We start from the raw sequence: 70,299 nt of genomic DNA on the forward strand, positions 1-70,299 counted from the left end.
GGTGGCAGGACCAGAGGGGGCAGCCCCTACACAGCCACATGAGCAGCACAGATGACGCCGACGGGGCCTGTGGTGGGCCGTGGGCAGTGGGCAAGTGACCAGGCGGACGGAGCAGGGCAGGGTAGGAGTGCAGCTGGGAGCCTGGCCTGGATCCCCAGGTTCCTAGACCCGGCCAGGGCGGAGCGGTGGCTACCAGGGGAGGGGGCACCGGGGGCCACGTGATCCATCAGGGCCCTGGGTCTCTGTGCTGGCCCTGTTCACCCAGAGGCCTGCAGACCAGGAACAGAGACCAGGGGTAGGCTCACCCCCAAGTGCCTGCCACCCCGCTGGCTCAGTGCCCCCAGGAGACACAAGGGGCACATGGTTTCTGCTCAGCCACACCCTAGGCCGGTTGGCACCCTGCATGGACCATGCATACAGCAGAGATTTAATATGTCTTTGGTCAAATGCGAGTAACTCCACCTTGTGCTGGGCCTGGTGCTCACAGGGGGCCCACAGGTGCACCCTGGCTTCTTTCAGCCTCTCCTTTGAGGCCGTTTCCTGCCTCCTCTGCACAGACTCCTGGACAGCAATGGTCTCCCTGCCCCAGTCCGCTGACCTCTGCCCTCACCTTCTACAACTGCGCCCACTAGCTCCAGGCTGCCTCAGGACCTTTGCACCTGCTGTTCCCTCTGCCTGGAATGCTCCTCTCCTACCTGCGTGCAGAGCTCTCTCCCCCACCTCCTTCAGGTCACTGCTCAAATGTCACCTCTTCAGAGAGGCCTTTCCCGACCACCTTACATAAAATAATGCAACACATACACACTCCTCAATCTTCCAACCTCAATTCATTTCCCCTGTGTGCTCACCACTGTGTGATACACGTTCACTATGAGAGCAGGGGCTGTGTCTCTTTCAGTTACTGCTGTGCTCCAGACCTAGGACAATGCCTGGTACAGAGAGAGGCCCAGGACATGTTTGTGGAATGTCTCATTTGGCATGCAGTCCTGAGGGCCAAGGGGACAGCAGCCATGATAGTGGGGGTGGGGGGAACCCAGGTGGCTCAAGTCCACACTCATCTCCAAGAGGACCTCCCTCAAATGACACACCCCATGGGGGTCCTCCCCCATACCCAGGTGGGACCACTGGTGTTTGTGTGGACACACGTGTGTGACTGTGTGAACAAAAGTGAGAAATGAGTGTGTCTGCCTGCTGGTGTACATCTATGTTGTGTATCCAAAGTACATGACCCACACCATCCTCATCTGGTGCTGGCCACTGGTCTCCAGCTGTTTCATGCATCTGTAATATTTTTTTCTCCCCTCTGTAGGGCAAACTCCCTGAGAGGAAAGCCTGACTCTTTTCAACTTTGCCCAAGGCTGATGGCCAAGACTGCAGTCCAGCACCAAAACCTGACTTTCAGAATGAACAAGCAAGCCCACGCATGAGCTGCTGCTTTGCTTTATCTATTTTGAGGCTATGTTATTAGGAGCATACAAATTTAGGGGTGTTATATCCCGGGGAATTGGAGCTTTGGTGATAAATTATGAAGTTACCCTCATGAACCCTAGTCGTGTTATTTCTTTACAGTCTATTTGTCTGATATTAACAAAGCTCCACCAGCTTTCTTTTGGTTGGTGCTTGCATGGTGCATCTTCTCTCCTTCTTTAACTTTCAACCTTTCTGTATCCTTATCTGTTAGATGTATCACTTGTAAACAATTCAGAGTCGGAGTGAGTTGCAACTTTGAAAATTAAACCTACCATGGCAGCGAGTGGGCCTGTGTGTCCCAATTCCCACCCCCCACCCCAGAGTCAGTCCTGAGGAGTCGTACAGGTGAGCAGGTGGGAAGGCCCCGCCCTCACTGAGGGACCACAGCGATCGGGGAAGGCGGCGGGGGAGGACTGGCTCTGGCTTTGAGCCTCGGCTCCACCACTACCTCCCTGGGTGCTTTTTGTCCTCTCTGAGCTGTGTTCTCATCTGTAAAATGGGGACAACCACCTCCCTCCACTACCAGGCTGCTGTACAGAAGGGATGTCCTGCACCCATCTATCAGTGGACACTGAGAAGTGTTATCCCTAAGGTGGAACCCTGGGCCTTCTGGTGAGTTGGGCTGTGCAGCATTAGAGCTGTATGGACACAGCCCAGCCCTGCCTGACCCATCCCAGTCCCCCTCCATCCTGTCCCCGGGTCTGCCAAGGGTCAGGTAAAAGACGTCAACCCCCGAGGGGACTCACAGGATCTCGGAGGACGAGTTTTCATCCCAAATAAAGCCAGGACTTCTTTGGCTCTTACATCACCTATGCCTTATTTTCCGGGGCAGGGCTGTACCCTGTCCTTGACTCAGGAGCTCCACTTCAGACTTGCAGAGCCCAGGGCACACTCACTCCAGAGACAGCCAGGGGCAGTAAACAGGGCAGTGAGGATGACCAAGGGGGCTGGATGACAAAGGACAAAGGCAGTGGTGACCAGGAAAGGCCAGGATAACCAGAGGGGGGCCAAGATGAACAGGGAAGCCAGGGTGACTGGGGAGGCCAGGATGACAGGGGTCCGTCAGGGTGACGCTCTCCATCCTGGCCAGGCAGCCTCCACTCCAGTCTGCTCCAGTCCGCTCTGTGGCCGAGGCCCCCTGGCCCCCAGAGGCTCCTCTCAGCTCCCTTTTGCCAAGGGAAACATTTGCCTTTTCCAGACGTGGCTCACTGCAGTCTGACTCAGGGAAGATGCGGAAGAGGGAAACGCAGAGCGAAGAAGAGAAACGGCCAGTCACCTCCCCAAGCCTTCCTCCTCCCCAGACTCCTGCCCTTTCAAGCAGCGATTACCAGGGTGCAGGGAGGGAAGCCCACTTCAGAGAGCCCCAAAACACCCGCAATGGGGATGTATACGCCCGATGCGGCATCTCCCACGCCTCCAAAGAGGTGCACGGGCCCCCTCACAGTGACCCCCTCGCAGAGCGCCCGGACCTCCGAGAGTGACCCAAGGCAGCCTCTCCACCTGGCCAGGCTATTCCACCCGGAAACAAAACGCGGTAACCAGGGAGGGAGCCGAATCAGGACCCTGAGCAAGCCCTGCCCCAGGCCCGCCCACCAGGCCCTGCCCCGCCAAGCCCCGCCCCGCCAGGTCCCCGGGATAAACTCCTCCCCAAGCCCCGCCTTGCCCCCTGCAAGCCCTGCCCTAGGCCCCAGGACCAGGCCCCGTCCAAACAAGCCCCATCCAGATAAGCCCCGCCCCACCAGGTGCCACCTAAATAAGTTCCTCCCAAGTCCTGCCCTTTCCCCGGACAAACCCCGCCTCCAGGCCCCTCCCAGCCTCAAGCCCCGCCTTCCACCCCCTGTAAAGAGCCCCCTAGCAAGGGTCCCACACTGGTGAGGAAGGGCTGGGCCTGGCTGGGGCGGAAGGGGGCATGTAGTAGGGGGCCCTGGAGCCCAGAAGCCTCCCACTAGAGCCCCTGCCCAAACCGAGGAGCCCCCTCACGCAAACCTCTTCCAGCAGTCACAGCCCCACCTTGGCCCCCATGGACCCTGAGCCTCTAGTCCCAGGGGCGCCTGAGACCAGCCTCCTCCTGCCCCAGCCTGGCCAGGGGAGGCCGTGTGCCGGGGAGGCCCCCCTGCATTAAGACCCATTCAAAATGTGATTATTAACCTGTCAGCTCTTGCACGCAGGCAGCCCTCACTGGGGGCCGTGCACAGTTCCAGGCACCGTGCAGACGAGCCCCTTCAGTCCCCCGCAGCACTGGCAGGGCGTCCCGTTAGCACCTCCTTCTACAGCTGAGGTAGCTGAGGTGGTGAAACCCTGAGGGGCTTGTCACCAAGCCAGGAGGCAGCAGAAATGGACTCTGAGGCCAGGCGTTCAGCTCGAGTCTGTGAGCTCAACCCACGTGCCTTTGGAAGGTCAGCACTCTTCGTACTCTTCAGCCAACCCAGAGCCCAGCACGAAGTTGCATTGGTAAACAGACAACTGGATGTACCCTTAGTGCTCTCCGTCCTAAAACAAACCAACCTCAGGGTTGCATCCAGTGACACCAGACAAGACCGAGAGCAGGGACGAGGCTCATTCTGACAACTGGAGAAAAAGTGAAGCTACACACTGGTCAGGGAGAGCCCCCCCCCGCCCCAGCTCCCTGGGCAGAAGGCTGGAGGATGCTTTACTGGGTGTGTTAGTTTCCTGTTGCAGCTGTAACAAATGACCACAAATTTAGCATTTTAAAACAACACAAGTTTGGACTAATATCTCTGAGTGGATGGACTTGGAGCTACTTTTTTTTATATATAATTAGGAAAACACAGCTCTTTGTAGGGGTACTTTAGTCTGTTGTTGCCTGAAAGGTCGCTAAAGCGTGATGCTACAGAGAGCTTCTGGCCGGTGAAGCATGCATTCTGAATGAAATGAGACTTATTAGCTAAATCACAGCCGATGCTTCACTTCTTAACCTTGTTCAGCAAATAACATTTTCTCAGGGTCTTAGGGTCCTGTTTTCCATGTTTCTCTCTTAGTTGTATCAGAACCAGATCTTCAGTATTTTAAACTTGGTGACACATTTACATATGCTAAAAAATGAAAGTGGAATGCAATCCCTACAATGGTATAAAAATGAAATATTCCTTTAGTTAGAGATCATTTGAGTAACCACTTTAAGCTATTGGTTCTAAAAACTGAATAAAAAATGAAATATAGGGACTTCCCTGGCAGTCCACTAGTTAAGACTCTGTGCTTCCACTGCAGGGGGCACGGGTTCAATCCCTGGTCAGGGAACTAAGATCCCGAAGGCTGTGCAGCACGGTCCAAAAGAAAAAAAGAAAGAAGAAAAGAAAACAAATTCCCACTTGAAATAAATAAATAAAATACAGATTCATCATCCCACAGTTTGGGAAGTCTGAAGTCTAAAATGGGTCAGCAGGGCTGCATTCCTGCTGGAGGCTCTAGAGGAGAATCTGTTTTCCTTGCCTTCCAGTTTCTAGAGGCTGCCTGCTTTCCTTGGCTGGTGGCCACTTCCTCCATCTTCAAAGCCAGAAGCATAACATCTTCAAATCACTCTCTCTCAGCTTCCATCACCACATCACCTTTTCTGTCTCTCACAGGCCTGCCTCCCAGATCTTCCAAGGACTTACTGGGCTCACCCAGACAATCCAGAATAATCTCCCCATCTCAAGACCCTTAACTTAGTCACATCTACAAAGCCCTTTTTGCCATATAAGTTCACATATGCACAAGTCCAGGACATTAGGACATGAACATGTTTGGGGGACCATTATTCTGTCTACTGCACAGTGGAAAATGGCCTGTCCAAGAGTCAAGACTGGGACTTCCCTGGTGGCACAGAGGTTGAGAATCCACCTGCCAACGCAGGGGACACAGGTTCGAGCCCTGGTCCAGGAAGATCCCACATGCCGTGGAGCAAATAAGCCCGTGCACCGCAACTAATGAGCCTGCCTTCTAGAGCCCACGAGCCACAATTAATGAAGCCCATGTGCCTAGAGCCTGTGCTCTGCAACAAGAGAAGCCACCGCAATGAGAAGTCTGCACACCGCAAGGAAGAGTAGCCCCCACTCGCCGCAACTAGAGAAAGCCCACACGCAGCAATGAAGACCATCAATTCAAATGTGAGGCTAGATAAAGAAAAGTACTCAAAAAAAAAAAAAAATCTGGGCTTCCCTGGTGGCACAGTGTTTGAGAGTCCGCCTACCGATGCAGGGGACGCGGGTTCATGCCCCGGTCCAGGAAGATCCCACATGCCGCAGAGCGGCTAGGCCCGTGAGCCATGGCCACTGAGCCTGCACGTCCAGAGCCTGTGCTCCGCAACGGGAGAGGCCACAACAGTAAGAGGCCCGCATGTCGCGAAAAAAAAAAAAAAAAAAATCTGCCTATCATTCACTCTTTCTCAGAAAGTCACTAATAGCACAAACCAAGAAAGAGGGGTGTTTCAGTTTTGTCAGAGTATTTGGGGATGAATTCATAAAAGCTCATAGAAAATTAAGCAAATGAAAAAAATACCAAGGCAATTAATAACTCTATGAAGAGCAAAGGGTTGTATGAGAAAGGAAATGAAATCAGAGCACATCATACTTCTCTCCTCTATTCTGATTTGTCCTCCTAGATGAGCCCATTTAGTCCCACGGTCTTAAATACATCATAGACCAGTGAAACTCTTCTCTCCCATTGTATCCCATTACCCACCTCCCTCTTGAGAGTCAAACTTCCATATCAACCTGTCTTCGTAACACCTCCCCTTGGGTGTCTAATAGGCTCTACAAACTTAGCACGTCAACAGCAGAGTCCTTGCAGTCCTGGGACCCAGCAGAGCCCTCAGTCCTGGGCTCTTCTCCCAGTCTGCTCCATCTCAGGAATTCTAACCCCATCCACCAGCTGCCTAAGCCAAAAACCCAGGTGTCTTAACCTCTCTTTCCAACCCCTCATCTCCCACATCCTTTCAGCAATCCTGTAAGTTTAAACCCAAAACATATCCAGGTCTCTCCATCAACCCCTCACTTTCTCCTTGCCTCTGCCTCTGACCCTGCAATCCATCCTTTACCAGTCTTGGGTCTCAGTGGGTCTCAGGGTAAAATGCAAGCTCCCTTCCACAGACTCTGAGGTCCTGCCCCACCTGGCCACCACCCCCCCATCACTCTCTGCCCCACTCACACTCACCTTCCACTGGCTCCTCAACAGTGTCCATCTCATTCCCGTCTCAGGACAGTTGCACCCACTCTTCTCTTGACCCCAAATGTCCTTCCTCATGGTCTTTGCACGGCTTCTCCTTCTCAACACTGAGATTCCAGTTCTAACATGACCTCTTGGTGTCAGCTCCTCAGATAGGCCTTCCCAGACACCAGGACCTTCCACTGGCCACTCTCTGAGATGATCGTATTTCACTGTCCCTCTTCCCATCCCACTCGATGTCACTTCCAGAACATACCAGTCCCCAGAGCTCAGGAACCCTGCACGCTCTGTTCATTCCATGCCCCACTGTACCCCAGAGCCCTCGTACAGCACCTGCCACTTAAAAGATTTTGAAGAAATCAAAACCCGCCCCCCAAAGTAAATAACCTTAATCAGGGGTAGGCACACTTTTTTCTGTCAAGGGACTGGTAGGAAATATTTTAGTCCTTGTGGCCACACAGTCCCTGCACAGCCACTGGACTCTGCCATTGTAGGGACAGACAGGAACCAAATGGGCAGGGCTGTGTTCCGATAAAACCTTACTAATAGACACTGAAATTTGCATTTTATGCCAGTGTCATATGTCACAAAACATGTGTCTCCTTTTGATTTTTTTCAACCATGACAAAATGTACAACTCATTCTTAGCTTCAGGGCTGTACAAAAAAGGGAAGAGGGCCAGATTTGGCCTGAGGACTACAGTTTGCCAACCCCTGATCCAAATAACATTAGGAAAATGGTTTACTGAATTACAGAGAGCTCCATGGTGTAATACATGATGTAATACTCACAAGGCGATTTTAAATGACAATTGCGACAAGTATTTTTAAAACATGGGAAAATGTTTAAGACACATAAAGTGCAAAATAGCAGAACCCACAAGAGATATGAACAGCCTGATTGATGGTCACTCTATAAAAGTGTGCAGACACAGGGAGGATAATCTGTAAAATATTGAAAGGGCCGTGCTGGGTAAGCAGGGTAGGAGTAGTTTTATCATTAGTTCTTCCCGTTTTTCTTCAAGAAGATTCAGTATAATTCTTGGCTCCTGTTGTAAAGTGAAATTCCAGAGGCTGGATTAAAGTCATACATAACTTTGGACCATGTTTGGGACTTGAACCCAGCTCTGGTCCTCACTCGTTCCTGAACCCCAGTCCCCTCCCTCTTCTAGGAATGTGCAAGCGGGGAGTGAGAGGTGAGTCCAGATAGAGACGCCACCCTGCATGGAGCCTCCCTCCCCTGGCGGCCTCCTCGGCCTCCGCCACCTCCCTCACGACGGTTCCCTGTGTCTCAGTGGTCAGCCAGCTCTCTGCAGGAGGCTCTTAGGCAGCCCTGGTCATCGGGGGCCCCACCCAGACTGTGCCAGCACTAAGCCAGCTCCTCCTTCAGAGGGAGGACCAGAGGCTCGGAGGCCAGGCCAGCCATGGAGATAACAATCATCCCTTCCTCACAGGGGTGAGTAAGGACCAAAGGCAATAACAGTTATAAAGAGCCTGGCTCAAGGGCAGGCTCTTTATAACTGTTATTGCACATATGTATATGAAGAACTGATTCACTTTGTTATAAAGCAGAAACTAACACACCATTGTAAAGCAATTATACTCCAATAAAGATGTAAAAAAAAAAAAGAAGAAGTCCAGGGGACACGGAATGACCAACTGACCCAGCACTTCCACTCTGAGAGAAGTGAAAACAGGTACGCGTAAAAACTCATATGCAAACGTCCCCAGCAGCACTATGCACAACGGTGAAAAAGTGGAAAAGACCAAATGTCCATCAGCCAAATGGATAATTATGAACCGGTAACAACATGTGGTCTGGCCATGCCAGAAAATAGTGTTCAGGCGTAAGAAGGAATTTACACGTGACACACGGAAGAACCCTGGAAACATTCTGCTCAGTGAAAGAAACCAGACACCCAAGGTCATAGACTGTATGGTCCCACTGATATGGAATGTCCAGAGCAAGTGAATCCACAGAGGCAGAACGGAGATTTGTGGTTGCCAGGGGCTGGGAAGTGGGGGATGGGGAGGACTGCTGGTGGGAGTGGGGTTTCCATCTGGGGGATGAAAATGTTTTGGAGCTAGATAGAGGTGATAGTTGTACAACATTAAGAATGCCACCGGGGGGCTTCCCTGGTGACGCAGTGGTTAAGAATCCGCCTGCCGATGCAGAGGACACGGGTTCGAGCCCTGGTCCGGGAAGATCCCACATGCCGCGGAGCAGCTAAGCCCGCGCGCCACAACTACTGAGCCTGCACTCTAGAGCCCGTGAGCCACAACTACTGAAGCCCGCGCGTCCAAATCCCATGCTCTGCATCAAGAGAAGCCACCATAACTACAGAAAGCCCACACGCAGCAACGGAGACCCAGAGCAGCCAAAAAAATTTTTTAAAGAGATGAGACAAATCCAATTATTATTAAGAACATTTGGATGGGACTTCCTGAACCGTGAAGTCACCTGTCACCCAAGCCAGAAACATGGACATCTTCCCAGCCTCTCACCCCGCTGTGGGTCAGGCAACAAATTCCAATGATTTAACCCATGAATATTCAGCAGTTGTGCCCCTCACCCCCTCCACCTGGTCACCTCTCCAGACTCTGGCTATACTTTCCCGCATGACTCCTGTCCACCTCCGACACCTCCTCATGGTCATCACCAGAGGGATTTTTCTAGAGCACAAACTGAGCCGATCTCCCCCTCCTCCCACCCGTGTGAGACCCAGGCTCACCCCACAGCCAACCAGGACCACACGAGGCCCAAGATGGAGAAGCTCGTGGAGGACCCCAGACCTAGCAGGGATCGTTTTGTTCTGATTACAAGACCAACACTCACTGTTAGGGAAAACTTTTAAGAGGTAAAAAGCAGTGTAAGTGAAATAACAAGCGCCACACCAAATCCCAGAGCTCAGAGACGTTTACAATTTGGCCTTAAGGCTTTCCATCTTTCTTACGCATATCAGTGTGTTTTACGTAAATTAGAGAGTACTGAATATATAGCTTTGTATCCCTTTTTTTTTTTTTTTTTTTGCGGTACGCGGGCCTCTCACTGTTGTGGCCTCTCCCGCTGCGGAGCACAGGCTCCAGACGTGCAGGCTCAGCGGCCATGGCTCACGGGCCCAGCCGCTCCGTGGCATGTGGGATCTTCCCAGACCGGGGCACGAACCCGTGTCCCCTGCATCGGCAGGCAGACTCTCAACCACTGCACCACCAGGGAAGCCCTTGTATCCCATTTTTATCATTAAACATGAACATTAAATGATTACACAGTGTAATTATAAGATGATTCTAGGGACTTCCCTGGTGGCGCACCGGTTAAAACTCTGCGCTTCCTCTGCAGGGGGCACGGGTTCAATCCCTGGTCGGGGAACTAAGATTCTGTATGCTGGATGGTGTGGCCAAAAAAACAAAAAAAGATTCTACCATTCTATTTTTACAAAATATCTGCAAAAAGATGAATTCCTAAATATTATAGAGGAACTCTGGGGTAAAGATGGCGGACTAAACACATACATCAACTGAAGGTCACCCAGGAGTCAAGCAGACTGATGCCACAGAATCACCAAAGGCTCAGGAAGTAGGGGCCTTGGGTGATAAAATAACCAGGATGGAGGAAAGCCTTTCAGAGAAGCAATCACTCATAGAGACAGACAGTAGAACAGAGGTTACCAGGGGCTGGGGGAAGAACTTAGTGTTTAATGGGGACAGGGTTTCCATTTGGGAATATGAGAAAGCTCTGGAAGTGGACAGTGGTGATGGTTGTACAATATTGTGACAGAACTTAATGCCACTGAGATGTACCCTTCAGAATGGTTAAGATGGTAAATGTTATGTGTATTTTGCCTCAATTTTTTTTTTAAAGATGCAATCAGATCCTCAAATCCCATCTGCTACCCAGCCAGCCTCCTCCCCAACCTGGGAGAAGACTCACCGCAAGCCTAGTCTCTGCTGTGGGTAAAACGCGCACCTCTGCCCTGGGGCCTGAGGCACAGTGGCGGCGGGGATCCCACACAGAGGAAAGAGCATCCATCGGGGAGATGAACAGCAAGGCTGAGCGCCCCCCTCCCCACGCCACCCCTTGCCGCTGGGGATCCAACAAGTCCAAAGGGAAAGACAGGCACCGACCTCCAGCCCCCGGCTCCAGGGCCAGGCAGCTGACTCCACAGCAGGGTCCTCGGTCAACGAGCCCGTGTGCATCTGAGGGTCCAGGCCTCAGTAGATACAAGTGGAGAACCAACAGGTGTCTGAAGAGAGCCATCCTGCAAAGGCAGACAAAAGCAACATGGGGGAGAAAAAGCGCTTCGGGAAGAGGAACGCAGGGAGCGGTATACCAACAGCACCCCAGGAGAGGAAGGGGGAGAGAGCGGTAAAAACTGGAGAATTCTTAAACCGTGAAAGACGTGACCGTATGAATTTTCAAAACAAATAGAACGGTTGGGCAAATAAGGCTGAGGAACAGCTCATAAAAAGAAAGCAAAAGGCCGAGAGACAGAAAACGGAAGAGGTAAAAATAATTAGAAAATGGGTCCAGAGTTGCCATACACACGAGAGGAACTCCAGGGAAAGGGCAGAGAGACATCACAAAGAAGAAAATACTCAGCAAAATGACCTCAGAAAATCTCGCTGAGCAGAATCACCGAAGAGCACTGTCCTGGCTACAGAGGGACGGGCCCGAGTCACGCGCTCGACAGATGATCAGAAGTTCCAGGAGGTGGGGCTTCCCTGGTGGCGCAGTGGTTGAGAGTCCGCCTGCTGATGCAGGGGACGCGGGTCCGTGCCCCGGTCCGGGAGGATCCCACGTGCCACGGAGCGACTGGGCCCGTGAGCCATGGCCGCTGAGCCTGCGCGTCCGGAGCCTGTGCTCCGCAACGGGAGAGGCCACAACAGTGAGAGGCCCACGTACCGCAAAAAAAAAAAAGAAGTTCCAGGAGGTGGACCGGGGGTTGAGACAGGTGCAGACCCACCCCCACGGAGCTTACAAACATTTCAAACCAAGAGCCACAGAAAGAAATGCATTTACGTCACAGCTCTGTACACACAAACCCCTGAACAAAAGTTTCATCAAACAATGCTTCCTTGGACAGCACCTGTCACACTCTGATCACTCCCCTCTCGCTTATTCTATTCTGTTTCATTTCAATTTTGTTAAAACCCTCGTCACAACTCACCATATTGATTTCACAGTCCACCACTGGGACATGACCAGCAGTTAATAAGAAAAACAAAACATTTGGTACAGATATACAATGGAATATTACTCAACCATTGAAAAGAATGAAATAATGCCATTTGCAGCAACATGGATGGGCCTGGTGATTATCATACAAAGTGAAGTAAGTCAGACGGAGAAAGACAAATATATGATATCGCTTATATGCGAAATCTAAAAAAATGATACAAATGAATTTATTTACAGAACAGAAACAGACTCACAGATTTAGAGAATGAACTTATGGTTACCGGGGGGAAGGGTGGAGGGGAGGGATAGATTGGGAGTTTGGGACCCACATGTACACACCGCTATATTTAAAATAGATAACCAGCAGGACTTCCCTGGTGGTCCAGTGGTTAGGACTCCACACTCGCACTGCATGGGGCACGGGTTCCATCCCTGGTCGGAGAACTAAGATCCCACAAGCTGTGCAGCGCAGCAAAAGAAAAAAAAAAAAAAAAAAAGATAACCGACAAGGACCTACTGTAAAAAAAAATAATAATACTAATAAAAGAAAAACAAAACACTAAGCTAGAGGGGATGGCAGATACTATAATGGCGTAGTAATAAAGTCTCATGTGTTCCACTTTGCTAAGCTTTGACACTTCACCCCAAACCCCAGAGCCCTCCCTCTGACAGCAAACTGCCGGCCCCCTTGTCCGTGTGTGGCAGGACCCCCACCTCCGACTGCTTTGTTGAGAACAGCTCGTAGGTGCAAGGCTGGAAGCTGGGAGACCAGAGCACCAGTGGAGTCAGGAAACAGGGAAGCCACGGTGGGCACTTCAGTCCAAGGATCTCACCAAGGACGCTGGCTGCCCAGAGAAAATAAGCAGCTACCAATCACCCTCAGTGCTGAGAGGACAGAAAGGCCGCGAGCTCAAAGGGCGGGCCCCGCAGCTCTCTGAGGAGTGGGCGCTGTGCAGCCTCTGAGGACAGGCGAGAGGCTGATTCTGGAAGCACCAAAGGCAGCTGCCCTGCTGGAGTGACACTGACAGGGACAGGAAAATAGGGCCCAGGTCCCTTCTACCATCTCCCAGCCTCCCTCTGGAGCCGGCTGCTGGCAGAACCGGAGGACCAGGGTGTGGTCTGCTGAGCGCCAGCCCAGCATCACAGAGCAAAGCAGAGAAAGGGGGACTTGGAGGAGAAAGGTGCTGTGTAGCAGCCAGCGACCCCGAGGCGGATGGGAGGAGGCTGTGCTGGGATCCGGGGAGGCGGGCTGCGGGCGGGCGTCTGGCCCAGGGCGGCAGCCGTGCAACGGGAAGACACGGGGAGATTCCGAGCGTGGTTTGAAGGCAGAGAACAGAGGACTTGCTGGCAGGTCACTGTGGGGTGTAAGAGAAAGGTGCACAGGATGAGCGTGAGAGTTCAGGGGTGAGCGACCTTACAGACCGAGCTGCAGATGTAGACGGCGTGTCAGTGTCCTGGGGCAGCTGCAACAAGTGACCACAAACTGGGCGGCTTAAAACCACAGAAAACTTGTTCACTCCTGGTTCTGGAGGCCACAAGTCCAAAATCAAGGTGTCAGCGGTGCCCCGCTCCCTCCCAAGGCTCTAGGGGAGGAGCCTGCTCGCTTCTCTCAGCTTCTGGGGCTCCAGGTGTTCCCGGGATTGGGGCCGCGTCCCTCCAATCTCTGCCTCTGTGGTCACACGGCCTCCTCGTCTTCTCATGTCTGTCCTCTTCTGTCTCTTATAAGGACACCTGTCATGGGCTTGAGGGCCCACGGGCCGCCAGGATGATCCCATCTTGAGATCCTTAATTACGTCTGCATAGACCAAGAAGTCTTATTCGTAGGTCCTGGGTAGTAGGACGAGGGCCTATCTTTTGGGGGCCACCCTTCAGCCCACTGCCGAGGAGCCAGTCAGGTGCTCAAACTGGGACGTGCTGAGTTTAAGATGCCTCTTAAATACCCAGGTGCAGATGGGAGCAGGCATTCATTTGGAGCTGGGGGAAGACGGCCGAGAAGACAGTCATCGGGGAACCAGCAGCATATAATTGACCTTAAAGCCCCGAGTGGCTCAGGCCTCAGTCTCCCAGAAGCAGAGGGGGGATCCAGGATCCAAGTGTCTGGCTTATGGGGAGCGGCCACTCGAGGGAAGAGAGTGAGGAAGCAGGTGGGCTCGGGGGAAGCTGAGCGAAGAGGAGGTCTTCGCTGGAGACAGGCATCGGCCTGATCCCAAAGTGCTGGGTGACAGATCCCACCAGAGTCCTCCCGCCTTGAGCCCAGGGCCAGCATCTTGAATCTCTGTGTCCTGCTGAGTTCTGTCCAAATTCCTGAGCCCAGAACCCAGGAGTTTGATAAACGGTTGTTTTATACCACAGAGGTTTGAGTAAATTTGTTATGCGGCCATAGCAACGGGAACAGCCTTTTTTTTCCCTCTGCTGAATGGGAAAGCCCCAGCCGGCATCTCGTACGAGTGTGGCCCTGGCCTCACCCCACCTCGGAACTGGCCCTTTTTGCCCCCACCACCCACAGGTGAACACCCCCTGAACACCTCCCGGACCAGGAGCCTAGCAGGCCCACTGCTTCCCGCCTCTGACGGCCCGAGTTCTAGAAGTCTGCTTTCTGGAACACAGGGATGTTTATCTTTGGGTGGGGTGTGGCTTCATGTTTTTAAACCTCTTTTCCATTTTATTAGGACGGCTGGGGGTGGGGTCAGAGACGGGGTGAGGGCTGTGCCCCGAAGCATAAACTTGCAATGTCATCTTGACTGGAAGCCTGAGTTCTACGCCTCCTGCCCTCAGTGATGGGGGCCCGGGGGACCCCTGTGGGGCCTGCCCCTCCCCTGCCTCACCAGGGGAGAATAAAGAATGGGATGGCACAACGCCGGTTCTCAGGCTTGCTGAGGCGGAGGGTCCCGCCTTGGCCTGGAGACGGCTGTCTCTGTGCTGCAGAAGAGAGGCAGGTTTATCCCCAGCTGAGGCCCCGGATCAATGGCCTGCTGGTGTCTTCCCCGTACATTCAGAGACAGGGCCAGCAGTCCGTACAGGGTTTGCTAGGGCTTGGCTGCGTGGATCTAAGTGCTGAAGCCAGCAGGGAGATCCACAGGCAAGGGTAACCTCTGGCCTCTCACTCCAGGAAAGGGTGTGAAAGACACCAGGACGCTTCTGCATTCACTGCAGAGGATCAACCAGAAATTCCCTGCCCCGGCTGGCTGTGTCATCCAGACCTGGGCAACCCATGCCTGTCCACAGCCTCTGTCTGTCCGGGGCCACTAGCAGCCTCCGTAGCATCTCTGGGCAAATTAGAAACTGGAAGCCCCCTCCCCCCCACCAAACAAGGGACTTCCCTGGTGGTCCAGTGGTTAGGACTCTGCGCTTTCACTGCCGAGGGCCTGGGTTCAATCCCTGGTCGGGGAACTAAGATCCCGCAAGCCGCGCGGCACAGACAAAAAAAAAATAGAAACTGAAAGCCCTTCTCCTGAGTGGCCACAGCCAGTTTCACAAGACTTGATAGGCTGGGCACAGTTGGGTTTCAGCCCCAAATCACCCCCAAAAGCCACTTCTGTCTACTCACGAGAAAGGTGAGCAGGTCCACCTCGGGGGCAGGACCCCACTGACTGCTGAAATTTTCCACGTGGGGCTAAAGGCTAAAACGAGTGGCATTACAGTCTCAGAATGGTGTGGACACTGTGTTTAACAGGGAAGAGAGGGGCGTGAGAAGTCCTCTGCTGGGTTTCTGTTTCTCTGGGTCCTGGAATCTCTAACTCATTGCATTGAAAGAATCCAAGTATGGCTTCCCCCAAGGAGGTTCACTTCTGATTTGTGGCAGACCCCAAAACAGGGATTTCCAAGTGTTTCTGATCATCTACGCCCATCAACAACATATACAAAATTATACACCATGACCAAGTGGGATTATCCCAGGAATTCAAGGTTGGTTTAACATTCAAAATTCAATTCATGCAGTCTACCATATGCGTAAAGGAAAACCCCACATGGCCATCCCCACAGGCACAGAAAAACCTGTGACAAAGTCCAAAACCTATCTGTGATGAAAAAAATTTAAAAAGCTAATAAAAATTCATAAATAAATAAACAAAAACTCTCAGCAAACTAAGGATGGAAGGGAACGTCCTCCCCTGATACTGCAAATGGGCATTAGGGAACGTGGTGTAGGTGAAGGACGGCCCAACCCTACACGTTAACTGAAATTTCTTGCGTTGTACACTGGCCATGGGTGGATTTTATGGTATGATACTCACACCTCAATAAAGCTGCACAACAAAGTAACTCATTGGCAGCTGAGGGCAGGGGAGAGAGAGCCGAGTGATGGTTCCAGTAGAAAAGGGGGGAATCGTTGCTGAAACAGCCAGGCAGCCCAAAACAAAGAGAGAAGTCAGAGATCAAAATAATTCACAAACTGGACAACCCAAGCTGGCATAACTAAGAATCTGCCCGCCTAGAGTGAGCCCAGGTCGGCTCACTCGCTCCACTTTTCCTCCAAGCAAAGAAGTTTCCAGACCAAATAAGGCTTCAGCTTTTGAAATGCTCCTGGCACAGAACACAGTTCCTTTTTAATACCAGGTTGTAACTCAGGCCTAAACCATCCCCAAAGCAGCCTGGTGCCCATCAGCCCACTCTGATCGCCTGGTAACGCTCCAAACAAACCCAGGTAAACACAGGGCAGGGCAGGGCTGGCCCACCGGCAGGGGGTGAGGGTACGCCCTGCTGCATGGAAGGAAGCCCGGGGTGCCAGCCCAGGTGCAGGGCTCGCCAAATCAGCAACATCGGCTGGCAGCAGACCAGCTCCTGGGGCTCCGGGCACCCTGGCCGTGGCTGAGTGCGGGAAACACCATTTGCTGAACCCAGACGAGGAGCCACACATGCTGTCTTGTTTCATCTTCACGGCAGCTCTGCAACAAGATGACGAGGACAGCGGACACTTCCTGAGCACTGAAGCACTCTTTCAAGGGCCTTGTGAGTTTAAACCTTTTCATCTTCACAGCAACCCTGTGAGATGGGTCCTGTTACCTCCCCATTTTACAGATGAGGAAACTGAGGCCCAGGGCCATGCAGCCCGTACAAGGTAGATCTGGGCATGCACCCCAGGGCTGACATGCTCTGAAGCCGAGGCTCCGTCCTGGGCCGTATCGCTCCTACCCCAAAAGAAGAAAACGGCAGGTCCCCTCGGTGGTGCCTCCACAGAGGCAAGGAAGCACGACCACCCGGAAGGGAACCCAACGCCAGCTGCTCCTTCAGGAAGCAGGTGCCGGCAGCTCACGCTCCTTTGGCCTGGGATGTTTTCTCCTTTTTTGGGGCTACCCTGCCCAGGCTGAACTCTAGGACATTTTTTTGAGCAACCAGCTACAAATATTTTCCTAACAAAGTCTCTCTGGGATGAGAAACGGAAAACTTTTGTGTTGTAACCATCAACTCATGACATTTTAACCATGGGTCAAAGCCGGCTTGAGTGGAGGGCAGTGGTGGAGGGGTGAAGGCTCCATGCGGGGCAGGGGTGTGTGGTAACCACAGCAAACCACACGGGGTACTGCCAAGAGCCCAGTAGCCCGGCCCAGGCCTTGCCAACACACACTGCTCACTGCCCGCTGCCCACTGCCATGCTGCGGACTTCTCAGCATAGCTGGAGAGGCAGCTCATTCCCGTCCCTGTGACAGAAGTCACATTCAGTAGAGCTGGCATCCACACGCAGGGCCCCCCAGCTCGGGAGGTCTTCCGCCACCCCCGCGCCAACTTCCTTCCTCTACCGCGAGCTCTTCCTGGTGGGATGGCCCACGGGATGAAGGTTCCGGTGCCCTGACTCGGCACCGCCTCTGTGCCGGGACTGGATAGACCCAATAAGATACACAGATGTGGGCACAACAGGGTCAGCGAAGATCCTTTTAGCTGCTAGCAACGGAAACCCAAGGCAGACTTTCCTCAGCTAGAAAAGGGGATTAATTAGTCCAGGACACTGAGAAGAATGGGCTGGGGATCAGGTGTGGCTGGACCCAGGTGCTCCATGTTATCAGGTTATTCCCCCACACCCAGTTTTGGCACTGCTTCTGTGTTGGCCTCCTTCTCTCCTACAGACAGGCTTCCTCTAGATGGCAGGAGGGGTGGCTGTGGGTCATCCCTGGTGGAAGAAGAACCAACACCTTTCTTTTAGCATCTGTCTGCGGACCCCTGGGTAGGTCCCTGATGGGCCCTGTTTGGATTCTGGCCCATCCCTGCACCTGGCCCTCCTGTGGCTGTTAGGGTAGGTTCTCTGATCCAGCTGAGGACCCAGAGCCTCCCTGTGGCCAGGGGATCGGGGCTTGTTACCACAGAGGCAGAGAGATGAGCACAAGAGCTGCCACCGTGCCGCTCAGCAACCATGAAACGATGCTTCAGACGCAGACACCTTGTGACCTTGTAGCCACGTCCACGTTTCCCACCAGCCTGGGCCCTCAAGGGCAGCGGGAACTGCGGCTCTACACGAGGCAGTGCCCTCTGTGCTGACATGAATCATCACCAGACCGTGTGGGGCACTTAAAAGACACAATGCACCCGGGTCCCCACTCCTTACTCTTCCTGAAAAATTCAGTCCTACAGCCACTTCACGGGAGCAAGTGAGGAGGACGCCCACGGAAGGGGGAGAGGAGGGGCCGTGGTGCAGAGTGGGTGTCGGGCCTGGGCAGGGGTGGGGCGTCCCCACAGGAGGGGGCACAGAGAGGGCCGCCAGGCGGGGGGCGGGGCCTGGCACTGGCAAACGCAGGGTGGTCAAGCGTGTGGGCCTGGCAGGAAGGACAGGCTCCATCAAGATGCTGGATAAATGGCATCTGGGGTGGGGGGTGCTCCTGAGGGAGACTGAGGCCCAAAACCCAGACACCTGAACACCAGTGGCTCTGAGGGCCCTGGGGATGAGAATGACGATGGGGGAGGGAGGGTGCAGCTGGTGACAGGGAAGGAGCCAGACCGGTGCCCGGAGGCCCCGTGCAGGCCTGGCCTCTTCTCCAGCGGCGGCTCTAGGCAAAGCGCCGTCCTCAGCGCTGTCCTTCCTTCGAGACGGACCCTGTGTTGTCCTCTCCAGTTCACAGTGCTACACCTGCCAACCTGAAACTTTCGTTCCAGTTGGTAGAAAATCAAGCAGAACAGGTACGTTTTCTCCCCCTTGTCGTTTGTCCCCAGGACAAGAGCTGCCCCGCGTGGCCGGCGCCCACCTCCCCGGTAAGGCCCCGACCGTCCTGCGCTCACCAGTTCTCAACCACTTCGGAAAGTGACGCTTTGAGCAAAGAGGGGAAGAACCACCATCGGAGACACATAACACACATACTGTGGGCCGCGTGCACATATTTTTATTTAGTTTTTAAATCACTTATAACCCTTTGAAACACAAAAAACTCTGAGGATAAAAGAATACATCCACCTGGGGTTCTCTTCAACGAGGGACCCGGGAGGACACCTCCGGGGGCTCTGGGTCCGCAGGGGTCACAGCAGCGCCGGCGCTCTGGGGCACCTCCTTCCCGAGACCGTCACCGGGCACAGCGCCGAGGATGGGCAGGCGTCGGCCCGGGTGCCTTCGTAAACCACGCCCGGGCCTGACCGAGGGCCTGCACAGAAGCAGAACGCCCGGAGCTGTCAGGTCAGGTTGGGGCCACCGCAGCCACAAGGGGACAAAGAGAGGACGGCCTCAGTGAAGTCACAGCCCCAACGAGGGGCAAGTCGTGCACGGGGGCACACAGGAGAAGTACCAGCTCCGAGACGTCACCTGTGCGCCCTCTCTCACCTGACGGGCTGAAGGCTGGCCAGCCCTGGACGGCGGGGACATCACTTTTATGGAGTTTGAGGCCCAGGCAGGGGTCCGAGGGAACAGAACCCTCCCGATGCCGGAAGCAGCAGCCCGTGACTCCGAGGGTGGGATCTCGGGGAACGGCCTGGGCCGGGAGTGAGGAAAGGGACGCAGCACTCCAGGGCCTTCCCTACAACAGCCCTGAGAAGTGGCCACTGGCCCTAGCTGTGCCCCCGGCCTCTCCACCGCGACCCACCACGTAGAGCAGCCCACCGCCCGGTGCTCCCGCAGCCACCTCGCCCATCACCAGGGAGACGGCGTGGGTCTGCCTGTAGCACTGTCTCCAGGAGCTGCCGCTGGGGACAGAAAGATGCCAGGGGCAGCCCCGCTCACCGGCAGCCACAGCTTCAGACACAGAGGCGGTGCAGGTGGTGGGGTTCCCGGCCTCACTTCCCCTTCTCCTTCCTCTTGCCCCTCCGCTGGCCGGTCAGCTGGTCCAGCTTCTTGTCCAGCCTCCTCTGCAGCTGGGCCCTCTTGGCAGGGTCCAGGGACCTGTCCTTGGTCCCACTGCCGGCATAGAGGACCCCTTCCCGGCTAATCCTCTGCCGTGCATGGGCGCGAGCCCTCTCCCCGCAGCCGTGGATCTGGGGACACAAGAGGCAGTGCTGTGCCGGGGGTGGGGGAAGAGGCCCCCAGTTCTGCCATCGCAGAGCCCGGGGGTCAGGAAGCCCCAGCACCAACCTCGGAGGGGCTCTCTACCCTTCCCGCACGTGGACCCTCACCTACAGGCTCTGGGGGGTGGGGGGCGGGCAGGGTCCACACCCTCGCAGGGCTGGCAGCTAGAGCCCAAACCCTTCCTGCAGCCCTGCCCAGACCCTCCTCCAAGCAGATGCCAGTGCAGGGGCGGCTCCCACACCTCCCTGGCAGGGTGATGTCAATCTGCTTGGTGGTGACACATGCACAGGACCACAGTTTGTATGTGGGTGACACACCCACGTGCACATGTCCAAAGTTTGTATGTGGGTCACACACACACACACAGGCCCACAATTTGTATGTGGGTGACACACGCACAGGCCCACAGTTTGTATGCGGGTGACACATACACACACAGGCCCAAAGTTTATATGTGGGTCACACACACACACAGAGGCCCACAATTTGTACGTGGGTGACACGCACATGCACACAGGCCCAGTTTGTATGTGAGTGACACACACACACACAGATCCAAAGTTTATATGTGGGTCACACACACACACAGGTGCACAATTTGTATGTGGGTGACACACACGCAGAGGCCCACAGTTTGAATGTGGGTGACACACACACACGCAGAGGCCCACAGTCTGTATGTGGGTGACACACACACGCACAGGCCCACAGTCTGTATGTGGGTGACACACACACGCACAGGCCCACAGTCTGTATGTGGGTGACACACACACGCACAGGCCCACAGTCTGTATGTGGGTGACACACACGCACAGGCCCACAGTCTGTATGTGGGTGACACACACACACACACACACACACACAGGCCCACAGTTTGTATGTGGGTCACACACACGCACAGTCCCACAGTCTGTATGTGGGTGACACACACACGCACAGGCCCACAGTCTGTATGTGGGTGACACACACACGCACAGGCCCACAGTCTGTATGTGGGTGACACACACACGCACAGGCCCACAGTCTGTATGTGGGTGACACACACACGCACAGGCCCACAGTCTGTGTGGGGTGCATACACCCAGGATCTGCGTCCTGGAGACAAAGCCCCGCCGCCCTCCCCACTGCCCGAGCCCAAGGGCCCGCGTACCTCGGGCAGGCGGTGGCTGAGGCAGTAACGGCGGCCGCAGTGCAGACAGAGCTGGCCCAGGGTGACAATGCTGGCCGTGCACTTGGCGAGGTTGCAAGTATTGTCAGCCGTGATGGCGGCCGAGACCAGGGCGTCAAAGTCCTCCCCGTCAGGCAGATCTACGGCCATGGGTCCTGAGGGGAGAAAGGCGTCACCCCAACAGGCAAGGAGAAAGAAGTCGGACCGGAACTCTCCCGCTGGGCCCACGTCTGCCCCATCGAGCAGCTGCGCCCGGCCTCCTGCTTTTGGGGCCACAGTGAGTGAGCGGATGCACCATCGAGCTGGGTCCCTCACTGAACCGACGACCAGTCACACCAGACAGCGAAGGCATGAGTTTCCAGAAAGGGCTGGCAGTGCAGGGAGCAGGCCTGCACAAAGTTCATCCTCTTACACCCAGAAAAGCATTTAAACATGAGACTGTTCCTTACCTCGTTAAGTATAAAAAAACCCAAACTACCACGCCTCTAGGGTAATGGTCAGATGAACTCCTGCACACTCACCGGCCAGGGCTAACGAAACCTTAACATTCGTAACCAGGTGTATGAAAATCTTTTAAAGTTGTAGGAAAACGCTCAATAATATGACAATTATAATATGGTTGTAATTCTGTAATTACACCATTATTCTGGCTGCTTGAAGAAGCGTTTCAAACCCCGAGCAGTGCCAGCACCCCGGAAATGGGGTGATGTCTCCCCAGGGCGCTCGGTCCTCAAGTGGCCATGCCCCACGCCCTCCTCTGGAAGGAAGGCCCGTTCCTCCGGTCATGCCTTCCTGCACCCGTCCTCCATGGCAGTTACGTGTTCTCAGTGGGTTTTAAACAGGAGTGAAGCACCTCTTTCCCCCATCACAGTGTCACCTCCCACGGGGCGGAGGTGGCGTCCGTCTTGCTCACTAGCACAAAGCTTGGCACACACAGGTCGCTCACTAAACATCGTGGAGTGAGTTCAGATGGACCCTCAGATGCAGGGAGGCTGCCCTTGAAAGCTGAGAATTACACTTATGCAGCTTTGAAAGCTGAGAATTATGCTCATGCAGCTTTGAAAGCTGAGAATTACGCTCGTGCAGCTTTGAAAGCTGAGAACTATGCTCGTGCAGCTTTGCGCACAGGCATCAAGCGATACGGGGAACGGGACCGCCTTCGCGGTCTTGCCAAGAGGGAAGCGGCTGTAACAGAGCTCACCTAGGCATCTACAGAAAATCCAGACCCTGGACCTTCAATCTCAGTACGGGACGGGGGTGCAGAGCCAACAGGCCCCAGGCGCCCCAGCAGAGGGCCAGCACAGCCCGGGACGTGACAGCGGAGTGCGCGGCCCTACCTGGGACCCCGCGAGCCCGTGGAAGGAGTGCCGTTGCCGCAGCAGGGTGCTGCGGCTGCCCCTCCGTTCCCAGGGGCCCCGGGCCCACCCCGGCTGCTCCTCCAGGCCCTTCACCTGCAGTAGAAGCTCTGAGGGCTCCCTACCTGCCGGGCCTTAGGCGAGGCCCCGGGCACACAGAAGTCACTGTGACTAGCACGGCCCTCAGGGAACTCAGACCACACTGACTGAAACCGGGCACAAAATGCAGGATTAGCGCAGGGGCACCACCGGGAAGGGGTCCTGATTCTTTCAAGGGGGGCAGGTGGGTCTGCGGTGGGGCAAACTCCCCAGTAAAGGGGACACCACGCCTGTGTTTTCACGAGCCGACCAGCTTACCTTCTGCTTCTTTCTTCTTCTTTTCTGGGAACTTCCGCGGCCTGGAGCTCATGGCCTGCTGCTCCTGCTGGCTCCCCGCCCTCTGCAGTCTGCCCAGGTGCAGCGCCTTCAGGTCCGGCTGGTCCCGGTGGCTCTGCTCCCTGATGGCGGGCTCTGTCTGCGCAGGGCTGGGGGGCTCTGGACATGGAGGGGCTTTGCTGCCAGGCCCTGACGGGGGTGCTGGAGCCGCAGGGGCCGGTGGGAGCCTCTTGCTCACGGTGATGAACCGTTCCTTCCCCTCCCCAGCACTTTCGTGCCTTAGCCCGTACTCCTCCGCGATCTGATGGACCCACATCCTGTCTTGCGAATCCAGGGAGGCAGGGAACTCTAGCTGTGTCTTCTCACTCGCCACGAACTCCGTTATCATGGCCCTGAATTGCTCTGTGCCGTCTCTGCTCCGGGCCCCCTCCCGGCCACCTCCGTGGAGGCTGGGCTGAGGCTGGGCCTCGGAGGACAAAGTCGCCGTGTCCAGCTTCTTCCGACCCAGCGCGGCCCCCGTGGGCTGCCTGCTCCCGGGAGCCCTCCTGGCCGTCACGGCAGAGCTGCGGGGCTTCACGCCGGCCTGGCCAGGGCCCTGAGCACCCTCACGGGAGTAGTTTTCAGGGACGATGTCGTCGAGATACTCAAAGGCTGTGCGCACTTCTCCGTGCTCTGTGAAGTAGTCCACCAGGGTCTTCAGGAAGGCATGGTTGTTGACGGTGCGGGAATCGCAGACGACAGCCACGTGCCGCCGGGCGCGGGTGACGGCCACATTGATGCGCCGGTTCTCGGCGAGGAAGCCAACCTCACCTGCACACGAACCGGGGGGGGCGCAGGGAACAGAGACTAAGGGTTAGGAAGGCAGGCCTCCCCCATCAGCGACCATCCCCTGAGAAGGACCACGCGGCTCCGTCCACCCCCGCAGCCAGGGGCCCCGTCGCTCAGCACCCACCCCTCAGCCCCCAGCCACCGTCTAGGACGGTCCCGCGGTCCCACCTGGGGCTTTGGCAGCTACCAGACTGCCGCTCATTCCCAAGTCGGTACAAAGTCATCTCCCTAAGCCCAGACCCAGGACACAGCCCAGGGCTGCAGCTGCGGCCGACACACGAGGGAAAGCGCCAGGGACATTCCAGTGTGTTCTTCCCCCGCCTCAGCTTATCCCCCCCTCTTATCTGCTGCCAACCTCGTACTGGAAACGACTCACAGAGCCCGTTAACTAACAACTGTTTCTGGGTACAATTTTCTTACCAGATGGAACATCCACACGCCCTGGCCGCAGAAGCCGTGCCCTGAGGCTAAACTGGCCTGGAGGCCAGGAGACAAGCTCTGGGCTCTTGGGGCCCCCCTCTGCAGCAGCGTCCCGGCCTCCCCAGCCACCCCGCTCGGCTTGTGGGACCCTAGTTCCCCGACCAGGGATCGACCCTGGGCCCTGGGCAGTGAAAGCGCCGAGTCCTAACTGGACCACCGGGGAATTCCCAGCTCTGCACCTTTCCTGTTGGATCTGACAAAGGACAGGATCACAGCCTCCTTCTCTCGGCCCTGGAAGCCGTCGACAGACTTAATCTCGAGCTCCGGGTGCCTGTGCGTGAGGCTCTGTCTGAGCAGGTCCACCTGCAACACCAAGCGAGGCCACATATCACAGCCCAGGTCGGGGCGGCCTGGACACGCTGCCATTCAGCCCAGCGGAGGCCTGGCCCTGAAGAGCTGCCAGGCCCCAGGGAGGCCCCGCAGGAGCCTCGGGAAGAAGGCTTCCGAGAACCGCTCTTCCCGCGGGCGTGCACACGACAGATAAGATAGCACACAAACGTGGCAGCTGTGACCCACACCCCAGTGCTGACACGTGTGTCACCATCGCGCTTGGCTCAGACATCCCCAAGTGTGATGCCTCCAAACCGAGATGGCAACTGAGCAGCGGGCCTCAGAATGCTTTGAAGCAGGTACGTCTTTCCTACCAAAGCAGGCAGGCTTTGCTTCACGAGCACAGAGGCACTGAGAGGGGAAATGGCGGAAAAGCCCACGAGAAGGCAGCAGACGTCTGCTGTGTCTGCTGGTCCCCACCCACCGCCTTCTCCAGGCGACAGCCGTGCCCCCGACCTTCCTCCAGGCAGCCAGCGGAGCCGCACCAGCCCCGTGGTGTCCCACGAGCCAGAAGGCCGACCCCGGGAGGGGCGAGGACCCCTCATCCCAGCGGCTCAGGGACGGGACAACCTGAGCCGGACTGATAAGACTCAAAGCTGAGACTCCCGTGGGAAATGCCATAAAGAGACAGGTGGCGCCCCCGGGACCACCTTGGAAGGACGACGTCGGGCTGAGGCTGCCTGGCCCCCGAGGGCAGGCCTGAAAACGCAGCCAACACAGCAAACCAGGCGAGAGCTCAGGATGGGGCAGGGGATGGCATGGCAGGGGGGAAACACGGACAGGTGGACGGAGGCCGTTGCTGAGGTCATTTGAGCCCTGGATCCAGTCAGGATGTGGTCAGTTCCACCTTGGAGCCCTCGTCCCAAGAGCCCATAAATCGCCCTCTCCCTCTGGCCCCTCTGGGGCGGCGAGTCGCCCCGACACACACAGAGACAGCGGAGCCCCACACCTGCAGGTTGTACGGCGTGATGATGGCAATGTCGCCGGCCTGGACACCGGCGTCCACCAGTGCCTGGACATGCAGACTGACGAGGCGCACTTCACCTGGAGGGAAATGGACGACTCTTCAGCACAAGGCGGGGCGCACCTTGGACACCTGTCACCGACGCCTGTTTTTTAAGCACTTTTCCGTCTGTGACGACAGGCTGCTCTCACACTGCGCCTGACTCCTGCGAGCCAACAACCTGGGGCAGAGGGGCCGCCGGGTCCGGCAAACGAAGCACAGGACCCACAGCTGACGGGAGTCTCCTCTTTTAGTGGAAGAACGGCCTTGCGTCCCATTGACTGGCAGCCCTGTGAGTGAGCCAGGGTCGCGTCCCAAGGCCAAGCCAGGCAGCGCCGGGCCACTCGGTTCTGAACAAGGACACAGGATGCGGCCTGGGCCCACCCGCTCCCTTGACTTGGGGCCGCCCGCCTGTCGAGAACTCGACCTCCCAGGGCGTCTGGCTCAGAACCACCCCCCACGGAGCGCCATGCCCTCGCCTCCTCCCCTCCCTTCGCCCCGCTCCTCTCTGACGCGGGCAGCTGAGAGGGGCTTCTGTTTTTAGAGAGCAGCTCAGGGCCTTTTTAAACAAACAGCAGGCCCTTTGCAGGCAGGCTCACCGGGGTTCCCTTTAGACTGCTCATCCTCGTCCTCCAGCTCAAACAGCCCGCAGCCGGCCGTGTCCAGCAGCAGCAGGGGGACGCCTGTCTCCTCCGTGGCAGCCACTCCCGGGAGATCCCTGCACACAGGCGAGAATGAACACACGAGGCCCCGGCGAAAGAGCGGCGCTGGGGTCCCAGAAACAGAAGCGCCGCTGCCCCCCTCCCCCGACAGGACAGCGGACGGTGCAGAGGGCGAGGGACCTCAGACTGCAGGAGCCCGACCCAGCTCTCCAGGGCAAAATGCAGAAATCCAGTCTCAGAGGTGACTTTCACTCTCAGATCTTTATGGAACGTGGTCCCGGTGACACAGGGGACGGGGGTGTAGCCGAGTCACTCACCGCAGGAGGTGCCCGGCCACGGAAGGGTGGGTCGTGAGCTGTCCATGGTACAGGGCCTCCGAGGCCCAGCGCGCGATGGCCTGGTGCATGCGGTACTGCACGCTCAGCATCCGTACCGACCTGGCACCATACCCTTCCGCCAGGCGCTCCATCAGGCTCAGCGACAGCCCCGCCAGGGCGGCCCTACCCCAAGGAGAGGACAAGGAAGGAGGGCCTGAGTCCTGAGTCCAGCCTAAACCAGGGGCCGGGGAGGAAAGCAGTCCTCAAACCTCAGCACGCAACCCACGCCCCACTTCTGACCTAGAACTAAGGGTGCGGCCCCTCAGAGGTGCCCACATCCTAATCCTGGGACCTGCAAGCATGTGACCTCAGTGACAAAGGGGACGAGCAGAGATGGGATGATCCCGGGTCATCCGGGAGGGCCCACGTCATCACAAGGGCCTCCTAAGAGGGAGGCAGAAGGGTCCGCCTCAGAGAAGGCGATGTGACAGGAGAGCCCTGAAGATGCTGCAGAGCCGGCTTTGAAGACGGAGGAGGGGTCCCAGGTAAGGAAGGCAGGTGGGTCCAGAAGCTGGGAGAGGCAAAGGCCTGAATTCTCCCCCCCCGGAGCCTCCAGAAGGAACCAGCCCCGCCCACACCTTGATCTCAAGCCACAGAGACTGATTTTGGACCTCCAGAACTGTAAGATAATAAACCTCTGTTGCTTGAGTTCGTGGTAATTTGTTACAGCAGCTAAAGGGAGCTAACACAGACCAGTTTTTAAAAATTCCAACACACTCCGGCCGTAAGGAGTCCACTACTTATAACAGGAGCAGCTGACGGTTGCTGGGTGCTTCCCACGCACCAGGCACTGCTCTGGACACTTTACACCGATTAACTTGCCTCATCCTCACACAACCTGAGCCGGTTGCTGGTACGCTTCCCATGTTCCACACGAGGAGAGTGAGACCAGCCCGAGGCCGCCCAGCCAGTAAGCCGCAGAGCCAGGACCAAGCCAGGCCGCCAGGCTCCAGAGCCTCCTCTAACCACTGAGGGAAAGTGCCCAGTGTTACTCCAGGCATCCGTCCTCCTCCATAACTGACGAGACCTCTGCAGTTAATGCTGTTTAATAAAGGTACCAACCAAAAGCAGCGCCAAGGACAGGAGGGGTGAGGTGACTACCAGCCCCAACCACAAACCCAGAAACACCCAGCACGACCCCACAGACAGATTTCCCCCAAAATCACCCTTTCTCCACAGACACCATAAGGTGCTCCCTCCCCGAGGGCACACCGTCCACCCAGAGACCCGCTTCCCAGGACCCCCCGGGCCTCCTCCGGAACCAGCCGCTGAATCGACGCCCCCGAGGCCCCCGAGGCCCTGCTTCTGGAGAGCATCCGAGCCCATCCCCACGTGCACACCCGCTCCCACCAGGACGATCTTCCAAACCACGTTCCCCCATCTCCCACTCAATTCACCCTACGCTCTGCGCCCTCACTCTGAAGCCCCCGGCCAGACGCCCCTTCCTGGGGGACCCTGACCTGCACACCCCTCAACTCCGGGGTCGCCACTCCCCTCCTGCGAGCTCCACTGACGGCCTCCCTCACACGGACTGGAGGAGACCCTCGTCTCCAACAGCAGCAGCAGGGAGAGGTCTGCTCGTCTCCTGATCTTGCGGGGGCCTCAACCTCTGGGAGCCGCCCCTGGACCCAGGCGTGGGAGCTGGCCCGGAAGAGACCAGTTTGCTCAGGGACGCCAAGTGCCAGGCCTTGTCCCCAGGCCTCACAGGCCTCACACTGCCGCTGGGAAGTAAACGATGGACTGACACACACCACCGTCAGGGGTGCTGAGTGCTGAGAAAGGCAGGCGAGCGAGCCGTCGACACGGATGACAGAGAAGTGAATGAAGGGCGGTCGGGACCTGACAACCGGGTAGGAGGGACGGAGGGGCCAGCGTGGCCGGAGCCCTGGCGGGGTCTGAGGCCCGGTGGCGGCAGCAGGCCGCACCCAGGAAGCAGTCACAACACCAGGGACTGACGGCTGCGTCTCTACAGCGGCAGGAGCGCAGTCCCCTGAGCCACCCCTTGTGTCCTCAGTGGAAGGACGTGCCTGCAGGTGAGGGCCAATCAGCCAGAGTCAGTCACACAGCCACTGAGGGGCCAGCTCTCCCCCGGGACCCCCGCGCAAATGCGCACCTCCACCTGCCGCCCCGTTAGAGGACGTCAACTCGACAGGCAGGGACTGAGCATGCGCCCAGTTCTGGGGCCACAAGGATGGACACCACTCGACCCCCGACCTCAGGGAGCACACGTCTGACCGAGCTGCCGTCTAAACGAGCAAGTACAGGAGCACACGGAGGATGGCAGCCCCGGCGGGATGAGAAACACCACTGTTCTCGGAGCTGCTGCCTGGGCGGCCTCACAGTGTGACCATCCTGCTCACGCCAGAGCTGCACGTCCAGAGAAGGACCCAAGCTCAGGACTCCCACTCCCGCTCTGCTTCGCCCGGGGCACCTTTTACAACCACCCCTGAGAGTGAAGCCCGGGAAAAGCCAGTGGCCTCGGCCCCAACCAGCTTATAAATGACAGGTCTGCTAGCCGCTCTCTAGTGACCTGGGCTGGACGGCTGCCCCTCCCCCGCTGGCGTCCCCTCTTCTGGGATCTGTGAGTCATACATCTTGAGACCCTACTTCCTCTGTGCAGTGTAACTGAAACCGCGCCTCCGCTCAGGAGGACCCCAGGCTTTTCCCTCCGCCAAAGTGGGGGCTCAGATGCCCAGGGAGCCACCTACCCACCGCACATCCTTAAGTCAGCACATCGGCCAGGCTTCCCAGCACCTCCAGGACCTCCGGGTGAGCGCGGGGCTTCTGGGCTGGGCTTCGAGGGATAGACAAAGGGGTGGCAGCTGAGGGGTGGAGGGGCCTTACTTGTGAGAGATGATGGTGGGGGGCAGCTGTTTGTGGTCTCCGGCCAGGACGCATTTCCTGGCCTTCAGCAGGGGGATCCAGCAGCTGGCCTCCAGGGCCTGGGCACACTCATCAATGACCACCATGTCGAAGTGGCCATCTGGCAGCAGCTTCAGGGGGCCATCCGAAGACGCACCTGGTCAAAATCAGAACCGTAAGCCTTTACAGGATGCACCGGCTGTGTCATCCTAGCTGCAGTCACCCCAAAAGAGTCACCAACAAGCCACTGTTTCATCATCTAGTCTTGTATTAAGGCTCGTGTAATATGCTTGCACCTTGGAATAAAACCTGGGAAGAACGTTCCGGAGCTCACGGTTCCAGCCCACTCCACGTGTAAGTGTGAAGCAGTGCGCCCCTGGCCATGGCCACTCCAACGTTTCATTCACCAAAATCAGTCACCACTTTGGGGCTGGGACCCGAAATCCTTGGAAGGCTGTCTTAATTCTAAATGTAATTTCTGTATCATTTTCTGAATTTAGAATTTAGCTAATTCTCTTCTTAGGTGTTCTCTTGAACACACAGAACAATGAACTGCCGGGCGTTCACCCAGGGAAAAACCCCTACATACCAGCAACACAGACCCACCGCACCAGTGCCTCCTCCGTGGAACGCAGAGCCGTACAGTGGAACGAGGTCCAGCGTGGGCGAGACCCGGGGCCCACGCCCACGCTCACAAACAGCGGTGAGGCCCTGGGCACGCCACCCGACCCCAGCACCTCATCTACAAACATGGACAACACCTGCATCTCACAGACTGTTACACACACCACACACTAGTAGAGCACGGATGTGTCAAATAACACGTTGGTTACCCAAATACATATATAAAAACGTAGCACAGGGCTTCCCTGGTGGCGCAGTGGATGAGAGTCCGCCTGCCGATGCAGGGGACGCGGGTTTGTGCCCCGGTCCGGGAGGATCCCACATGCCGCAGAGCGGCTGGGCCCGTGAGCCTGCGCTTCCGGAGCCTGTGCTCCGCAACGGGAGAGGCCACTACAGTGAGAGGCCCGTGTACCGAAAAAAAAAAAAAGTAGCACACGTATTAAATAATATATATCAAGTGCCTGCCACAAGATGATAGGCTTTAACAAACGCTACAAATGTGAGTTCTTGCCCTTTTCCCCTAGATTAATTACACTAAGATGTATATTATCTTATGATTAAGACTTACATCTTGATAAATTTCCTGAGCCTGACTTTTCAGAGACGGTTAAGGAGTCTGTCTGCAGAGAAGGCAGAATTTGGACAGGGCTTTGGATAGCTAAGAGCTGTGCCTGGATTATGGCTGTGATTTCACGTTGCAAAGGGAAGCGCTTCTAGGAATCTCATTCCAGTTCCCCAGTCTAACCAGGAGGGACCTAAAAGACCACATGCTGACCTTGCACAGAGGGGCAGCTGTGATTTCCAGCGGGTGCTGCATTCAAGTCAGTCAGAGAAGAATGTGAGCAGAATCGGCTGAATAAGGGCCTCTGAAAGTTCCCTCCACCACTAAAGCAACAAGAACACTGGCAAAAGTGTCAGAACTATTTCAGAACTCCAGAAATCAGTCAAAAACTTACAGCAATCCAGGAGTGTCTTCTCCGAAAACTGACTAACTCTGGGCAAGAAGAGCAGGCTCCATGGCATTCCTGTGCACAGGCACCGCTCCCAGCTCTGTGCTGGCCCTGAAACCAATGGCCTGCGGTCGCAGTGAAAAGCAGCAGCCTGGGCTTCCCTGGTAGCGCAGTGGTTGAGAATCTGCCTGCTAATGCAGGAGACACGGGTTCGAGCCCTGGTCTGGGAGGATCCCACATGCCGCAGAGCAACTAGGCCCGTGAGCCACAGCTACTGAGCCTGCGCGTCTGGAGCCTGTGCTCCGCAACAAGAGAGGCCGCGATAGTGAGAGGCCCGCGCACCGCGATGAAGAGTGGCCCCCGCTCGCCACAACTAGAGAAAACCCTTGTACAGAAACGAAGACCCAACACAGCAAAAATAACTTAATTAATTAATAAACTCCTACCCCCAACATCTTCCAAAAAAAGCAGCCTGCCCCACTGGGGACAGAACTCCTCCGAAGCCCCGCCCCCAGAGAACTGTCACTGTCGGACTTGCCGCTGGTTCCCTGGAAGGTCCCACTCGCAAGACTGTCTTCATTTGACCTGACTTGGAGCTCGCCCTGTGCAAACAGCCCTTCCCCAGGGGGTGTCAGTGGGAAACAACCAGAGGCCACTGTCGCACACGAGTGCTCTCGGAGGCCATGGACAGCAGCTGGTGCGAAGCAGGATGACCAGGAGCTCTGAAGGAAAACCTGGGGCGTGAGGCGTCCATGGGCTTTGAAAGCTCCGACACGTGGCCGAGAATCTAGAAGCCACACGCGTGTAAGGGCCGTGTGCACACTCGGGAAAGAGCAGAGGAGGCCCTACGCATTCACTGCTGGCTCACCTTGGGGCTCTGCGCCCACAGGAGGTGAAGGTGAGCGACGTCTGAGAATGACGTCCCACCACATAGAGACGATAAATAAAGACAGAAATTATTACCAAAACAAAGAAGTCTGCAGTTGAAAAGTACAATAACTGTTATTGACTGGAAGGGCTGAACAGCGGATCTGAACAGACAGAAGAATCAGGAAACAGGCCAGCTGAACTATTCAGTCTGAGGAACAGAAAGAATAAAGAATGAGTTCCATGACCAGCACCCTGAAGACCATCAAGTACACCAACGTATGCGTAATAGGAGCCCTAGAAGGAAAGGAGAGCAAGAAAGGGGCCAAAAGAATAATGGAGAAAATAACGGCTGAAAACTTCCCAAATCTGATGGAAAACAACGCACACGTCCAGGGGACTCAACAAATTCCACGTGGTTAACCCGAAGGGAGCAAACGGAGACTTTTATCACAGTCAAGCTGCCGAAAGACAAAGAAGGAACAGCAGGAGAGAAGCAACCTGTCACATACAAGGGATCCTCAGTAAGACTTAACTCTGCGTTCTCAGCAGAAACCAGAGGCCGAGAGGCAGGGGGTGACACATTCAAACAACTAAAAGGAAAAGGCTGTCAACCAAGAACTCTACCTCTAAAAACAGAGTCACTCAAAAACAGAGGAGAGAAAAGATATTCCCAGGTAAAGAAAAGCTGAGACCTGCCCTTCAAGAAATACTAAAGGGAGTCCTTCAGGGTGACATGAAGAACCCTAGCCAGTAACTCAAATCCACACAAAGAAGCAAAGAGCACCAATAAAGGCAACTACATAGATAAGTACAAAAGACAGTATGAAAGTATTTTTGTAATTCTGTTTCTGTCCTATCTGATTTAAAAGGCAACTGGGTGAAACAATAATTACAAAGTCAATCAGAACCTGGACTCTGTTCCTTAGAGTAGCCCCCAGGACAGGCTGTGTCAGACAGACCCTAAGGCAACCCCCTCCTGCACCCTGGCCTCCCGGTATTCACACTTCATGTAATACCCTCCCCTTAAGTGTGGGCCAGACCCGGGCCTTGCTTCTAGCCAAAGGAATATAGCAAAGGTGATGGGGTGTCACGTCACAGTAACATTACAGAACACTATAACCCATCTTGCTACAAGAATCTCTCACTTGCTGGCTTTTAAGAACCAAGTGGCCATATTAGAAAGGCTTAAAGCAGCTAAATGTGGTCTCCAACTGAAGTGGCTATCTTTATACCAAAGTAGATTTCAAAAAAAAAACACACTAGGGGGGCTTCCCTGGTGGCGCAGTGGTTGAGAATCTGCCTGCCAATGCAGGGCACACGGGTTCGAGCCCTGGTCTGAGAGGATCCCACATGCCGCGGAGCAACTAGGCCCATGAGCCACAACTACTGAGCCTGCGCGTCTGGAGCCTGTGCTCCACAACAAGAGAGGCCGCGATAGTGAGGGGCCCGCGCACCGCGATGAAGAGTGGGCCCCACTTGCCACAACTAGAGAAAGCCCTCGCACAGAAACGAAGACCCAACACAGCAAAAATAAATAAATAAATAAAATTTTTAAAAATCTTAAAAAAAAAAAACATACTAGGGATAAAAGTCATTTCATAATGATATATTGGTTAATTAATAAAGAAAACATGACATTTACGCCCCAAGTAAAAGAGCTACAAAGGACACAGGGAAAACACTGACAGAACTCCAAGGAGAAATAAACGAACGTGTAGTTACAGATGATTTCAACACCCCTCGCTTGGTGACAGGACACATAGACAGAAAATCAGTAAGATACAGACTTGAACGACAGTCATCAACCATTATAAAACACTTCAACAAAACCAGACAGCCCATTCTTTTCCAGTGTACGTGGAACATTCACAGAGACCGCATTCTGGACCATAAGGTAAGTCTCAATGAAATGATCCAAGCCGTACACAGAATGTCCTCTATCCACATGGAATTAAATTAGAAATCAATGATAGGAAGCTATCTGGAAAACCTCCAAATATTTGGAAAGAAAATGACACACCTCTAAATCATCATGGGTCAAAAACAGAAATTAAAAGGGAAATGACAATATTTCACAATGAATGAAAATGAAAACAAAATACATCTGAATTTATGGGATGCCGTGAAAAACATGGGGAAACATTTATAACACTAAATGCCTATAGTATAAAACACAACAGGTCTCAAATCAATACAAATCAATGATCTCCGCTTCCAGCTGAAGAAAACAGAAACTGAAGAGCAAACTAGACCCGAGTGAGCAGGAAGAGGGAAATAATAGGAACCAATGCCAAGATCAATGAAACAGGAAACAGAAAAATAACAGAGAAAACTGGTGACACCAAAAACCGGCACTTTGAGGTGATCAATAAATTAATAACCCTCCTGCCACAAGATCAGGGAAAAAAGAGAGGATACAAATTACCAACATCAGGAACAAAAGAGGTGACACTGTTACTGATGCTACAGACATTTTTTAAATGATAAGGGGTTGTTACGAACAACTTTATGCCTAGGAATTGAACACCTTAGATTAAATGGGCAAATTCCTTGAAAGACACAAGCTCACTCAAGAAGAGACACCCTGAATATCCTATATCCATTAAAGAAGTTGACTTTGCAGTTAAAAACCTCCCTACAGGGAGTTCCCTTCCCTGGCAGTTCAGTGGTTAGGACTCAGCACTTCCACTGCCATGGCCCGGGTTCAGTCCCTGGTTGGGGAACTAAAATCCCACCAGCATGCAGTGTGGCCAAAAGAAAAAGAAGAAACCTCCCTACAGAGAAAACTGCAGGCCCAGAAGGGCTGGAATTGGTGTGTTATACCCAACTTTAAAGACAATTCTACCAAACTCTTCCAGAAAACCAAAGAAGAGGGTACACTCCCAGCCCTCTTCGAGGCCACAGGGTGGCCTCCACGGGGTGGAGGCCCGTCCCCTCACCTGTGTTTGTCGCGAGGACCACGTTGGCCACCACCAGGCTCTCCAGCATGGCTGCTTCCTCCTTCTCCTTCAGTTCCTTCCTTAACAGCTTGATTTCATTTCGAAAATTTCTTTTCTCTCTTTTATCCTGGGTCTTTTTGCTTTTTGCCTGTAAAGAAAAGCAAAGGAGACATCATAATTCTGGCTCGACTTTGCACTTATTTTAGCTCCTTTTAGTTCACAAAATGCTTTTATTTATCATCAATTGGTCCACTTCCGTAAGTTCCTTCAAAGGCGCTAAAAAGTCCAAAGTCTTTCTTGAAGGAGCAACAGATCCACACAGGTGACATCCTGACTGGCCTTAGAGCCACTGTCACCTCCACAGGGAGAGGGAGGAAGGGAGAGTGTAGGTCCTCCAAGAACCATAAGCTCAGCTGAGCCCAGGGGTGGGAGCCCAGCCCTGCCCTGCACAGTCATCAGACATACTCCTGGGAAAGAAAAAGCACCTGCTCATGCCAGGATTTGGGTTTTAGTAGTTTATACAGAGAGAAGCTGAGTTTCTCTCACTATTCCACATTTGTCAAGAGAGTAAAATATTTTCTTCAGCCCTCAAAATGTCTACCTAGACCCTGACTTACTTCCATACGCAAAAGACACGTAACTCCTTCCTTATCTGTGATTTCTGCTTTGGAGAAGGGGTTTTAGCCAGAATGACAGGAGGGAGGTGTAACTTACAGAGAAGAAAACTCTGAAAACCATGGATTTTTTTTTTCTTAATTTATTTTTGGCTGCATTGGGTCTTCGTTGTTGCACTCGGGCTTTTTCTAGTTGCGGCGAGAGGGGACTACTCTTCGTTGCAGTGCGCGGGCTTCTCATTGCGGTGGCTTCTCTCGTTGTGGAGCACGGGCTGTAGGTGTGCAGGCTTCAGCAGTTGTGGTTCGTGGGCTCAGTAGTTGTGGTGTGCGGGCTCTAGAGTGCGGGCTCAGTAGCTGTGGCGCACAGGCTTAGTTGCTCCGCGGCATGTGGGGTCTTCCCAGACCAGGGCTCGAACCCGTGTCCCCCGCACTGGCAGGCGAATTCTTAACCACTGCGCCACCAGGGAGGTCCCAAAAAGCATGGATTTAAAAAGGAACAAGAAAATGAAATTGGGCTTCCCTGGTGGCGCAGTGGTTAAGAATCCGCCTGCCAATGCTGGGGACATGGGTTCGAGCCCTGGTCTGGGAAGACCCCACATGCCGCGGAGCAACTAAGCCTGTGCGCCACAGCTACTGAGCCCGCACTCTAGAGCCCGCACACCACAACTACTGAGCCCACGAACCACAACTGCTGAAGCCCGCACACCTAGAGCCCGTGCTCCGCAACGAGAGAAGCCACCGCTATGAGAAGCCCACGCACCGCAATGAAGAGCAGCCCTCACTCGCCACAACTAGAGAAAGCCCACGCACAGCAACAAAAACCCAACGCAGCCAAAAATAAATAAATAAATAAATAATTTATTAAAAAAGGAAAATGAAATCATCCACATGTGTGACGGCACAAATCACATCACTGCAAATTCCTACAGCGCCTTTAACCTTGAGTAACATGCGTGTGTCCTGGTCTCCACCCCTGGGGTTCCCACTATTCCACAGGTCCGTGGGGAAGGCTGAGTCTCTGCACCAGCCCCGGACACGAGGAGAGAAATGTGAGGCAGTGAGATGGGCTGGCAGTGAGCAAATACAGGGCAGGACACGCAATTAAGGGAACTGGGGGCGGATGTGTAAACTAGAGAACCAAAGAGCTCAAAAGTTCTGAACTGCATGAGAAGACTTCATCTCAGATTCATCTATCACCTACCTAATTCTCTTTCACAAGGATTACACCATGTTTTATATTAATGGACTAGAAATTTAGGGAGGATGCATATTTTCTGAATTTTTATTTTCAGGGTGCTTTTTTTCTGCTGGTCGATATTATCCAACCAACATGCCAGACACAGGGAACCCTTAAGAGGAATATTTTCTGCAAGACAATTGCTCGCCTCTTCATGAAACTATCTTGAAGACAGGTGAGTCCCTGTTCAGTGCTGAGCACAGATCTCTACCAAAAGTGGGCAGTCCCAACGTTCGAGATAAGTACATGAATCAGCAAAGGCCAGAGAAAAGCAAGAGGATACAGTGCACTCCCGGCAAAGACTGCAGATCATGAAACCACACGCAGAGCGGACACCGGCTGAGAGCTACTCACAAAGACCTGGTCGATGTCCTTCCTGATGTCAGCCACAATCTGGGTGCCGTCACCCCGCGCCAAGACCGCATCCAGGGAATGCTGCTGGACAGACTCCAGGAGCCGTGCGGGGTGCCCGAGGCGCAGGATCCTCTGCTTCCACTGGGCCAGCTGCTCGACCAGGTTGTCCACGGCGATGTTCGAGGGGGCGCAGCACAGAACCTGGGGAAGCACAGCGCAAACTCAGGCTTGGTAATTTCTTTTTTAACGAAATCACTTAAGTTTATATTAAGCAAATGCAAAGTCCGAAAGTTAAAGAGGGTGGAACGTGCGCAACCAGTAACGTACAGTGTAAACGTCCGGCTGTAAGGACGGATGCAGACAGTCTGCAGGACATGAGTTACTGGAAACTGACACAACATCTGGATACTAGACCTCGGGTCTTAAGAACCTGTTAGGCTCCAAAGGACCAGAAAGGATGCCCGGCAACTGGAAGGAAAGGCCTCAAAGTGCCCTGAGATAATCAGGGCTGGGACACCCGTCTCATCACCCATCAAGTCACTTTATCATCTGACAAAGCGGAATGAGGAAAAACCTTTTGGAACGGGCTCAATCTTGCTTCCAGAACTGCAGTCTGGCTCTTAGGAGGGGGTGGACCGGGAAGGGGAGGCGGAGAGGAGAGTCCCCACCCCATCCAGGTGGCCAAAGGCAGTTTGCACCAAAGCGTGAACACAGGTATCTCCTGTTTCACTGTTTCCTGAAACAGAGGCACCCAATTAAACCATCAAATCTGCTCCCTGCCAGTAAGTCATCTTTCACCAGCTTTTCTTGGTAAACGTCTTGCCAAGACAGTCATTTGCAGGAGACCACTGGACATGGCCTTGTAACCAACATGGATCTCCCTGCAGGAGCAGGAGCTCTGGGAAGAGTGTCGCCCGAGTCTGAGTCCTGGCTCTGCCACCCACTGTGGAAGGACGGGGCCCGAGACCACAGAGTCCCCGCGCCCGGGGCTTCTGTGAGGATTAAAGGGGCGAACTCTGGAAAGACTGAGAAACATGCCTCGTTCATAAGAAGCACCCAGGAAATGTCAACCTACAAATGTGGACCATATTGCTCTAATTCTTATCCTTATCCAACGTTTACGACCCAGAAAGGTTTTCTAAAAAGCTTTCCATGTGCTCAGAATCCACGATGACTTGTGTTGATACAGATGAGGATGAAAGATCCTTTCTCAACCATTAAAAATCTAAGTGAACAATAATACATGGTATCACATTCCACATCTCGGAAACCGGTAACCTGCACTCTGCACAATTCACCAGACCACCTGATCAACCAAAACACTTCTGTCTCTAGCAACTGGCTGCAGGGTCTTCTCCTGAATGGCACAGACAGTCCCTGGTCACCTGCATGCCCGGCATGCCCAGCAGGGGCCTGAGCACAGAGCATGGGTGCTGAGCAGACGGCTCCTGGACTGTGGCCTGGTCGACAGTAACCCAGACCTCACCACCCCAGACCAACAGTCCCAAGCACGACCCCACACCCCAGGCGCTGTCAGAGACTGAAAAGGGCCCAGCCCAGTGCTCAGTCAGTAAACACTCAGGAACACTGCCAACCGAGTACCCCAGAGCCCAGGCTAGGGCCCTGCTGGGCACCTGCAAGCACGGCAGACCGGAGTGAGGGGTGCCGGTGGGGACACGGTGCCCACTGCCCACCTTTGAGCCCTGTTTCACAGCTTGGAGAATGATTTCAACCACAGTGGTGGTCTTCCCGGTGCCAGGAGGCCCATGGATGATGGCGAGTTCCTTCTGGGACAGCGCGAACCAGACCGCTTCCTGCTGGGAGGCGTCCAGAGTGGTGTTGTAGAAAGTCAGGGGGGCTGCGGAACAAGCGACAGTGAGGACCCAGCTCCCCGTCACCCGGCGCTCCCCACCCCTGACCCCGCGTGTGCCGACAGAAATACGGGCTGTAACGGGGAGAAAGCCGGCCCTCCCCAGGGGTCAGCCAGTCAACGCAAAATCAACCTGCTTTGTTTTCCTGGACCAGTAATCTGCAGACTGTGGCCCGCAGGCCAAGCCCAGCCGGCCGCCTGCTCGGTGAGTCAGGTGTCCCAGGACACTGTCCCCAGCAGCTCGCCGCCGCACTGGCCACACAGCCTACAATGTTTACCATCTGTCCCTTTATTGAAAAAGTCTGCCAACTCATGCTCCAGAATAACAGCTTCTTGTCAAGTAAATGTTTCTGGGAACAGATTCATTTCTACCATAGTGTCCCTTTTTAAGCGCCCATAAAACGATGAAAACAAAAAAGAATTATGAGTAGATCCAGGACCATGTTTCTGTTCTGAATCTTCCATGGCCGATTCTATTGACCTGCTTCGTAAGCTCCGTGCTCTGAGAGCAGGTACCGCTGCATCCAGCCTCGCACCCGCAGCCTCCGCCCCGCGGTGCCCGCAGCAGAGACGAGCGCGCTGACCCCCACGGGCATAGGGTGCTGACCCGGAGGTAAGACGGAAACAGACTCGGAGAGGGCAACGGAGCATCAGACGCAGAGCTCCTGCGTGCTCCCTTCTCCCCTGGACGATGGCTACAACCAGGGCACATCGTGTTCCTTGAAACACAGCAAATACAACGCTCGTTCCCTTCCCAGTTCATAGTAGCCTCTCGGTAAATAGTTGGCAGAAATAAAATCTTATTGAAATGGGAGTGCTTTTGGAATCTGAGAAGGTACAAAGCAGCCCTGAGCTAAGAGCCAACACACCGCCAGGGTATGAGCACCGGATTGACAGGAAAAGGGTGTGGGGTGGCCCTTGTGTGAGTATGACTGAAGCTATACTGTAAAAACTGGCCAAGTCCAACATCTACAGGGTAGTTCAGTGACGGGCAGCTGCTTGATGAGATGATAAACTCCTCTCAAGATGAGCTTCTCCAAGACACTGAAGGAGATGAGAAATTGCACAGACCACCGTGAGAACAGTCGGCGGGGGGGGTGTACATGGACACATCGTGTGTCTGTATGTAAGTCAGACTGTTCTATGTGGAGGTGGAAAAACAACTAGGAGAATACACACATGTATCAGTGAGGCTCCCTCGAAGTGGCAGGCTTTCAAGTGATTTCTTTCCCTTGTTTATATGCTTTTTTACTTCCAAATGTTCTATGACTAATACACAGCACTCTTACAATTATAAATAAACTGTCTTCAATTTAAAGGATACTGAGAAAATAATCAAATGCACTTAGAACTGACACTTTTCAAACTATAAAAAAATGCTATTGAGCATGAAGCATCATCAGTCATCCTCTGTTCTCACAGGGCACTGGGCTAGAAGAAATACCCTCACATTTCAAAACAAAAATATTCAATATTTAGATACATTAGAAAGAACATCATAAAAAAAAATGGAATGAACTACTTCTTTGACACCGTGTACAGGAAAGAGACTTAGGTCGAGCAAGTCACACAAAGAAACTTATAAAAAGACACTAAGGTAGATTTCTTCACACTGTACATTCTCTAACTCTTGCTAAAACGGCCCAGGGTCTCACTGTTCGAGATCCTGTCCATGGTGATTTCAACCAGGAAAGGAAAACCACAAACTCTTACATATCTCACTGGCAGGGCTGGGGTCTGATCCGCCGAAGAGGACCTCTGTGAGTGAGCACGCGGGGCCAGAATGATACTTCTTTAGGGCAATCAGAGTTCTGCCAAAGGAGAAAATGAAAATTAGGAGCTTAGTGAAAACCAGCAATTAACCCAGCGCCCGAGGCTCCACGCAACGCTGCCGCCCGCCGTCTCCCATGAGGGGCACGCGACCGACCCCAGACTGGATGTGCCTGCCCTCTTCTGCCCAGTAGGAGGGAGGTGTGTTTAAGGAAAATGTCACATGTGACTTCCAGTCACATACACTTACTTTTTCAGTCGCTTATAAGTGATGTCATTGGCAAGTTTTAACAGCCTGTAGGAATGCTCTCGGTCCAAACTCAACTGGAAATCATGCGACTCGTCAAAGGCCACGGTGACCAATTTCTGGGTGATCCGGGTCAGGATCCCAGTGGCCAGCTGACTGTCTTCCTCATACAGACCCACTATGTCACCTACAGAAGCAAAGACCAGTTACATAAATGCTGAACAAAGTTAAACGCGAATGACTTCATATAACAAATTCCAGCATGTTTCAAACATTGTATCTGCTACTTTCATTAGAAATGAAGTCAGTAAAAAAAATACTTTTAACTAACATCATATGTGAAAATTTACTGGAGCTCAATGAACTGTTTAAAACAAACATGACGGTCAATAAAATATTTAAAGTCTTCCTCTGTGGCCGGCACTGTTCTGGGTGCTGGTCTATCTTAGGAATAAAACACGGTCCCTGAGCTCACATTAGGGAGGAGAGGAACAGATACGAAAACCTATCGGGGTCAGAGCCAAGGGCTTTAGTTAAAATGAAGTGCAGGGACCTACCTGGTGGCGCAGTGGTTAAGAATCCGCCTGCCAATGCAGGGGACACGGGTTCAAGCCCTCGTCCAGAAAGATGCCACATGCCGTGGAGCAACTAAGCCCGGGTGCCACAACTACTGAGCCTGTGCTCTAGAGCCCACGAGCCACAACTACTGAGCCTGCGTTCCACAACTACTGAAGCCCGCACGCCTAGAGCCCGTGCCCCACAAGAGAAGCCACCGCAACGAGAAGCCCGTGTACCGCAACAAAGAGTAGCTCCCACTCGCCGCAACTAGAGAAAGCCCATGCACAGCAACAAAGACCCAATGCAGCCAGAAACAAATAAAATAAATAAATGTATTAAAAAAGAAAAAAACGATGAAGTGCAGCAGAGGGTGGAGAGGGATGAGGGTGCCATTGCAGGATGTGTGGGAAGGGCCTCTCTGAGGGGTGACCCGTAAGCAGGGTGGGCCCTGGAAAGAGTGGGGGCCACGAGCTCACCTGGGGGAGAACATTCCAGGTGGAAAGGGAACACTGATGAAGGAGGGACAGGGTGGTTTGTTGCCCACTCAGCTGGGCCTCCCCACTCCTGCGACAGCTATTTGGTGATTCACCCATCACCAGGCGAGTCTGAGAGGCTACCCTTGATGCTGGGACGGAGCACACAACCCATACCCGAGCCAATCAGGGCTTCATGTGCCCCCTGGCCAGTGACTGGCTCAGGGATGGACAAAGGACCAAATCAGAGCCCCTGAAATGTGGTGAGACTTCTGGGTGGACAGCTGGAAGGATGCCCTCACCCTTCCCAGCTGGACCAGAAACGGGAGAGGACGTGAGGGCTGGAGCTGCTACCACTTGGCACCTGAGAAGGAAGTCAACCCAGGAGAGAATGGAGCCGAGACACGGAGCGGAACTAAGCCCAGGTGACCTCCTCTGAGCCGTGCAGCCACCTTCCAGCTATCACAACCCATGCGTCCCCCTCCTGTTCCAGCCCATCTGGCTCGGGGTTTCTGTCACTTGAACACAGACAGTTCTGACCAAACAAGAATCCACGCTGAGATGCAGCCAGGGCCACCCACATACTCACACCCCATTTATTCCGAGTCAGAGTACGTGCCACACGTCAACCAAGCATGAGGCGTATTCTTAGTCGTAGCTGTTTTCCTTCTAGGCAATGAGTTTCATCTGCACCTTGAATTGTTTCTGTCTCCCGCCCCAACTTTTAAAGACAAAGAGCAAATGGCACCAGTGCCCCTGGGCCCGAGGTCTGGTTCTGCGCACGGGGACCTCCGTGAGGCTGAGTGCAGGTGACCCCGTCCCGACTGTGACTTCCCCACCGGCCGCCCTGAGTAGGGCCCCACGTTGCAGAATTCACACCTCTCAGCTACAGAGCCTTAAAACTGCTCTTCAGGAGACGAAAAACTAACAACCCCACGTACGTTTGATCCGGAGCCGAAGCAACACATCAGATTTTCAGCTCCATACTTTTTTTTTTTTTTTTTTTGCGGTACGCGAGCCTCTCACTGTTGTGGCCTCTTCCATTGTGGAGCACAGGCTCCGGACACACAGGCTCAGCGGCCATGACTCACGGGCCCAGCCGCTCCGCGGCATGTGGGATCTTCCCGGACCGGGACACGAACCCATGTCCCCTGCATCGGCAGGCGGACTCTCAACCACTGCGCCACCAGGGAAGCCCAGCTCCATACTTTTTCACATAAACAGCTGACTTCCTGTTTATCAGCTATTCATCAACCTCTCAGGTCATTCACTCCACAGTACTTACTAACTGAACACATAGTATTCCTTTGGTTTTCAGAGTTTACAAACGCCCTGCATGTACATTCAGTCCCACCCACTCATCCTGACGGTGAGGCCGAAAGCTCAACTATAATCCCCTTGGTTCTGTTCTTCAGAGGACACGTGACTGACTCTCGGCCACTTAACAGCAAAGTGTAAGATCTGACTCCAAACCAGCAGCTTCCCCTCCTCCTATCTGTCTCCAAACCCAGCCCATATTCCAACAACTGTGGGGCAAGAGTCTAGAAAATCGAAATATGAAACCAACAAACTCTGTCACCACCAAAACAAGGCAGAGAGACTTTTCTAGTGGAAGTGCAGTGCTCGGCAGTGTTGCTCTCTCCCAGTTTCCGGGTCTGATCAAAAACAAGCGTCCCAGGGATTTCCCTGGCGGTCCAGTGGTTAGGACTCTGCGCTTCCACTGCAGGGGGCACAGGTTTGATCCCTGGTCAGGGAACTAAGATCCCGCATGCCGTGTGGCGTGGCCAAAGGAAAAAATAAAAATAAAAACTTAATAAAACAAGCATCCCAGGTGTGAGCTTAAGAAGCTTCTTCTAACTGCCCCTCCTTTCCAGCAGAGCCGCCACAAGTTTAGCCAAAGTATCCTTGGCACAAGCAAGGTCTGGGAATACACAACTACACACGTTGAACCAACTGGACCAGGGCTATTCAAGAGACATGTGAGAGTCATGTGTAATTTTACATTTTCTAGTAGCCATATTAAAAAATCAAAAGAAACAGGTAAATTTAATCATGTTTTACTTAACCCAATATATGAAAAATATTATCATTTCAAGACATAATCAGTATTCAAAGAAATTACTCTTCATATTCTAAATTTTTTGTACTAAATCTTCAAAATCTCGTGTATTTTACACAAGCAGCAATCACTAGCCATATTTCGATTGTTCAATAACCCCACGTGGCTGGTGGCTGCCAGTCTGGACAGTGCTGATCTAAACTACCAAAAAGCCTCGTAATTGCTGAATTTCTAAGTGAGAGTTTTCCATTACAATGCTTTATTCCCCAACTGGTCGTGTGTGACCTGGTCTTTACAACCTACATCTGAAGACAGCAATACTCAACGTCCACCTATGTCAAAAATGCACAGACCGGAAATAAAGCTGTTACTGGGAAGCACTGCAGACATGCATCTCCTGGGCTCAAAGGTGACCAGCAACCGTCCGTACAGCCCGGTCCGCTGGCTGGATAACTGCAGCTTCAGCAAGCAGACGCCTCGGCTCTGGAGTTCTTTCAGAGAGACATTTTCCTGCCAGGACCTGGGAGACACCCAATGCTGAGACTTCAGTATTTGTATTTTACCAGTTTTTACTTCCAACCGTGCAGGAAGAACAGATGGAGATCTCTGCACAGGCACTAAGGGTGAACCAGGGAAACTCCAAACCTGCCCCCCCTATAGCCCCAGCACGGTCTGTGCCCCCCTCCCAGTTTCCTAAGACAGAGCCTTCGCTCATCTTCACCTTCTGTCCTGGGTCCTGTGTGTCACTGAGTCCCACCAGGCCCCTCCCATTTGTACCCAGAACCCACCCCTGCCTCATCCTCACCGCCCCAGCTTTGGTTCAAGCCCACATCACTGGCCGTCTCTGGACTAAACTGAGCTTCCTAACTTCCTTATCTCTGGGTTCTCCCCAGCCAATCCCAGCAGCAACATCCAAGAGATCCCCCTAAGATGCAAATCTATTCACCTCCCTGACCTGCTTAACTGCGCCGAGGCCCATCCTCTGCACAAGAATATAATACAATCTTCTCCACAAGGCCCTTCCCAATCTGGCCCCCGCCTATCTTCCCATGGGTGCTTACTCTGTGCTTACTCTGAACCGTGCTGAGCACTTGACTTAAGAGATCATTGTGTTCCCACCTCACTGGTTTGCTGTGAGAATGATCTCATTTTACAGATGAGGTAACTAAGACTGCAAAGTCACCCAGCCATAAAACATGGAGCTGGGATCCCACTGATGTCGACGGGACTGCAAACGCTCTTAACCATCACGATCGAAAACCTCTAAAACAAACCCTCTCCGCTTGGGTAGCACAACGGTTGAGTGCAAACTCTGGGATCAGCCTGCCTGAACTCAAATCCTGGCTCGACCTGTGTTACCTGGGGCGCGTGACTTAACCTGTGTCTCAGCCTCCTTAGACATAAAACGAGAATGACAGTAACCAACTTCGCAGAGTTGACGTGAGGTTTAAAGGGACTGATGTATGTGGGGTGCTTTTACAGCCCTCAGCGTCATCCCTCAAAGTTTCAGCCCTATGGAAACAAGCCTGGCTTTCTCAGGGCTACACCCTCGCCTGCAGGGATGCCCTTCCTCCCCACATCTCTTCCAGGAATATCCTCCCCCGCATCCACCTGAACCCCTATTTTTCTGCAAGCTGTGCTCAGGCACCACCTCCTCCACGAAGCCAGCCTCAACCTAAGGCTCCCCAGGGTCAGCTGTTCACCCTCTTGCTCCCACAGCACTTTGCCTGCACACACGGGGCAGCATCTATCACGCTGGAAGGGAACTGTTTCCGCTCCCACCTGCCCCTTCCGCTCAAACCCAGCCGCCAGGGGACCACCAGTGACTCCATCTCACTCGGGGCCTGGCACGGAACAGGCACAAATACTGACAGAGGGGACGATGACGGAAGAGGGCTGAGAACACTCTGGGGATGGAGCTGGGGAGAGAGGCAGGACCTACGAGGCAAAGTTCAGAGGGGGACTTCAGGGGGAGAACAGACCCTTCCTAAGGGTCCCCCAAACGGAACGGGCTGTCCCGGGAGGTGAAGAGGCTTCCATCTCTGCGGGAGGCCGAGCCCCTTCACAGCGGCGGTCCGGACTCGAGGAGTCAGGAGGACAAATCCCGACCCCCCAGGCTGGTCAGGCCGAGCCCCCAGGAGGGAGGTCCGCCCGACGTCTGAGCTGGGAGAGTAGGGGGGCCTGGGGGAACCGCCGGACCGACCCCGAGGCCCAGGCCGGCGGCCGTACCTGCGCTCCTCGACCTCCGCGTCCCTCTCGAGCTCCAGCAGGTCCAACTGCTTGGTCACGAAGCTCTCCACAGCCGCCGACGCCATGGCCGCAGTCCGGCCTGGGCCCGGAGCAGCCGAGGTCCCGAGCCGCCGAGTTCCGGCTGCCGCGAGGGGCGGTGCTCTCTGCCGGGCCCGGTGCGTCGACGCACCAGGTTCGCGCCACTTCCGCTTCCGGTGTCGGTCTAGGCTGCGGGAAGATGGCAGCGGCTGTGGTGGCCTCGGCACTGCCGGTCACCTTCGGGCGGCTGGTGTCTGCATGCAGCCGCAGTGTCCTGAGAGCGTCGGGGTCCGGAGAGGGTGAGACCTTCGCCGCGGGGTGAAGGGAGGAAGCAGGGCGCCCCGCCGTCCCGCCACAAGTGTATCTGTGTCCGACCGATGTTAATCGCTTTTTTTGATTCGGTGATTACAACGCGGACTTTAGAGTTGGGGAAACCTGGGTTCAGATCCTGGTTCCTTTAGTTAGTAGCTTAAATGCTGATGAAAGCTCCCCAACTTCCATATAGGCTGTATTTAACCGGGGGAACAAACTGAGGCTCAGAGTGGTTAGGTAACTTGCTTATGGTCACACAGCAGGGAAGTGGACTGAATCAGACAACTCGGTCCGGCTCCAAGGCCTGTGCTTTAACCATCACCCGCAGGCTGCGAGCCACTCTTTGAGCCTCATTTTCCTCATCTGGAAAATGGTGATGAATGTCCTTGCCTAATGGTAACCAATCCAGCAAAAGCAACAGCTGTATTTTAGGCGCTGGGTTGTCATGAGGCTCAAAAAGATTATGTTTGTCAGAAACACTATAAACCTCTGTCTGAAACGGTTGGAGTGTGTATCTGTGTGAGGGAATGTTTATGTGTGTTTTAGAACTGGGTCTGAATGTCTATTTGATGATAATAAATAATTGTTCCCTTTTTTAGGTGTGATAATGATGTTGTGGTTGTGTCTTTGTAAAGAATCTTTATCTTTCATAGAAATATACTGACAGTTGCTTTAATCACAGAGTTGGGCCAGAGGCACTGTGAATGAATCAAGCTTGGCCAAGAGTCGATAACTGTTGAGTCTAGGGAGAGATACAGGAGGACTCGCTCTTCTCTTTACTTTTGTATGCTTGTCATTTTCCATAATAAAACTTGGGTTTAAGCAGGCAGGGAAGTTTTTACAAAAGCAGTGGGACTTACTGCATTCTACCAACATAAAACCACCTCTAGAATGCTGTGTTCAATTCCAGACCCACTGTTTTCAGAGAGAAGCACAGATGAAGTGAACTGAGTAAAGAGAGGGTGACCAAAATGGTAAACAGGCAGGACCTTGAAGCGTGAGTGAAGGAAACAGGATGGACACTGGCACGGTCCTTAGGGAACTAAAGGATGACCCTGGGGCACCATTTGTTCCCAGTGGGGTCACTGCTAAGCTAAGACCATAGGCAAGGGAAGCAGATCAGGTGCAGAAACTTTGTGAGCTTTCAACGGTGGGATGGCTCTCAAGAGAGGCCAATCACAAGTTCCCAATCATGGAGTATTCCACAGGGGCTTCATTTGATGGCTTAGCAGAGTAGATTTCATTCATTTATTTGTATATTCACCATTTATCGAGCACCTATTACAGGTCAAACACTGGTCCAGGATAGCGAATACATCAGTTATAAACATAAAACAATAATCCCTGCTTTTATGGAGCTAGCATTCTGACGCAGGGGGAAGGGTTGTGCAGAGAGGCAATTTTTTAAGAAGAAGCAAATTACATAGTATGTTCGAAGCTGTTAAGACTCATGGAGAAAAATAAAGCACGAGTTGGGAAGAAAGGATTCAATTTTAAATAGGATGGGTGGGGAAGTCCTCTCTACTGAGACGGTATTTGAGTGGAGACCCAAAGGAAATAGGGAATTAGCCTGGGGGCCACGTGGGGTGGGGGAGCGTCCGGGGCAAGAGCAGTCAAGGCATAGGCCCTTGTACTTGGCATCTTCCAGGAATAGCCAGGAGGCCAGAATGGCAGGTGTGCAGTGAACAACGGGAAGCTCGTGAGGCATGGGCTCAGAGAGACAGATGGAATCGCACTGCCCACTGCCCTGTCGGCCACTATAAGGACTTCAGCTTTTTCTCTGAGTGAAATGGGGTGTTCTTGTAGAGTTTCGCAAAGTAGTGACGTGATCTGACCTCAGTTTTAACAGGATCCCTCTAGCTGCTGTGCAGAGAAGGAGGCTAGGGCGAGAGCAGGGTGTTAGTAATAATCCAGGCTTGGGTGACAGAAGCGGTCAGAGCCTGGATCTCTCAAAGAGAGGCAAGGGGATTTGCTGATAGGTTGGCTGAGGGGTGTGAGAGAGAAGGGTCATAAATGACTGAGATTTGGGGCCTGAGCAACTAGAAAGATGGAGTCGCCATTACGTGAGATGGGGAGGGGTGCGGGAGAAGCAGGCATGAGGGGCAGATCAGGAGCCTTTGTTAGGTTCTGAGACGCCTGTTAGACATGCAGGTGACGATGACAAAGAGACAGGTGTTTGTCGTGTCCGCCAGGCTGCAGGTGTAAACTTGGGAGTCACCAGTGTATAGGTGACATTTAGATTCATACAGTCACCAGAGGAACGGTCATAGGTAAAGAAGAGGTAAGATCCAATGTCTAAACCACAAGCACACCAAGATGGCAGAGGGGAAGAGAAACCAGCCCAGAAGACCAAGAATTGGGAACAACCGCTAATGAGTGAGCTTTAAAAGTGTGAATTTTATGGTTTATAAATTATAGCTCAATTGAAAAAATAAAACCAACAGTAGTTATTGAGAAACCTGTCCTCTGCTTTTTGCACTTAAGCACCAGGCATTTTATTTCTGAGTCCTTCTCAGTAGGCTGTGGGTACCTTTGTCGGTGTATTAGTTATCTACTGCTGTGTCCCAGATTACCCCCAAATCCAGCAGCTTAATATACCTAACGTGTGTTATGGTCTGATGTCACACCATCGCTGACGGTCAGGATCCAGCAGCAGGTTAGTGGGTGCTTCTGGCTCCCAGTCTCTCATTAGATTCAAGTCAGGCTGTCAGCTGGGGCTGCAGAATCTGCTTTCCAGCTCCCTCCCTGGGCTGCTGGCAGGAGGCCCCTCCAGGGACTGCTCACAGCACAGCAGCCCCGCAGCAGAGATGAGAGAGGATGCCCAGGACAGCAGCTGCCCTTTTATAACTTAGTCTCGGAAGTGCCGTCCTGTCACTTCTGCCACATGCTGTTGGTCACAGAAACCGGCGCCCTGTCGGGGGACAACACACGGGTGAGAACGCCAGGAGGTGGGCTCATCGGGGCGTCCTGGAGGCCGCTCCCACACTGGGGCACCGAACAGGGCCTGAACTTAGTGGGCACTTGTGGTCAAGGTTAGCAGGTAGGTGATTTGGTTTTAGGCCCTTTTCAATGGTGTGATAAACACATCCTGATGCTTATGGTAATAACCAGTAACTATAAGTGATGTTCTTTTAGTTTTGTTGGCCTAGATTTTTCTGTAGACATGTCGTGATGTGGTGGTTTAAATCGGGTGCCATTCACAATAGCGGCACTTGCACACTGAGCATTGTAAAGGGCAGTTTGTGTTTCGTATTAGTAACTACGTGTGTTTCTCTTATTCCCTCAGCTTCCCTGTGGTCTGCTTCTCGAAGGTTCAGTTCGCAGAGCGCTTCATTTCCACAAGGGTAATATCAAAATGTGGGTTTTGGTGACTCTCTTCCTTTCCTTTCTAAAGTCAAAACTTCAAACATTTGGGTTTTCAAGAATATTTAGTTTTCTTTTACCTTTTTTGACAGTATTTTTCTCAGACCCTTGACATATAGAAATACAGACAGAACCTCAAGCACCCAAAGACAAAGGTGTTCTGGGCCTTGCACAGCTGTGTCTTTCTAGGCAAAAGCTTTTAACTCCTAATTGGGGATTTATTTCCAACTGGGAAGGTCGAATCACAGGATGGTTGTGTCAGAATCTCTAGGAGGACCTTACGTAATTTGAAAGAGCATGTTCAGTGTTAAAGAAAAAACATAAAATTAATATAAACTACAGAAGGTAAATCTGACAAAATCATACTCAGGTACGAATACACAGGGTCCCGTCCCTGCCCCGCCCTGTCAGCCCAGGTCGCTGAGCAGGGTCACGCACTCTGAGCTTCGTTCCTCTTCGGCAAAATGGAAGCAATATTAGTCTCCATCTTAGTGGGTTTTCATGAGAGTCGAGTGAATTTCTGCATTTAAAGAACTTAGAAGGGAGCTTCCCTGCTGGCGCAGTGGTTAAGAATCCGCCTGCCAATGCAGGGGACACGGGTTCAATCCCTGGTCCGGGAAGATCCCACATGCCGCGGAGCAACTAAGCCCGTGCGCCACAACTGCTGAACCTGCGCTCTAGAGCCCGCGAGCCATAACTACTGAAGCCCGCATTCCTAGACCCCGTGCTCCTCAACAAGAGAAGCCCCCGCGATGAGAAGCCTGTGCACGGCAACGAAGAGTAGCCCCCGCTCGCCGCAACTAGAGAAAGCCCACGCATAGCAACGAAGACCCAATGCAGCCAAAAATAAAATAAATTTTTTTAAAAAAAAGAGCTTAGGGCTTCCCTGGTGGCGCAGTGGTTGAGAGTCCGCCTGCCGATGCAGGGGACATGGGTTCGTGCCCCGGTCCGGGAAGATCCCACATGCCGCGGAGCGGCTGGGCCCATGAGCCATGGCCGCTGAGCTTGTGCGTCCGGAGCCTGTGCTCCGCAACGGGAGAGGCCACAACAGTGAGAGGCCCGTGTACCGCAAAAAAAAAAAAAAAAGCTTAGAAAGACTTGTGGTTGCCGTGGGGGAGGTATGGATTGGGAATTTGGGATTAACAGATACAAAGTATTATACACAGAATGGATAAACGACAGGGTCCTACTGTAGAGCATAGGGAACTATATTCAGTCTCCTGAGATAAACCACGACAGAAAAGAATATAGAAAAGAATGTCTGTATGTGTATAACTGTCACTATGCTGTACAGCAGAAATTAACACAACATTGTAAATCAACTATACTTCAATACAAAAATTAGAAAAAAAAAGAGCTTAGAAGAGTGCCTCTGGAGGGGTGGGATGGGGAGGGTGGGAGGGAGGGAGATGCATGAGGGAAGGGATGTGGAAACAGATGTATATGTATGACTGATTCACTTTGTTATAAAGCAGAAACTAATTTAAAAAAAAAAAGACTAAAAAAAAAAATAAAAAAAGAGTGCCTGGCACGTAGTAAGCTCTCAGTGCAGCCGCCTGCGCTCCTGCAGTGGAGATTCTCAGCAGGGGGGACGCAGGCCCTGGTGTTTCCCTAAAGGAGCAGTGGGCACCCTGGGTGAGGGTGGAGGCAGACACTCTAAGGGGCGCTTTCGTGAACTCGGCTGACTTCTCCTGTGATCGCCGTGAGTGGCCACTGCTGCCCCCAGTCCCTTCCCAGGTTTGTCCCTCGGCCCTCGGCTGGCTGCTGCCGGGCCGCCCAGGGCTGCTCAGACACGATGCGCGACGGGGGTGCACAGCTTCATTTGGGGGCCAGTTGACTCCGGCAGGGAGGGCGTTCGCTCACTTCACAGGTCTGTTCAGCACCTTCTGTGACAGTGACGGGGGCCCTGGGCCCTGCGGCTGGAAGCGGCAGGGTCCCCAGTTTTCTGGGGTCTTCTGGCTGGTCTGAGAGTTAAATTGACATGAAACAGGTTAACAGGAGAAAAGTCAAACCAAAGTTTAATAACCTGTACACACAGGAGAGACCCAGGAGAAATGAGCCACTCACCCAAATGGCCGAAGCCCTCACCTTAAGTAGCACCTTCAGCGAAAGAGAAAAGACGACGTTGAGGGTAGGGGTTTGAGACTTCAAAGGGGACGAAGGCAATTCACGTGGAGATGGAAAAGCAGATGTTTGGTGAATAAATGTTTGCTGGGCCTGCAGAGACAGTGGGGCAGGAGCGGCCTCGGATCTCTGGGCCCCCGTGTTCCTCGCAGCCATCTCTGGTGATGCTGCGTCCCAGGACAGGCCCTCCATCTCGAGTCTTTCAGGAAGCTGCACGCAGACCCAGGCCTGCCTGCCTCCTGCCAAAGTTTCTTCCTGCGTCTTTTGGGCCTTGATTGTTTTCGGCTTGAAGTAATCTGCATGCCTGAGAGACATTTTGGGGCGGGCAGGTTTTGCTCGCCTACAGCTGCGGGGTCAGCTGTCCCGCCAGCCACACAAGCATCAGAGATGTGCTGGATCCTTGCCCTTCCTAGTGTGCTGAGCGCAGTCATTTCTCACACATCTTGAACTGTCTTTTCACGTGTGTGTGACCCACGTCTGTAAAATATTTTTACAGATATGTCCCTAAAACGTCACTGAGTTCACCACCTTGGCCAGAAGTTGTTGTGCCAGACCCCATCGAGGAGGCCAGACACCACGCAGGTAAGAGAGGCAGAAGCTAGGGGGTGGCGCCCCTGCTTCCACCACAGAGGGGGCCTCCTGGCCACGGAACAAGGACTTCACGTTTCCAGGCGCCCGAGACACGGCGCAGCGTGAAAGCTCAGGTTCGCTCAACACCAGAGTTCAAAACCCTCATTCGTTGAGCCAATCCTCCTAGGGCACCAAGGCACCAGCCGAGTTGCAGGCAGGTAATGCAGGTGGCGCAAGGGCCGGGGCCCAGCTCTGTCTCCCCGCTGTTGGTAGAAACGGGAGTTCAGGGAAGAGGAACAACGTGCCCGGTCATCGGTGGAAGCCGGCCCCAGCCCAGGTGTTCGAGAGGCCATCAGGGTGTCGGGAGGCATGTCAGACAGAATGCGTGTCGCCAGGAGGGCAGTGTGGCCACCACGCCCAGCACTGGGAGGGAGTGCAAGATCCTCAGTTTCCAAAAGCTGGAAGTCCATAGTAATGCGTGGAATCTTCCAGTTTTTAAATACTATTTTGGATGCTGTGCCCGAAAAGTAAAACTGCAGGCGAGGTTCCAGCCTCTTGGCCAGGTGCAGCCGAGGGCTTGACTCGGTTTCCAGGGCAGACACCGTGCTGTGCGCCCAGCCCCAGGCGAGGCCGGGAGGGTTGGGACAGGAGAGAATGGCCGGGCCTAAGGCGAGGTGGTGACCGTGGGAGCGGGCAGTGGGTGTGGGCGGACGCGAGCAGGAAGCATCCAGCGCCGTGAGGGATAATTCTAGGTTTTCCTTGTCCACAAGAAGGCCTCTCTTCTCACTTGGCGAGGCCGCTGGCTCGTTGTTAATAACGACTGGGAATGAAACCAGGTGAGGGCTTCTCCACCGCAGGGTCAGAGAAACCAAGCCAGGCGCGCCGAGCGCTCAGGCCGGAGGATGGCAGGGGGATGGGGGCTTCTGTGCCGTCAGGGCACGATCGTCTGTAAGAGCCCCGTGTGCCCCGCGCGCCCCAGTGCCAGCTCCTGGGAGCAGCGGCTCACCCTGGCCCGCGGTGGGGAGAGCACAGAGGAGCTGCTGACACGCGCCCTGCCGCCGCCGCTCCAGGGGTGCTCAGGGTCGCGGCTGCGGCGGGGCGGCGGGCACCCGGGTGAGGGTGAAGCTGTGACCCTGAGCGCCCTTCTCCCCACAGAGGTGGTGGAGAAGGTGAATGAGCTGATCGCCCGGGGCCACTACGGCAGGCTCTTTGCCGTGGTGCACTTTGCCAGCCACCAGTGGAAGGTGACCTCTGAAGACCTGATTCTAATTGAAAACAAGTTAGACGTGGCGTGTGGAGAGAGGATCCGGTTGGAGAAGGTGAGACTGTGGGTCAGCTCTGGGGACGCGGCAGGCTGGCCGGGTGGGCACGGTGGGGTCAGGGGAGTGTGAGCAGAGCTGCTCCCTGAGGACGGCCCGACTCGGTAGGGCCCCTCCTTACAGGGAGACGATCAGCACGTTTCTCTAAGGAGAAGCATGTGTCTGTCTCACGTCAGACAGAGAAGGGTTTGTCTCACGTCTCCTTAGTGTATTCTTAGAGGAGAATATCTGATCACAGGTACAGTGAAAATCCCAGTTAGGGATGTAAAGAGTTCTCAGGCCCAGATTTATAAAGAGAAAATGTTCCGTTTCGGCTCTAACACACCCCTGACGTTAGGCGTGACAGCTGCCGCTGTGCTGAACAGTGAGCACTGGTTTAGAGGCATCTCGCAGGGCGCTGGTCATCTTCCGACCGCCCTGAACTGCTGCGTGGTGTGTCCTGCATGTTTAGCCAAGTGCTTCGGCCCTCCGCTTATGATTCTGTTTGCTGTGTTCAGGGGCCTATTTGGTTTTTGCCTATTCTACTTCTGTTCATAAAACTGTAGATAAAATATGAGATTTCTGTCCCGGATCATTTTTTTAGGACGTGGTTAACTGTTGGTATGATGTGATATAAAATACGGTTTTCTTTATAATTTAAAACTCCGCCTTCCTTTGTGATTGTAGATTGTTTGCATATTTACACCCAGGGGAGCATTAAACTCTCCTTTCTCAGATAGTCTTCCCACAGCCTGTGATGCGAGCAGGACCACGGCTCAGGCTGAACCAGGGTGCTGTGTGGACGCCAGCAGCCAGCACAGTCCTTCTCCTCGGTCACCCCCGTGGCTCTGTCATGAGCTCATGAACAAGAGTACATTTACCTTTCACATCTAAAATAAGAGACTTCTGGAGTGTGTTTGTGAGGATTTCTAAAAAGCCATTATTTTGAAACATTTCACATTAACAAAAACATGGGAAGCTCCACCTAATGCAGGTGGTTTTTCATAACGTAGGAAACCCAGCAATAGAGAATGTGTCGGGCTAAGAGTGAGTCAAGCAAGGTTTCATTGTTTGTCATCACCTAACATACATAGCCCACTGATGTTATTGTAAAATAGGCTTTGTCTTTAGACATTTAAGCTTAATGCGATCAAGGTTTTTTCTTATCAGGAGAATTTCAGACAGTCTCCCAATGTCTAATGAGAACCCCACTGCACTTGGGTCGCAGAACTGTCTTCATCTGAGGCCACACTTAGCGTCACAGTTTCCCTCCAGTGAGAGAGGCTGCCTGGCCATGCAGGATTTTGCAGTCATTAAAAGAATACCTTGGGGCTTCCCTGGTGGCGCAGTGGTTGAGAGTCCGCCTGCCGATGCAGGGGACACGGGTTCGTGCCCCGGTCCAGGAAGATCCCACATGCCGCGGAGCGGCTGGGCCCGTGAGCCATGGCCGCTGAGCCTGCGCGTCCGGAGCCTGTGCTCCGCAACGGGAGAGGCCACAACAGTGAGAGGCCCGCGTACCGCAAAAAAAAAAATTAAAAAAAAGAATACCTTGAACCTCAACCTTTGCAGTATCAGCAGGACTGTGAACTGTATAAAAGACACCACGGTCTGGTTTGTGCATTTTTTCCCTGTATGTGTTATACTTCAATAAAAAGTTGTTATTTTTTTAAAAGCCACTGTTGCCATAGGAGGTTACCCGCTCACCCGGATGACCGAGTTCCACGTGTCCGGGTCTGACGGCGCAGGCATGTCCGCAGGCAGCCCGGCGCCCCTGCACACACAGCCATGCAGCAGCTGGCGCCCCCTCTGTCCCAGGTTGAGGGAGTTGCTAGTTAGATAGCAGAGGAAGCCTACGTTTTGGTTTCGGGGAACCGACACCTTGCTTCCTTTCCAGCGTGCTCGGGTCACTGCCTGTTCTAGGGGCTTTGTGTTATTTGCTGGTAACACGCCTGTTTGATTCCAGGTCCTGCTGGTTGGGGCCGATGACTTCACGCTGCTCGGCAGACCCCTCCTCGGGTAACGTGCTCTCAGGTGCCGGCGGGGAGGCTGGGCAGAGGGGCTCCCGTCACACCCGCTGCAACCACCAAGCTCAACACGCGCACGCTTGTCACCGTGGGAGTGTAGCATCCCGCGTACAGAGCATCCAGGACAAATCGTTGACCTGTTACTCATTCATTGCAGTTTGGCCCTTTTAAGATTTGCTGTGGGACGACACTGTTCTTTGTTGTGCTTTTTGGTAGTTTTCACAGTGCCTGCAGGGAGGGCATATGACTTTGATAACTGACAGAAAAGGAAGTTAAACTTTATTTAGATGTTCTCATGTAAAGCACTAGTAAAACTGAAAAATAATCAGGAAGGTACATTACTGTTTGTTTTCCTCTCTTCCAGAAAGGATCTTGTTCAAGTAGAAGCCACAGTCATTGAAAAGACAGAATCGTGGCCAAAAATCAATATGAGATTCAAGAAAAGGAAAAACTACAAAAGGAAAAGAAGTAAGTTGGAGAAAACGTGGCTGCTGCGTTCCCGTCCTCTGGGTGTTGCCCCGTGTCCTGCACTGGGCCACGCTGGACGAGGCCCTGCCCTCTGCCGGGCGCTCTTAGGGGTGCAGTGGCCCAGAGACCAGTGAGACCAGTGAGAGCTCTGCCCGCATCCTGGCTCTGCGGGGAGGGGCGGGTAGCAGTCGCTAACCACTCCGGGCCTTGTGGAGGGCGTGGCCCTGGGAGACGTCAGGGGCAGCTGGGTTCCTGCCGGAAAACCCAGAAGCAGGTCACGTGTCCACCACGGGGAATGGACGAGCAAACGGAGATTCCCTCAGTGGGATGTTGTCCAGTGCAGTGGACGGCCCACCTCCACACGGCAGGGACGAGCTTAGACTATGTGAGGGTGAGGCCGAGTTGTGAAGCCCGGAGGTGGGCAGAGCTCAGCCTCGTGCTGCGGGGCACACGCTCGCGCCCGCACACGTTATGCACGCACATAACGATGGCACCTTTTTAAAGGAAGAACGGTATGTGCAGAATCACGGGTGTGGCTGCCTGCGGAGGGGCGTGGGGCGGGGAAGGAAGGAGTCACAAATGCAGAGTGAGCGTGTGTTGGGGTGGACAGCACCTCAGCCAGGAAGGGAGGAAGCGGCGGCGGGAAGGGCCGGCACCCGAGGGGGGACTTCACAGCAGGGGCCTCCCCCAGGGGCGCAGGCAGGGCCTGGTGAACGGGAGTGGAGAGGCCGCCGCACCCAGCGGCCTTGTGGTGACTTGTGGGAGTTGGCGGCTCAGCGTAGGGACAGGAGGGGAGCCTGTGCCCTGAGTGGGGGCAGGAGATCCCCTCTCCCTGCCCGGCCTCACAGAGCAGGGCTGAGACGAGGGTTCACGGAGGGGTCCCCCTCGGCCCTCACCCAGCCGTTGCTGCCCGCTTTCCACGGCCTGGGCTCTGTCTCCCCCGTCTCCCTGACCCCACGCGACCTTTTGTTCCCATCCAGAGCCCCCTGCCATTGCCCAGTAAACCCACAAGCGGGAACAGAAAGGTCCCTGCAGAGGCCTCCACTGGAGGTCACAGCCCCTTGGGGCGGGACCCTCAGGCTGCCAGCATCTTGTCTCAGGAAGTGTGCAGTTGGCCCCGTATCCCCATCTGCCACACTCGCAGAGTCAGCCAGCCACGGATTGAACATTTGCAGGAGGGACTTCCCCAGCGGTCCAGTGGTTGACTCCGCTCTTCCAATGCAGGGGGCACAGGTTTGATCCCTGGCCCGGGAACTAAGATCCCACGTGCCACAACTAAGAGCCCGCATGCCGCAGGGCCAAAAAAAAAAAAAAAAAAATTTGCAGGAAAAAAAATTCCAGAGAGTTCCAAAAAGCAAAACTTGAATTTGCTTCACCAAGTACTTACATAGGATCTATATTATACATTGTATTTACACCTGTTCATATGGCGTTTACAGTGTTTTAGGCCTCACATGTGACCTAGAGATGGTTTAGAGTATACGGGAGGGTGTGTGTAGGTTACATGCAGACACTAGGCCATCTTATTAAGGGGCTTGAGCATCCTTGGATGCCGGTGTCCTCGGGGGTCCCGGAACCCTTCCCCTGCAGATAACAAGGGATGATGTATGTCTCCCACAATCCTCAGTTACAAACGGTGAAACGTACCAGAGGCGGCAGCTTCAGCTTTACTAGAGTTCGGTCAGTAGGGAGCCTCTCCTGTACCCTCCGCCACCTCCAGTAGCCTCAGCGTAGCCAGAAGGGGTTCCCCCCCTACCCATGCAGGGCAGGGGTCTCTGGGCACGTGGGGGAGGCCAGGCTGGGGGCCGCAGCAAGGGCGCCCCTGGCCTCCAGGCCCCGGGGCGTTGCAGCCCCCGTGGGGTCTGACGGCGCTCACGGAGTGAGTGGTGAGGCAGGTGGTCAGCGATGACCAAAAACCACGGCCTGTGGGACATCGCTGGGTGGCCATTTCCGCCCGGCTGCGGGACGGTGCTGGTGCAAGGCAGACCCTTGAGGAAAGAGCGGGCGGCGGCTGGGTCTCGCGGTAGCTGGTTGACAGCATCCAGATCTGTGTTCATGCCCGGGCCCTGCTCTGTCTTACAGTTATCGTGAGTCCTCAGACCGTCCTCCGGATAAACACCATCAAGATTGCTCCATGTCTGTGCTGATCGTCCAGCTAATGTTTCTAGAAATACAAAAATAAATCCATTTTCCGAGGAGACCGGGTTTCTGTGTTCTGGTGCAGATAGCTGTGCTGTAAAAAGCCCAGTCCTGTTGTGGATTGTTTGAGGCTGAGCACCCTGACTGGGAGCTCACTCTCAGTAAGGGATAGCCTCCCTTATAGCTGGAGAGACAGGCATCCGGGGAGAGTTACAGGCGCGGCCCTCCCAGGGCTGGAGCCTGGATGCTTGTGTAAGAGACACACTGATATTACTGGCTGCCCTCCACCGGGCACCACAGGGGCGTGATGTGGGGGACACGGCTGGGGCCCAGGAGCTGACGCCAGGAGAGACACGATCTGGATTCCACTCCTGGGCAAGATGTACAAAAACATGAGCAAATTCCCATCCCTTGGGTAATCCAATTACCTGTTTCTAGTGATTTGCTTTTCTAAGAAGCTGAGATGCAAACCAGGCATCTGGGTGCAGAGTCCGTGCCCTTGTCCTTTTGCTCCGCTGGGTCCAGCAGGGAAGGAGGGCCACAGTGCCCGAGGGGGGGGCACTATGTCCAAGGCCAGGGTGTGGCGGTGGGGCTGCAGAGCTGGGGCGGTGCAGCACGTTCTAGGAACTGGATGTGAAGTGACCGAGCAGAGGGGCCGGAGCAGTTTTGAACCTGATCCTGAAGGCAGCTTCCTGTCCCAGAAGGGTTGGGGGCAGCTGTCTGGGGTGGGTCAGGCCGGCAGCTGACCCCTGTGACAAGGGAGGGATCCCGAACCAGACTGGCCAGGGCTGGAGGGCAGGTGGAAGGACGTGGAGGTGGGGGTCGAGTGTAGGGAGCGGGGGGCTCCCAGACGGCCCAGGCCTCTGGTTCTGGGTCCTTCACAGAGGCCGGGCTTCCTCCAAGAGAATAGTTGGGGCTTTCAAGGGACACAATAAAACCCTTTATCAAACTGTGGTTAATACTTTCTTCCAGAGTCCTATGACGGGAGAATGAGCAAGGCAGGCAGCACTGCACCAGGAGGCCTACCCCTCTCCTCCCTGCCCCCTTTCAGGTACCCAGTCACCCTCAGGGATGCTGGCTGGCCAGGCCCGTGGGGACACTCCCCCTCCTGCAGTGCCCTCCATGTACAGCAGGGGGCAGCAGTCCTGCTGGATGCGGAGATTCTGGATTCCGGCTGCTGGTTGCTGGCTGCAGTGCCCCTGGGGTGGGCGGCAGGGGTGGTGGGCCAACCTCAGAGCGTGGGTGCTCTCCCTCTGACACCGCTGCGTCAGGATCTGTGATAACTTTCCACGCTGTATCTCGTGCGGACTGCTCTGAGAGCCACAGCTCTGGATCCCGGGGCCTGGCTCTCTCCGGGTCCTCTCAGCCAGCCTAGGGCCCGCTCCTGTGGTCCTTTTTACCTGTGCAGGTAAGATGGGAATCACCTTCCACATCCTTCAACTTACGCGCATCCATGTGCTTGAAATACAGAACAGATTCTGAAGTCGTCTGCTGTAGTCAGGCAGCACAGCTTACGTAGTTGGGGAGGGGGTGGGTGGCTCCGGACCCAGACTGACCTGGTGTGAACCCCATACCCACCCCCCAAGGAGTCCTTGGGCACGTTATCTGGTCCCTGGGCCTCAACTTCCTCATCCCTCAAATGGGGGCGATACTAGTACCCACCCGCTGGACCACCGTGAGGATTCTGGGTGACAGCAACTGCTCAGCCTAGTCAGCATTTGTGATCCTAGAAAGAGGCGGAGCCACCGTGTTCTGGGGAACTGGTGACGTGCCCATAAAGCATTGCCGTCGGTGTCGAACTGGTGAAAGATTACTCCTTTTGAAAACTGGACTGGGCATCATTCACAACAGCCAGGAAGCAGAAATGGCTCGTGTCCATCCTGATGGATAAACAAATGTAGTCTACCCGTACAATGGACGTGTTTATTCAGCAATAAGAAAGGAATGGTTAGGACTCCACGCTTCCACTGCAGGGGGCACAGGTTTGATCCCTGATTGGGGAACTAGGATCCTGCAGGCTGCCACAGCCAAAAAAAAGAAAGGAATGGCTCTGACCCTCGCTACAGCAGTGAGAGAAGCCAGACACGAAAGGACAAATATTGTATGATTCTACTTACGTGAAATACCCAGAATAGGCAGATTCATAGAGACGGAAAGTAGGTGAGAGGTCGTCAGGGGCTGGGGGAGGGGAAACAGAATTCTCACTTCCTGGGCACCGGTTTCTGTTTGACGTCCTAAAAAAAGTACGGAAGTGGATAGTGTGATGGTTCACAACATTGTCAATGTCATTAATGCCGATGAATTGTCAGTTAAAAGTGGTTAAGTTGGTAAATTGTATGTTATGTATATTTCACCACAACTTTTTAAACATAGGGAAAAACCCCACTAGGGTAATGAGTCACATCAGTTGACTGAAAAAAAAAGGCAAAAATTGGATTCCCGTGGCTGTCGTTGATGACTGTTCCCTCCCAGCTGTTCTTGGCCGGTGACTGGACACTGCAGCTGCAGGTCACCTGGGCTTGGCAGGGGGCTCCAGCCACACCACCCTCACCGCCTGTCACCTCACTGCCTGCTGGCCCCTCCCAGGCTGGTGTCTCTGTTCCCTTTTCCACAGGAATACTTTGCTGCTCGGTCTGCAGTGGGGCCTTCACCCTGGCCTCCAAGCACCTGCTTGCGTCCCTGCCCCACCTCACCCCATTAATCCAGACCCCTGCCCAGCGGGCACCACCTTGGCCTTGCCCGGCTCCCGAGCTCAGGCTGCCCCTCCATCCTCCACCCAGTTCACTCCGCCAGACTGCAGGGCTAACCCTCTCAGGGCCAGGTGTGGCCCGAGACCCGAGTCTGCTCTCACCCCAAAACCTCCCAGCGGGTCCAGACAGATAGTGGGGGGGGAGCATGTAGGGGGAGCGTGAAAGGGGACAGTGGGATGCAGGACAGCCCCAGGCAGGCACGAGGGCTTTGATCAGACTGTCACCTCCGTTACTAACCAGGGGGCCTGGCTGCTGCTGAAACGTGTCACTAGCTCAGATGGGGCTGTGGAGCTGTCCCATCTCAGCAGGTCCCTTCCCAGGTCACTGTCCCTGCTCCCCGTCTTCTACCTGGTATCAGCACACGTGTATTTTTCTGTCCCGGGTTTCTCCTCTGCCTCCCTCCCCCACTGGACCACCAGCTCCGGGCGGGGGGAACGTATCTGTTATATTCACTAACGTACACGCAGCATCCAGGACCACACCTGGCCCGCGGCAGGGATGCAGGTGCATGCACGAATGTCTCCGTCACAGCCCCTAATTCCATGCTGCTGCTGACCAGGGGAGGGCTGAAGGGGCTCCTTCTGTCTGCGGCGTGGGTCCCAGGCTGTGCTCGGGGCCGCAGGCGTGGGGGCATGGGGGCTGGGGGGGGAGGAGGGTCGGTGGAGCCTGCCCAGTGGCGTCTGGTGAGGCTGCTGGCCCAGCAGCTTTACGGAAAAGATGGATCCTTGGTGTCCAGCAGGACCACAGTCAGACAGAGCTCTACAAACATTAAAGATGTAAGTTGGGACTTCCGTGGTGGCCCAGTGGTTAAGACTCCGTGCTTCCACTGCAGGGGTCACAGGTTCGATCTGTGGTTGGGGAACTAAGAGCCCCCATGCCGTGCAGTATGACCAAAAAAGCTTTTTTTTTAATACTTATTAAATGAAGATGTAAATCGCTCTACAGTGCCGGCAGGGCTGTTCTGGTTCCTGCAGGTTAGCCCAGCTGTCAGGAGGGCAGCTTCCTCCCGACATCTCCCCACCCTGGGGGCCTCGGACTCCTCGGGCCACTTCCGATGAGTCCGGGCGCAAACCCGCAGGGCCTGGTTCTCAGAGATAAGGGCGGCACACCTGGTGGCTGGGTGCCCCTTGACCCACTTCCTGCGAGGCCCTGCGGCAGAGATGGGGAAATGCTGAACCTGAGCTGCTCACCTCCCTGGAGACGCCATCTGGCTTTCTTCCTCTGCTCCCGTGGGCGGCCACCAGAGACACATCGTCCCCTTAGAACCCGGGCAACGCTTCCAGGCCTTGGTGCGCAGTACAGAATTGCAAGATAGAGTCCGGCCCTACCCCAGGCTCCTGATAAAGTTCAGGACTGGCAGAGTCGTTATCAGGTTGTCCTGGCACGATCTCGGGGGGACAAAGGTCACCTCGTGGAGGGATCATTTTCAAGTAAAATTGCCTGGCGTGGGGCCTGCCTGCAGCCAGCGAGCCAAAGAGGAAACCGTGAAAGAGTGGGGAGACGCAGCCCCTGCCCTGAGGGGACAAAGGAGCAGAGAGTTGAGGCCATTGCTGGGAGGTCCATGCAGGTCAGACCTTGACGACGGTGACATCTGTGAGCTGCTCTGGGCTCAGGGCTCTGGGCCAGGTGCACTAAATCATCTAAGCCTCCAAGAGCCCTGCAACGTGGGTACTGTCATTTCTCACCATTTTACACACAAAGAAACTAAACCATAGAGGGGTGAAGGTGTTTTTCTGGTTCCCCAGATAGTTCTGATATGGGCGGCCGGGGTTGAGGAACCTCAGTGGCCAAGTCTCACCTCTTAACCGAGGCCAAGGGAGATCTTCTTGGGGCTGAAGATTTGGACAAATAACGAACTGAGGGGTTTTTTTGTGTGTGGGAGGGGTTGTTTGTTTTTTTGTTTTTTAATATAAATTTATTCATTTTTGGCTGTGTTGGGTCTCCATTGCTGTGCACAGGCTTTCTCTAGTTGCGGCAAGTGGGGGCTACCCTTCGTTGCGGTGCGCAGGCTTCTCATTGCAGTGGCTTCTCTTGTTGCGAAGCATGGGCTCTAGGCGCACGGGCTTCAGTAGTTGTGGCACGTGGGCTCAGTAGTTGTGGCTCATGGGCTCTAGAGCGTGGGGGCTTCAGTAGTGGTGGCACACGGGCTTAGTTGCTCTGCATCATATGGGATCTTCCCGGACCACGGCTCGAACCCGTGTCCCCTGCACTGGCAGGTGGATTCTTAACCCCTGAACCACCAGGGAAGTCCCTGAGGGGTTTTTTTGAATTGTTCCAAGTGGTGTCTTGAAACTCCCCAAGTCTTAAACCTGGGGCCCAGATGTAAACCTGGGTGGAAGCCGTAACCTGGGCCTCAGACGCCAGCCAAACCCCCGATGCTGCAATCCGGAGCAGAGAAGGCAAGTGCCCAGTACCCCGCATGACTCAGACCTGACGCCCAGCCCTCAGGCCACTGCACCTGACCAGGAAGTCCCTGACAGGAGGCTGCCCCTCAGGCATCTCCGGACCTGAGGAGAGGAGCCCCCAATAGGACGCCTGGCTCTCAGGTGACTCCATGACAGGACGGCTGCCTGAGCCGTGTGGCTGACAGGGTCTTGGTTCTCCGGCCTGGTGTCGGGCCTGAGCCTCTGAAGTGTGAGAGCCGAGTTCAGGACATTGGTCCACCAGAGACCTCCCAGCCCCACGTAATATCAAACGGCAAAAGCTCTCCCAGAGATCTCTATCTCAATGCTAAGACCGAGCTCCACCCAACGGCCAGCAAGCTCCAATGCTGGACAACCTTTGCCAAACAACTAGCCAGACAGGAACGCAACCCCACCCATTAGCAGAGAGGCTGCCTAAAATCATACAAAGTTCAAAGACACCCCAAAACACCACCAGACGCAGCCCTGCCCAGCAGAAAGACAAGATCCAGCCCCATCCACCAAAACACAGGTACCAGTCCCCTCCACCAGGAAGCCTACACAAGCCACTGAACCAACCTTACCCACTGGGGGCAGACACCAAAAACAACAGGAACTAGGAACAGGCAGCCTACAAAAAGGAGACCCCAAACACAGTAAGTTAAGCAAAATGAGAAGACAGAGAAATATGCAGGAGAAGAAGGAGCAAGGTAAAAACCCACCAGACCAAACGAAGAGGAAATAGGCAGCCTACCTGAAAAGTAATTCAGAATAATGATAGTAAAGTGATCCAAAATCTTGGAAATAGAATGGAGAAAATACAAGAAATGTTTAACAAGGACCTAGAAGAACTAAAGAGCAAACAATGATGAACAACACAATAAATGAAATTAAAAATTCTCTAGAAGGAATCAATAGCAGAATAACTGAGGCAGACGAACGGATAAGTGACCTGGAAGATAAAATAGTGGAAATAACTACCACGGAGCAGAATAAAGAAAAAAGAATGAAAAGAATTGAGGACAGGGGCTTCCCTGGTGGTGCAATGGTTAGGAGTCCGCCTGCCGATGCAGGGGACATGAGTTCGTGCCCCAGTCCGGGAAGAACCCACATGCCACCGAGTGGCTGGGTCCGTGAGCCATGGCTGCTGAGCCTGCGCGTCCGGAGCCTGTGCTCCGCAATGGGAGAGGCCACAACAGTGAGCGGCCCGCGTACCACAAAAAAAAAAAAAAAAAAATCTGCCAACAAACAAAAGCCCAGGACCAAATGGCTTCACAGACGAGTTCTATTAAACATTTAGGGAAGAGCTAACACCTATCCTTCTCAAGCTCTACCAAAATATAGCAGAGGGAGGAACACTCCCAAACTCATTCTACGAGGCCACCATCACCCTGATACCAAAACCAGACAAAGATGTCACAAAAAAAGAAAACTGCAGACCAATATCACTGATGAATATAGATGCAAAAATCTTCAACAAAATACTAGCAAACAGAATCCAACAACACATTGAAAGGATCCTACACCATCATCAAGTGGGGTTTATCCCAGGAATGCAAAGATTCTTCAATATATGCAAATCAATCAATGTGATACACCATGTTAACAAACTGAAGGATTAAAAGCCATATAATCTCAATAGATGCAGAAAAAGCTTTTGACAAAATTCAACACCCATTTATGATAAAAACTCTCCAGAAAGTTGGCATAGAGAGAACTTACCTCAGCATAATAAAGTCCATATTTGACAAACCCACAGCCAACATCATTCTCAATGGTGAAAAACTGAAACCATTTCCTCTAAAATCAGGAACAAGACAAGGATACCCACTCTCACCACTATTATTCAACATAGTTTTGGAAGTTTTAGCCACAGCAATCAGAGAAGAAAAAGAAATAAAAGGAATCCAAATGGGAAAAGAAGAAGTAAAGCTGTCACTGTTTGCAGATGACATGATACTATACATAGAGAATCCTAAAGATGCTACCAGAAAACTGCTAAAGCTAATCAATGAATTTGGTAAAGTAGCAGGATACAAAATTAATGCACAGAAATCTCTTTCATTCCTATACAATAATGATGAAAAATCTGAAAGAGAAATTAAGGAACACTCCCATTTACCATTACAACAAAATGAATAAAATACCTAGGAATAAACCTACTTAAGGAGACAAAAGACCTGCATGCAGAAAACTATAAGATATTGATGAAAGAAATTAAAGATGATACAAACAGATGGAGAGATATACCATGTTCTTGGATTGGAAGAATCAACATTGTGAAAAGGACTCTACTGCCCAAAGCAATCTACAGATTCAATGCAATCCCTATCAAACTACCAATGGCATTTTTCACAGAACTAGAACAAAAAATTTCACAATTTGTATGGAAACACAAAAGACCCCGAATAGCCAAAGCCATCTTGAGAAAGAAACACAGAGCTGGAGGAATCAGGCTCCCTGACTTCAGACTATACTACGAAGCTACAGTAATCAAGACGATATGGTACTGGCACAAAAACAGAAATATAGATCAATGGAACAGAATAGAAGGCTCAGAGATAAACCCATGCACATATGGTCACCTTATCTTTGATAAAGGAGGCAAAAATATACAATGGAGGGCTTCCCTGGTGGCACAGTGGTTGAGAGTCCGCCTGCCGATGCAGGGGACACGGGTTCGTGCCCCGGTCCGGGAAGATCCCACATGCTGCGGAGCAGCTGGGCCCGTGAGCCATGGCCGCTGAGACTGCGCGTCCGTAGCCTGTGCTCCGCAACGGGAGAGGCCACAGCAGTGAGAGGCCCGCGTACTGAAAAAAAAAAAAAAAAGAATATACAATGGAGAAAAGACAGTGTCTTCAATAAGTGGTGCTGGGAAAACTGGACAGCTACATATAAAAGAATGAAATTGGAACACTTCTTAACACCAAACACAAAAATAAACTCAAAATGGATTAAAGACCTAAACGTAAGGCCAGACACTATAAAACTCTTAGAGGAAAACACAGGAAGAACACTCTTTGACATAAATCACAGCAAGATTCTTTTTGACCCACCTCTTAGAGAAATGGAAATAAAAACAAAAACAAATGGGTCCTAATGAAACTTAAAAGCTTTTGCACAGCAAAGGGAACCATAAACAAGATGAAAATAGAACCCTCAGAATGGGAGAAAATATTTGCAAATGAAGCAACTGATGAAGGATTGATCTCCAAAATATACAAGCAGCTCATGCAGCTCAATATCGAAAAAACAAACAACCCAATCCCAAAATGGGCAGAAAACCTATATAGACATTTCTCCAAAGAAGATATACAGATTGCCAACAAACACATGAAAGGATGCTCAACATCACTAATCATTAGAGAAATGCAAACCAAAACTACCATGAGGTATCACCTCACACCAGTCAGAATAGCCATCATCAAAATATCTACAAACAATAAATGCTGGAGAGGGTGTGGAGAAAAGGGAACCCTCTTGCACTATTGGTGGGAATGTAAATTGATGCAGCCACTATGGAGAACAGTATGGAGGTTTTAAAAAAACTAAAAATAGAACTACCGTATGACCCAGCAATCCCACTACTGGGCATATACCCTGAGAAAACCATAATTCAAGAAGAGTCCTAGGGGCTTCCCTGTTGGCCCAGTGGTTGAGAATCCGCCTGCTAATGCAGGGGATACGGGTTCGAGCCCTGGTGTGGGAGGATCCCACATGCTGCGGAGCAACTAGACCCGTGAGTCACAACTACTGAGCCTGTGCGTCCAGAGCCTGTGCTCCGCAACAAAAGAGGCCGCAATAGTGAGAGGCCCATGCACCGCGATGAAGAGTGGCCCCCACTTGCCACAACTAGAGAAAGCCCTCTCACAGAAACGAAGGCCCAACACAGCAAAAATAAATTAATTAATAAGCTCCTACCCCCAACATCTTCAAAAAAAAAAAAAACAGTCATGTACCACAATGTTCATTGCAGCACTATTTATAATAACCAGGACATGGAAGCAACCCAAGTGTCCATCGACAGACGAATGGATAAAGAAGATGTGGCACATATATGCAATGGAATGTTACTCAGCCATAAAAGAAACAAAATTGAATTATTTGTAGTGAGGTGGATGGACCTAGAGTCTGTCATACAGAGTGAAGTAAGTTAGAAAGAGAAAAACAAATACCGTATGCTAACACATATAAATGGAATCTAAAAAAAAAAAAAAAAAGGTTCTGAAGAACCTAGGGGCAGGACAGGAATAAAGACACAGATGTACAGAATGGACCTGAGGACACGGGGAGGAGGAAGGGTAAGCTGGGATGAAGTGAGAGAGTGGCATGGACATATATACGCTACCAAATGTAAAACAGATAGCTAGTGGGAAGCAGCCGCATAGCACAGGGAGATCAGCTCCATGCTTTGTGACCACCTAGAGGGGTGGGATAGGGAGGGTGGGAGGGAGACACAAGAGGGAGGGGATATGGGGATATGTGTATACATATAGCTGATTTTATTTGTTATACAGCAGAAACTAACACAACACTGTAAAGCAATCATACTCCAATAAAGATGTTAAAGAAAAAAAAAGTGGAGTCTTGCCAGCTCGGCAAGGCTGAACCCCACTTCTGCCACTTATTCCGTCTGTGCCCTGAGCAAGTTCTTACTGCATGCGTTGGTTCCTTGTTGCAAAGTGGGGACATTAGCGGGACTTCCCTGGTGGTGCAGTGGTTAAGAATCTGCCTGGCAATGCAGGGGACACAGGTTCAAGCCCTGGTCCGGGAAGATCCCACATGCCGCGGAGCAACTAAGCCTGTGCACCACAATTACTGAGCCTGCACACTACAGCCTGCGAGCCACAACTACTGAGCCCGTGTGCCATAACTACTGAAGCCCACGTGCCTAGAGCCCGTGCTCCGCAACAAGAGAAGCCACCGCAATGAGAAGCCTGTGCACCGCAACGAAGAGTAGCCCCCGATTGCCGCAATTACAGAAAGCCCGTGTGCATCAACGAAGACCCAATGCAGCCAAAAATTAATTAATTAATTAATTAATTAAATTAAAAATAAAATAAAATGACATTTTTTAAAAAGTGGGGGGCTTCCCTGGTGGCGCAGTGGTTGAGAGTCCGCCTGCTGATGCAGGGGACACGGGTTCGTGCCCCAGTCCGGGAGGATCCCACATGCCGCGGAGCGGCTGGGCCTGCGTGTCCCGGAGCCTGCGCGTCCCGGAGCCTGTGCTCCTCGACGGGAGGGGCCACGGCAGTGAGAGGCCTGCGTACCACCAAAAAAAAAAAAAAAAAAAGTGGGGACATTAGCGGCACCCGCCTTGCCTTGCACCGGTGGGTGTGCTGGGGTGAACGTGGGCATCATGGCTAATAGTTAAGGCACGTTGCTCAGTGGCTCACTGACAGTTTCTTACCTTCCAGAAAGTTCTCTTCACAGGACGGTGCAATGCGTACAAAAAGAAGTGATTTGCCTGCTCCTTTAAGGGAAGACTCTACTTTACTGTCAGACCCATACCTTGAAATTGAAACTGGTATTTCACCTGATAAGAAAAGTTCCTTAAGAAAACCTTCCAGGAATTCCCTGGCAGCCCAGTGATTAAGACTCCGTGCTTCCACTGCAGGGGGCACGGGTTTGATTCCTGGTTGGGGAAGTTCCACATGCCACACGGCCGAAAAAAAATTTTTTTTAATTCAAAAAAATGAAGGGGCTTCCCTAGTGGCGCAGTGGTTAAGAATACACCTGCCAGGGGCTTCCCTAGTGGCGCAGTGGTTAAGAATCTGCCTGGTAATGCAGGGGACCAGGGTTCGAGCCCTGGTCCGGGAAGATCCCAAGTGCCGTGGAGCAACTAAGCCCGTGCACCACAACTACTGAGCCTGCGCTCTAGAGCCTGCGAGCCACAACTACTGAAACCCGTCCACCTAGAACCCGTGCTCCACAACAAGAGAAGCCACCGCAGTGAGAAGCTCACCGTGGACGGGTAGCGGTCCGTGGCCTCTTGGGAACCCGGCTGCACGGCAGGAGGTGAGCAGCGGATGAGCGAGTGAAGCTGCATCTGCCGCTCCCCGTCACTCGTATTACAGCCTGAACCATCCGCCCACCCCCGGTCTGTGGAAGAATCATCTTCCACGAAACCAGTCCCTGGTGCCACAAAGGTTGGGGACCACTGGTGTACAGGGTGTATAATGCAGGGAAATGGTTAAAGGAAATTCGACAGGATCGGTAACGTTTCTAGGATGATTTGCAGGAAAAGCCGGCAGGTAGGAAAGACTGGAGCAGGGTCAGATCCACGGGAGCCCTCAGTCAGCTGCAGATCTGATGGGTGTTGGTAGCGGCAGGCGGGCAGCCAGGAGGT

The 70,299-nt window shown here is 53.5% G+C and overlaps 2 protein-coding genes across 2 annotated transcripts; one reads left to right on the forward strand and one right to left on the reverse strand.

Annotated features, from left to right (window-relative positions):
* Positions 1-19,102: 19,102 nt before the first annotated feature.
* On the reverse strand, positions 19,103-46,619 carry IGHMBP2 (immunoglobulin mu DNA binding protein 2). Its single transcript, XM_082626521.1, has 16 exons — positions 46,462-46,619; positions 44,586-44,752; positions 41,146-41,329; positions 40,839-40,936; positions 38,950-39,113; positions 37,256-37,456; positions 35,051-35,198; positions 29,650-29,824; positions 26,746-26,928; positions 26,366-26,484; positions 25,713-25,807; positions 24,613-24,736; positions 23,108-23,935; positions 21,378-21,550; positions 19,946-20,196; positions 19,103-19,373 (listed from the first exon to the last, which is right to left on the reverse strand). Exons 1-15 carry the CDS (start codon positions 46,545-46,547, stop codon positions 19,999-20,001), a joined length of 2,943 nt encoding a protein of 980 aa, XP_082482647.1. The 5' UTR covers positions 46,548-46,619; the 3' UTR covers positions 19,103-19,373; positions 19,946-19,998.
* A 37-nt stretch (positions 46,620-46,656) lies between these two features.
* On the forward strand, positions 46,657-58,857 carry MRPL21 (mitochondrial ribosomal protein L21). The gene is made up of 7 exons (XM_082626522.1): positions 46,657-46,799; positions 50,099-50,156; positions 52,796-52,881; positions 54,025-54,188; positions 56,131-56,183; positions 56,556-56,659; positions 58,742-58,857. Exons 1-7 carry the CDS (start codon positions 46,700-46,702, stop codon positions 58,804-58,806), a joined length of 630 nt encoding a protein of 209 aa, XP_082482648.1. The 5' UTR covers positions 46,657-46,699; the 3' UTR covers positions 58,807-58,857.
* Positions 58,858-70,299: the final 11,442 nt, after the last annotated feature.

Source organism: Mesoplodon mirus (assembly GCF_964341445.2).
Source record: "Mesoplodon mirus genome assembly, chromosome: 7".
NCBI lineage: Eukaryota > Metazoa > Chordata > Mammalia > Artiodactyla > Ziphiidae > Mesoplodon > Mesoplodon mirus.

Bases quoted from the DNA above. Each gene is read 5' to 3' on its own strand.
- MRPL21 (XM_082626522.1), top strand. From the start codon at position 46,700: ATGGCAGCGGCTGTGGTGGCCTCGGCACTGCCGGTCACCTTCGGGCGG. The intron at 46,800-50,098 runs GTGAGACCTTCG...TTATTCCCTCAG, and splicing joins AGCGTCGGGGTCCGGAGAGG to CTTCCCTGTGGTCTGCTTCT. The intron at 56,184-56,555 runs GTAACGTGCTCT...CCTCTCTTCCAG, and splicing joins CTCGGCAGACCCCTCCTCGG to AAAGGATCTTGTTCAAGTAG.
- IGHMBP2 (XM_082626521.1), bottom strand. From the start codon at position 46,547: ATGGCGTCGGCGGCTGTGGAGAGCTTCGTGACCAAGCAGTTGGACCTG. The intron at 40,937-41,145 runs GTAAGTGTATGT...CTCCTTTGGCAG, and splicing joins ACTTATAAGCGACTGAAAAA to AACTCTGATTGCCCTAAAGA. The intron at 37,457-38,949 runs GTGGGCAGTGGG...GTGCTTCCCCAG, and splicing joins CTGTGAAACAGGGCTCAAAG to GTTCTGTGCTGCGCCCCCTC.